The sequence below is a fragment of the Cibotium barometz genome, chromosome 37 (genome assembly GCF_041138505.1).
Source record: "Cibotium barometz isolate CiBa-2024 chromosome 37, ASM4113850v1, whole genome shotgun sequence".
Lineage (NCBI taxonomy): Eukaryota > Viridiplantae > Streptophyta > Polypodiopsida > Cyatheales > Cibotiaceae > Cibotium > Cibotium barometz.
In genome coordinates, this window is record NC_141082.1 from 8,149,618 (window position 1) to 8,221,706 (window position 72,089).

The 72,089-nt window shown below is 40.6% G+C and overlaps 1 protein-coding gene and 1 pseudogene across 3 annotated transcripts; one reads left to right on the top strand and one right to left on the bottom strand.

Moving 5' to 3' along the window:
* Positions 1-7,280: 7,280 nt before the first annotated feature.
* LOC147616894 (long chain acyl-CoA synthetase 9, chloroplastic-like) lies at positions 7,281-30,360 on the bottom strand. Of its 2 annotated transcripts, XM_086776534.1 has the most exons (13): positions 29,970-30,057; positions 28,951-28,989; positions 28,447-28,837; positions 28,272-28,352; positions 27,855-28,124; positions 27,600-27,731; positions 27,342-27,515; positions 26,998-27,227; positions 26,607-26,724; positions 8,450-8,581; positions 8,224-8,358; positions 7,928-8,134; positions 7,281-7,715 (listed from the first exon to the last, which is right to left on the bottom strand). In XM_086776534.1, the coding sequence occupies exons 3-13, from the start codon at positions 28,822-28,824 to the stop codon at positions 7,551-7,553; spliced, it is 2,022 nt and encodes a 673-aa protein (XP_086632660.1). In that variant the 5' UTR covers positions 28,825-28,837; positions 28,951-28,989; positions 29,970-30,057; the 3' UTR covers positions 7,281-7,550. The 2 variants fall into 2 exon arrangements, with proteins under 2 accessions (XP_086632660.1, XP_086632659.1); XM_086776533.1 differs by having other exon boundaries at positions 28,447-28,989; positions 29,970-30,360.
* A 25,818-nt stretch (positions 30,361-56,178) lies between these two features.
* LOC147616895 (exocyst complex component EXO70B1 pseudogene) lies at positions 56,179-59,524 on the top strand (annotated as a pseudogene). Its single transcript, XR_015262347.1, has one exon. The product of XR_015262347.1 is annotated as an exocyst complex component EXO70B1 pseudogene (transcript).
* Positions 59,525-72,089: the final 12,565 nt, after the last annotated feature.

Consider the following 72,089-nt stretch of genomic DNA (forward strand, 5'->3'; position numbering starts at 1 on the left):
AGCCAAATACCCAAACCCCATTGAAGAGAAGGAAAGGTTGAAGGCTACTCAGGAGTTGGTTAAGAAATGTCAAGCCCAATTGGAGGAGGAACCTCGAGTGGTACATATGACTGAAGGTCAATCTACACTGAACTTTCAATCAACTGAGACAACCCAAAAGCTTGACAGAGGTCTAGATAACCAAGCGCTCCCTGAGCCACTCCCTCACGAGATAGAACCAAAAGCCATGAAAAATCTACACCAGCTAGATCTTGTTGCGGAGTATCTCAAAACCCTAAGGAACGATCACCCAAAAAGAACGGACACGGAAGTTCATATTCCAATACCCTACACTCTGAAAAGCCTAATCATCACGAATAGGGATAATTCAACTCAAGAACCCGCATCCATTCCAAAAGACATTGCGGGCCTTTCCTCCTTCCTTTCTTCACAAAGCCAAATTCCTATTGTGGTACATTACTTCAAGGCAACCCGAGTTTGCGGAAAGATTTGAAAGATTGGATGGAAGAATGGCTTGGTGTGCAAAAATGGAAGAACTAGTGGAGCTAGGGAGCTCTGATGAGACCGATGAGGATGGTTTCATAGAACCAAATGGAATCATCAGCATTCCCACGGTCCGAGTAAATGAGTTAGGGAAATACTTTTAAGGAGGAGATAAACTTAACACAGCTCCTCCCTTAACTTTTGATAACCTTCAAGTCATTGTGCCATCCTAGATGGCAGGGCAGGAGTGAGCATTATTACCAAGCAATGCTGGGAGAAGTGGGGGAAACCTTTCATGGATAACACAACTTTACTCGTGAAACTTGTTGACAGAGCCACCGCAAAACCCATAGGAATTTTGCGGAATTTGAAGATAAAGATTCTCGGAACCAACTTCCGACACACCTTCATGGTGCTAAACTTTGGCTAGTGGCATGTTTCTTATGATTGCATCCTAGGATGTCCCTTCATGAGGGGAACCAAAATGATCTATGACTAGGACATGGATCATATCTACATTCAAAAGAAAGACCAAATGTTAAAGCTCAACCTGCACACTTGGAAGATCCATCCTATGAGTGGGAGGCCCTTCACGGAGGACTCGGTAGACGGCTAGATCCACCGCACTCCATTTGTGTCAAACATGCCATAAAATGCTGGATGAAGAATGGGATAGTGTGGAATTTTCACCCATCCCAGAGCCAGAAGACTCTGAGAACTGGTGGATGCATATCCTTGCTACCCTACTTCCAAATGCATGGGTACCAAATTTTCCACAACTGATGAGTAAGAATTCACATCTCTCTATGTCAACGCCGCATGCATGCCCAATGCTACAAGCTAGGAAATTGTGAGCAACAGAGAGGAAATACTGTTGCAAGGAAACCACCCCTGAAAAACACATAAATCTAACGGCTTCCCAAGAAAAGAAGCATATGTCTTCCCGATAGAGTTGGAAGAACATTGGGTTATGTATGATAAAGCTGTCAATACACAATCCTACTTCTGCCAAGTCCGGCAAAAGGAGCTCAACAAGTTTCCCATTTTGATTAACATGGTAACCACCAAACTAGAAAGAACAGCCAATCCCTAGCCCACCAACCACAAAAGCTTTGCCGCTCTACACGCAAAGCACAAAACAAAAAATTGGCCCTAGCTAAAAAAGAAGCCAAAAGGCTAATGGAGGAAGAAAGCACTAAGATTGAAGAGACTAAACAAGTCAAACACTTTAGGGCCTACAAGGTTGGAGACCGTTTTGTTAGAGAACATAGAGTGGGTTTCACCCACAGTGATAGTACCCAAAAAGAACGGTAAAGTAAGAGTGTGCGTAGACCTCAAAAAGGTCAATGCTACCACGATACAGGACCACTATCCATTGCCCTTCAAAGAACATATGCTCGAATAAGTGGCATGATAGGAAGCCTACAGTTTCCTTGACAAATTTTTCGAGTATAACCAAGTGTTATGATCAACCCAAAAGATCAACATAAAATGGCTTTTGTTCACGAAATGGGGCACCTATGCATATTGAGTCATGCCTTTTGGACTAACCAATTCCCCAAGAACCTTCCAATGCCTAATGTGCACAGCCTATAAGGAATATCTCCGAAATTTCCTCGAAGTCTTCATGGATGACCTTTGTGTCAACTCTGCTTGGAAAGCACATTTGGGGTGTCTAAGGAAAGTGCTAGAGAGATGTCGGCGTTACAGAATCTCTCTCAACCCTCTAAAATGGCAATTGTGGGTCAGGCATGGAGTGATATTGGGACATATTGTTTTAGAACATGGAATCTCCACAGATGACAGCAAGGTGGAGTCATTCTCGAGCTGCCATCCCCTATCAATTTCAAAGGAGTCCATCGATTCATGGGGACATGTTGGTTAGGCACTTCATCTTCATGTACACCAACATTGCTCGTCCCCTTTATGGACTCCTAGTGATTTTTGAATGGATGGAGGAGTGCCAACAAGCGTATGACACCCTAAAAAGATATTGGCAAGCGCTCCTATCTTGAGATCCCCTAATTGGGAGATCATATTCCATGTTCACATAGACGCCTCTGCCTTTTCAATTGGTTGGATAATTGCTCAACCTGGAAAATACAATAGGGATTTCCCTGTTAGGTTTGCCAATTGTGCTAATTAAATGATACAAAGCGGAACTACACCACCACGTAGGGTTGGCCATGGTCTACACTGTTAAAAAGTTTTGCCATTACCTTTTGGCGACCAAGTTCATTTCCTTTGTCGACCATGAAGCTCTTCTCTACTTGGTAAATTAACCGTGTACCACTGGCAGAATTACCATATGGCTTCTAATTTTTTTATGATTTGACTTTGCCACCATGGTACGAAAAGGCTCACAACATGTATTGGCTGACCATATGTCACACGTTCCTAATGGAGAGCCACCGGTGGGTGTCGATGATGATCTGCCAGATGCCCCCTATTCTAGCTCTGTTTGGTTCATGAATAGGGAGAAGAAGTTGCACACTTCTTAGCTAATGACCTACCCACCGAAGCACCAATTAACAAGGACAGAGCAAGACGCCTCATCAAAAAGCTACCCCCTATCAATTGATTGCAGGGCAACTCTATAGGCAAGGAAAAGAAGGAATCATGAGGCGATGTATCCACGAGGATGAATACGTCTCTATTTTTTAGCAAGCCCACTTTGGAATCGTAGGAGGACACTTCATGACAAAAAATCATTGCTCGAAAAATCCTACCAGGGTTGGACTGTGGTGTCCGACTATGTTTGGAGATGCCAACAATGCGATGAATGCCAACGGGTAGCAATTCCACACCCTTCTGGATGAGCTACAAGGCCTTTCAAAGATCCCCTCCATATCCGAAATCGCGATACGATTTCGTCCAGACGACCTACTCTATCTACTACCGTTAATTCCAATTGCAACTCCGAGGATGGACCTAAATTTGAGATAAGGTATGTTAACCACGTTGGTTAACATTATTTTTAATCATGGTTATGCTTCATGTAACTCATTTTGATGTAACTGCGCTAAGCGCTTCATGTAAAAGATATATGGAATGACTGAGCTTATGACTTGTGTAATGCCAGCCATGAGAATGAGCCTAGGTGTACATAGAGCTAGAAGAATCAATTTTGGGCCCCCAATTGTCGAATGGGCGGTTGGCCATTGTGAAAAGAGAGCTCGTGTATATAAGTAACTTATGAAATATGAAAAGGCACAATCCCATCATCACAATTGAGTTCTCCCTTTCTCCCTCTCTCACTCTCTTGTGGCTATGGTGGTGGTGAGCTGGTGCATGTCTATGCTTGCTTGCTTGATTGTGGTGTGTGCATGTAGGTGAGAATCTCATTTTTTCTCTCTTCTTCTTCTTGCTCTCTCTCTCTCTCTCTCTCTCTCTTCCACTCTTGCACACATGAAGGCATTGAGTAGGAGTTGAGCTCTCCATAGCTCCTTCTCTCTTTACTCCTCTCCTAGCTTGTGGGAGCTCCAGTTGAGTGACACCATTGGAGGTGGAGTGAGCCCCTAGCGGCCTCACATCGAGGAGTTAACCCTCATTGGGGTTGGTTGATTGCTAGTTCCCAAACCGACCCTTGCATAGTCTTCTTCCTCTTCTCTTTCTCTTGTGCAAGAAACTGTGTTAAGACAATTTAAAGCCAAAGATCCTTCAAAAATCAAATATCTCCACATAAATTTTCTAGTGAAAGTACTTCCATCTTCAAAGTACTTGTCAAGAAAACCATTAAACCTGAACATATGGTGAGGATATTTCTAACACAAGTGTTTGAGCACCATGGTATGCCGAAGTCCATTGTGAGAGATAGAGATGCCATGATTGGTGAGCCTCTTTTGGAGGGCTCTCTTTGACAACATGGATACTAAATTGGATTTTGCATCAGCTTATCATCCACAAACGGATGGCCAAAGTGAGGTCGCAAATTCAGCTATGTTAGATCTTCTAAAGTACTATGTTGTAGATCGAAAGACCGAGAGACGTGTATTATAGAGTTTGCCTACAATAACATGGTACATGCATCCATGGGAAATATTTATGGCAAAGTAATCTTTCCACCCATCCTTCACACCAAGGATGAGATCTTTGTTATTGCTGATGAATATGTTCAAAATCTTGATATTGACTTTACACAAGTGTAGACATCCATTGCTAGGTCTCAAGATAAGCATAAAAAGGTTGCCGCAAGCATAGAAAGCACATGGACATTAAAGAACATGATTAGGTATTGCTGAAATTTAAGAAAGCAAGGCTTGACAAGGTGCCAAAGGAAAGAGGGAGCATGCCCTAAGCTTTCTATCCGATATTATGGGCCCTTCAAGGAGATCAAGCACATCAATGAAGTTGCATGTGCCAAACCTATGCTCGAAAATGCCAGTGCTATACATGTTCCATGACTCGGAGATTTGTTCATAACAAAGTGCACATGCACAAATGTCTACATGTTTGAAACTATTTTCGTGTGAAATTTTTTCTTGTGGCTGCCTGTTATGAATGTCCACTTCATAGGCCTGGGATGCCTACTCACGAGAACCGTGTGAATGTCGTGTATTCTGATGTATATATATTCAGATATTAATTAATTAAATGCCACTAACGTGGCATTTAATTAATACAACCTCAATACTAACGTGGCATTTAATTAATAGAACATTAGAAGATGAGTTTCTGCCACCCCTCCCAAAGCTCCTTCCTGATAGTGAGGGCTCACTGGATCACCAGGGTTTTCCCCACCAGCAGCAGCTAAAGGACCTCTGAGAGAGCCGTGGCAACATCCTATAGATTGTGGGAGACTCCAGATATCCATGAGGGCTCACGACAGCCTTGGGAAACCACAGGAAACTGCCTGGCCGCATAGAAGTGACTTCGAAGGCCTTTACATGGGCGCATATAGAGAACCTCCTTACGAATCCACCCTTCATGGGGCACCAATGAGCACTACTAGGCTATGGCCCTCATCAAACCACGACGGGCAACGTAGGCCTTTGAGAGACCCCCCAACAACCAATGCACCAGTTCCCATGAGGTTGCCCTCCATTATTGAAACTCGATCCTTCTCCCCCATCAAGTTCTAGCTCGAAGCATGTCCCCATTATCATCAAGACACAGAGATAACGCTGAACATGGAGAAAATCCATGAACCGAGTAGACATCGAGCTAGTCCTTACAGAAAAACAGACTAAAGCAGTACGCTTTTGTGCGTGCGTGCGTGTGGAGAAAATCGATTTTAGACGCTTAAAATTTTGGGAAAATGGATATGCAGAAATATGTTGTCGAATGGGGGAAACCTCCAATCTGAGGAGTGGGCCACTTGGGGAAGCATTAGTACATCAACACTTCTATTGATTCCATGACGTGCTACTTTTGGAGTTTAAGCCTTTACAATGACTTCCTGATCAGATTTCCTCAGTAGGATCTTGTTTAGGACTAAGTGGAATTTAACTGATGGCAATAACCTCTAAAGAGTTTTTGGTGTTTCATCAAACACACTTGTTAAGCATTAATGAATTTCAGCAAGTATGAAAGTTTCAATGGCTTGGAACACCTGAAAAGCTAACTTTTGACATCCAAAACGTAAGATACAAAATTTTAGAGGTAGACCATGAGATTAAGCTTTAACTAGGGACTGCTCTTCGGTGGAGAAGAAAGCCTATAAAATTCCAGAGGCTGTGGAGTTGAAAGAAGAACTGAATTAGTTACATGACCAAGGTTTCATTCAGCCTTCTGTATCTCCTCGAGGAGCTCCAATTCTATTTCAAAAGAAGAAAACTTGGAAGCCTTAGACTGTGTGGGGACCATACAAGCAATATACCATAAAGAGCATCTACCCTATACCTCACATAAATGAGCTTTTAGATCGTTCTTCATGGTGCTAGATAACTTACCAAGATCAACTTGAAATCAAGGTACTATCAAATCAAGATTAAGGAAGCGGATACCCCAAAGATTGCTTTTAACAAATTCCCCAACTACTTTTAACAAACCTCGCATAAATGAACTTTTAGATCATTCTTCATGGTGCTAGATAATTTACCAAGATCGACTTGAAATCAGGGTACTATCAAATCAGAATTAAGGAAGAGAATACCCCAAAGATTGATTAACAAAACTCCCCAACTACTTTTAACAAACTCATGGCACATATATACTGTGACCAACTGGATGACTTTGTGCTAGTTTTCTTTGATGACATACTAGTCTACTCAAAGGACGAGCACAAGCACGAGCAGCATGTTAGAAAGGGCTCTGGACATTCTACATAAGAGCAAATGCATTTGCAAATTTGACTTTACTTAGGATTTGTGGTGACTAGGAAAAGATAAACCCTTGACCCTAAGAAATTTGAAGTTGTTCATTGGCCTACTCCTAAATCAATCAAAGATGTCCGCGGTTTCTTAGGCTTAACAAGATGGTGCCGAATATCTGTGACGAATTATGCCAAGCTTGTTGCTCCATTGATTGAAATGCTTAAGAAAGAGTTACCTTTCTAGTAAACCCCAGAGCATCAGAGACGCTTTGATAAGATGAAGGTTATTTATTAGATGAAGGTTATTTTAGCAACCATCCCATTTTAAGGCTTCCAAATTTCTCCCAACATTTGAAGTAGTGGTGAATGCTAGTTGTCAAGCCATTCTAGTGCAAGAAAAACATCCAATGGCTAATGAGTCCAAGAAACTTTGACCTTATGAGAAGAATTATCCTTCTCATGACTTGGAATCATTAGCAGTGCTCCATGCTCTCAAGATTTAGAGACATTACTTACTGGGAAATAAATTTCAGCTTGTGACAGATTTTCTTGAGATTCCTCACTACTTAGGAGGAATTTGAGATTCCTCAAAAGAATTAACACTTTATGGACTTTTAAAAAAGGAGAAGTTTCGGATATAAAAACAAGCATTCAGGAAGTAAATCGAGATCATGCAAACATGCTGAAGAGCGGTAACTTGCTCCCCAAAATCAGGTTTTATAATCTTGCTATGAATACAACTCTTTGAGATCATTGGCAAAAGCCTCCTTTATGTTCGGTAACTTCCTCCCCAAAATCAGGTTTTATAATCTTGCTATGAATACAACTCTTTGAGATCATTGGCAAAAGCCTTCTTTATGTTCTCTCTCTTCAGCTTCAAGGCAGCAGTGACAAGGCCAGTTTCCGGAGTCCATGGTTCTGCTAAGAGCTTGATCTTGGAGGGAATTTCAAACTTTTCCAATTTGGCGGATTTTCCCACCTGTAGGGCAACATGTACAAAAACACAGGTATAAAGTAATACAAATTGCATGTGTTTTCTTCGATCTTAGGGTCTTCACAGACATGTCCCGCCCACATAAGATAGGAAAATCCCCGCTCATGAGGGATGGGAGGGTGAAATCTCCCATTTCCAAGGTCAGGATTTTGTCTGCAACGCCTTCAAGTGAATTTAAATAAAAAATGCAAGCTGACCTTTTGCAGGGATTTGATAACCTCCTGTGCTATCTCCTCCTTTTCGCACAGGCTCGGGAAATCCTTGTACTCAACACCCTCTTTTTGAGCCCAACTCTCAACAGCTGGTTGTGATGCAACCACAATCGCTACACAATGGCTATGGGATGGATCAGCATGTAGCATGATGTTGTCTACATAAGGGCTTGCTACCAAAATAGCCTCAATCTGCATGTGGGATATGGACATAGTATGTTAGCCACACACTAAGCTGCCTTTTACTAAAACTCAAAAAGCATTGAAGTTGTTTGCCATGCCTTTCCAAGGGACACATATTCTCCATGTTGAAGCTTCACAATATCTTTTTTCCGGTCAATTATCTCCAAACAGCCATCTGGATGAAACTGCCCAATATCCCCTGTGTAGAACCACCGCATCCCTGTCTCGTCCACCTTTTACAAACGAAAAATCAATGTCATAATTTGCGAGTCAAAAGATTCTTCAATGCTGAATTAGAAAGTGACTTGAGATCTGAAACCTTACCTTGTATACTTCGTCAGTTTTTGCCTGATTCTTGAAATAGCCAGGAGTCACAGAAGGCCCACCAATAACAATTTCACCTCTTGGCATTGGGCTGTCTTTTATTCTGTAACCTCCCTCCTCCCAGTCAATCAACTGCCACACAAAGAATGGCAGAAACATCACAGGTTTGCACCTCCACTACCAGCAGGGGTGTGCATTTGTGCATATTGTATGTACTTATATGTGCATGCATGAGCACATGCATTCATGCATACATGTGCACATGTGTGAGATATCCAGAATGCAATGTGCGTGCGTGTGCGTGTTTAGTCATGAAAAGCAACATGTAATCCAAGATCATTAATGTACACGACATCTTCCTCTACGAGGGGCAGAATCACCTTTCATGACAAAACAACTGTGATCAACTCAAGGACTCATCACTACTGTCTTCATGGAAGGTTATCATCACATATAGACAACTGGTCAACACTTAAATTGTGAAATAATAGAGACCAGAAGAACCTAGAGACACCGTGCCACCCATCCACACCAAGGAAACTCATTGAGATATCATGACAGCTAGAAGCATCCAAGAGGCTCAAGTCCCAAAAGACCCAGTAGGAGCAAACACAGTCGAATATTTGAAAATAGACATACATAGTCTGGCCAAAATTGGCACTTAGAAGCATAGTCACCAGGGAACGGGAACGGATATGGGAACGAGGGGCCAATCCGGAACGGGAACGGGACCCCTTGCAATCCGGAACGGGATCCGGAACGACGCGTTATCATATTTCAATACACATGAGTAGACAAATATACAATTAAAAGCAGGCAAAAAGAGACAAATATACAATTGAAAGTAGACAAAAAGAGACAAGAATTTGATAGCAAACTCAATGACCTTGTTCATATTTAGAAAACCAGAAGTACAATAGCTTGTACAATGTACAGCCACATAGTGAAAGCTAGATAGCTAAGAACAAAGAAACCTAAAGTCCTAGGTGATATCAAATAGGTGCAAAGATGTCAGCTAGATCATCCATAGATGCATCATGCATCGATGCAGGTGGAGGTGGAGGTGGAGGTGGAGGGTCGTCATCATCCGACTCAGACTGTGGCTCCATATCTATGAAGCTCTCATGGTCAAAGTCACCACTAGCAACCTGGGCTAATAGTCACAAGTTGGCTGACACATACACAAGGTCATTTGTTCTGGTAGTGAGTAGCCGATTTCTCTTCTTCGAGGCAACATGGCTAAAAACACTCCATAGTTGCTCAATTGGAGAAGAACTTGCATTCTGACTGAGAATGCGCATTGCAAGCCGTTGTAGCTCTGGAGTACCCGATCCGTAGTTCTCCCACCAAAGAGCACCTCCCATAAGTGTCCTATCTTGCTGGGCATCTGCTGAACCAAAATTACCTGTCTTTGCTCTGTACTTTCCCAAATCAATTCTAATCTTGCTTCTCATCGTAGCATCAGGCACCAATCTGGCAAGGATTTTGTCCCAGCCATTTGTGACTTCTTCATCCGATTCCTGGCCTTTGCCTTGAAACTCTGGATCAATCACAAATGCAGCTGCATGCATTGGTGAGTGATATCGGTCCCACCTTGCTTGACACAAACTTTGAAGTTCTGCCTCTTGCCAAGAAGGGAATGAAGGGAGAAACTGAATTAGGGTTAGAGTTCATTCATGGGAGACATACACAGAGAAGCACAAGGGAGAGAGAGAGAGAGTTGTGGGGATAAGTCAACTCATCAAGTATGAGTGTGTGACTCCCCTATCACACATGTATATTGCACTAGTACACATAGTGCACTTAGTACATTAAAAGTACTAAGTGTACTATGTACTATAACTTATGGGCTTGTACACACTATAAGGGTGGGCATAACGCCTTTACCCCAACAACCTCCCACTTAAAGGCAAAGTGCCCTTAAGTAAAGGAAAAGAAAAATCAGCATGTACATGATAATATACAAGGCCATATCAAGACTGAAACTGGCCTCATCCAATGCCCATCAAGTGTCTGCAATGAGCAAACCGCTCCGGAGGCAAACTCTTCGTCAACAGATCAGCCGGGTTGTCATCCGTATGAATCTTAACAAGCTGAATTTGCTTGTTCTCTATCACCTCTCTGATGAAGTGATACTTCACATCCACATGCTTCGTCTTTGCATGAAAGACAGGGTTCTTTGCCAACTGGATGGCACTCTGACTATCACAATGCAACAATGGAATATCCCCTGTATAGCCCAAATCAACCACTAACCGAGATAGCCATAATGCCTCCTTGCAAGCCTCTGTGGCTGCAATATACTCGGCCTCTGTAGTAGATAAGGCAGTGCACTTCTGCATCCTGGATATCCATGACACAGCACCTCCTGTGAATGTAAATACATAACCGGTAGTAGACTTCCGGTTAACTGGATGACCGGCATAATCCGAATCCGTGTAACCATGCACTAATGCATCCTGTTTGCCAAAGCAAATGCACAAATCCTGTGTGCCCTTCAGGTATCTCATGACACCTTTCACTGCTTCCCAATGCTTCTTGCCAGGGTTGGCCATGTATCTAGAAACCACTCCCACTGCAAATGCAATGTCCGGCCTAGTAGCAACCATGGCATACATGAGACTGCCACAAGCTGAAGCATACGGAATCTTGGCCATATCAGCCCTGTCTCTATCTGACTGTGGGCTGTCCATAGCACTGAGTTTCACATATGGAGGCAAAGGAGTACTAGTCTTCTTCCCCCCGTCCATATTGAACCTCTGCAAGACTTTGCCAATGTATTCCTTCTGAGACAAATACAACACATGCTGATTTCTGTCCCGAAGTATCCGCATACCCAAAATGTGATTTGCATCACCCAAATCCTTCATATCAAAGGTTTCATGCAGCCTCTTCTTCAAGGCATCCATCTCTTTACGAGATTTCCCGGCAATCAACATATCATCAACATACAAAATAAGAATCAATAGACTGCCATCCAAAGCTTTCTTGGTGTACAAGCAGTGATCTATGTCACTTCTCCTGAATTTCTGAGATTTCATGAATGTATCAAATTTATGATACCATTCTCTTGGTGCCTGTTTGAGTCCATAAAGACTCTTTTTCAGCTTGCATACAAGCTTCTCCTTTCCACTCACTGCATAACCCTCTGGCTGCTGCATATATATCTCCTCATGGAGATCACCGTGAAGAAAAGCAGTCTTCACATCCATCTGAATCAAGTCCAGATCATCATGTGCAACCAAAGCCAACACAGCTCTAAGTGTGGTCATTTTGACCACTGGAGAGAAGATCTCCTCAAAGTCCACACCATATTCCTGCTTGAAGCCTTTAGCCACTAACCTGGCTTTGTATCTTGGCTTTGCATCTGGTGCAACTTTGAGCCTGTAAACCCACTTGCATGGCAAAACCTTCTTGCCTACAGGCAAATGCACCAACTTCCATGTTCCATTTTTGTGCAGAGAATCCATCTCTGACTTCATGGCACGCTCCCATAGAGCTTTGTCTGCCCTCTGTAAAGCCTCCTTATAACATGAGGGCTCCCCACAGTCAGTGAGCATCAAGTAGTCAACCCCTGGAACAAACCTGTCAGGGGCTCTGGAGGGTCTAGTGGACCTCCGTACCCAATGACCATCATTTGCAGGTTGCTGTCCAGCCTGCATATCACCCATTGGTGGCTCCTGTTCCATGCCATAAGGCTGAAAAATCATGCCCGGTATATCCTCTAACTGTGGTATATCCATAGGGATATCTTCTGCCATATCTGGCTGTCCATTTGGACCATTTTCAGCACCATTTAAGGGCTGGTTTTCCTGCTGTAATGGCTGATTTACAGCCCTGTGTTGTTGTCCATGATGTCCATCATCATCAAAGATGACTCTGCCAGGCCCCTGTTGCCTTGCAGGCTCCTTATACATGCATGTTTCATCAAAAATGACATCATTGCTGCGTATGATCTTTCTATTCATGGGATCCCAAAGTCTATACCCCATTTCACCTCTGTCACCATATCCTAGGAATATGCATTTGTGAGACTTAGGATCAAGTTTGGTGCGCATTTCCCTGCGTATGTGCACGTACGCAACGCAACCAAACACTCTCAAGTGCTTGTATGACGGAGGCTTCCCTGTCCATACTTCTTCTGGCACTTTCCCACCAAGCCTCGTGTTAGGTGACCTATTTATAAGGTGAACGGCTGTCATAACAGCTTCAGCCCAAAAACCATGAGGTAATGCAGCATGTGACAACATAGAACGGACCTTCTCCTGAATGGTCCTGTTCATCCTCTCTGCTGTCCCGTTTTGTGGAGGATCATAAGGAGTAGAGAGCTCCCTCTTGATGCCTTTAGCATCACAAAAGTCCTGAAACTGTTTGGACATATACTCTCCACCATTGTCGGAACGCAAAGCCTTCAGTGTTTTGCCAGTTTGATTCTCAACAAGAGCAACAAACTTCTCAAACACTGAGAATGTATCACTCTTCAAACGAAGAGGATAGACCCACACCTTGCGTGTGGCATCATCAATAAAAGACACAAAATATTTTGCCCCTCCCAAAGAAAGCTGAGGCATCTCACATACATCTGTATGCACAAGCTCTAACTGAGCATCTTTCTGTCCAAGAGCTTTCTTGTGGAGGCACTGTAGTTGCCTACCATATATACAATGCTCACAAAACTGAAAACTTGAAAACTTTAGAGAAGGCAAGTAACCCAAACGAGACAATTGCTCCATTCCTTTGACACTCATGTGTCCCAACCGGCTATGCCACATAGAGATTTCCGGCAGCTCGGTTGCATTTACATTAGCATGGTGACAAACACCTGCATGCATAAAATAAAGAGTGTCCACCTTAGAGCCTCTGGCAACAACCAGTGAGCCCTTACTAATTTTCCACTTTCCACTACCAAATGTGGTAACATAATCAGCATCATCAAGCTGTCCAGTAGAAAGCAGATTCTTCTTGATCTCAGGCACATGCCTGACATCATGGAGCATAAGCTGTGAGCCATCTGAAAATACAAGCCTCACATCACCTCTGCCAAGAATTTTGTATGCATGGTTATCACCCAAATAAACCACTCCTTCATTGCCAGCAGTGTACCTGACAAACAAGTCTCTGCAACTTGTGACATGAAAGGAGGCACCTGAATCAATGATCCATGAGTGCATACCATGACCACCTGTAAGAAGTGAATGGGCATCAAGTGAAGAAGTAAATAGGACCTCATCCTCACTGCCACCTGCATGTGACACATTGATTTCTTCAATCTTGACTCCACTTTTGCCCTTTGGCTTTACATCTTTGGCTTCATCCTTCTCTTTGTCTTTGCCTTTTCCCTTTTCTTTTTGATCATTTTTCCATTTGTAGCATTGCTTTTTGATGTGTCCCTTCTTGCCACAATAATGGCATTCCAAATCCTTTTTGGAGCGAGACTTGCTCCTTCCCCTTTCTTGGCTTTTCCCCCTTTGCTGGGATCTCCCACGTGCATTCATTGCATTGGACTTTCCAACAGAGTTGTTTTTCCTGTTCATCTCTTCTTGAAGAAGAGCACCCTCAACATCTGCATATGACAGCATAGCATTTGAATTGCTAGTGGCTGTCCTGAATGTGTCCCAACTCTCTGGCAAAGTGCATAACAAAAAAGTGGCTTTGAACTCATCGTCCATTGCCAACTTTTGATTTATAACTTGGCTGACAATACCATTAAACTCATTGAGATGGGCTGTCATAGAAGCCCCTTCCTTCATCTGAAGGCCTATGAGTTTCTTCAACCAATACACTTTGCTTGAGGCACTTTGTTGGGCATACAAGTCCTGCAATCTCTGCCACATTCCCCAAGCTGTCTTCTCTTCACGAATGCTGAAAAGTAATGAGTCTGACACAGACAACATGATAGTAGATCTTGCCAGCTCATCCATATCTTCCCACTCTTCAGCAGTAAGAGAAGCGGGCATCACACCCCTTTCTTTGATAGGCTTGTGCTACTTTTTCTGGAGCAACACATTGTAGCACTGGGTTTGCCAAATATCATAATTATGCGAGCCTTCAAGCTTCTTGATGTGAAGCAATGAAGAGCTCTCACCTGTGGTTGCCATAGCAAAATGCAACCTGTCAATGCCTGACTCCCTGCAAGTGTGCAAACACTGCACCAAAAGCACACAAAGTGCTCACAGTTTTTCTCCCAAGCTTTATCTCCCACTGCGGAAGCAAGAATGCAACTTTTCTCCCACTTTATGTGATGAAAACACCAAAATCTGGTTGCTGCAGATTTTGGACAGCACCTTAAATGTGCTCTTTTGCCCTTCCAAAGTACTGTACAACAGTACCAAGTGCTTACAAATGATGTACCAAACCTGTACCGGCAAGTACAGCAGCTGAAATTGAACCTTTTGGTCACTCAAAATAGTGTACAGCCATGCCAAAACATGCACAAAGCTGTGCCAAATCTGTACCAGCAGGTACAGTAGCAATAAATGCTCTCCTGGCTGTCCAAATGAGTAAAAATCAGACTTTTACAGTCCCGTACACTGCATACAACAGTCCCGAACAGAAATTGGGCAAAAGCCCCTTGACTGCAAGCTGATTTTTGAGGATTCAAGGCATAAATGTCTTGCCTGCTGCTTTGCCAAGCTCAACAAGCATACAAACTTGAAAAGCCCCTTGATTTGAGATCAATTTCTGATCATACGTGGTACATTGACGCACATGAAGGCATCCAGAGTGTTCACGATGCTTCCCCCTGGTCACATATACATCAAATACATGAAAGCCCCTTGATTTACAGGCACATTGAGTGCTTGTAAGGCATCAGCACATTATCCACAGCATCAAATGCGATTGCCTGCATGCAAATCAACCAAATCGGCACAAAAGCCCCTTGATTTGCACTGCAATTTGCTGCAATTTTGCCCAAATGTGCGATTTTTCACATCATACAGCATGTATGAGTGCTTAATTGCACAATTACATCAAAAGCCCCAAATTTAGACATCCAATTTCCTGCAAATTGATCCTGATTGTGACCAATGTCACCCAATTTTGCCAATTTTGCTCAAAAAATTGAGCAATTCGGCGCCTGTATTTGCTCAATTAATGATTGCACCTGCTCAATTGCAAATCCCCAAAAAAAAATTGAGGCAAATACCTTGATTTCTGATTTTCTGTTGCAAGAAAGGGGGGTGATGAATTTGGTGCTGCTCTGCAGAAATTTGATGCAGATGAGGGACTCCTCAGGCATGAGTATCCTCAAAGAGAGCAGCCCAAGACATGGGCAAAGAGAGATGCTGCTTCACTGCTCATCAGTATTCCACTGTTTCTCCACCTGGAACTTCTCCGGTTGACTGTTGCGATTATCAGCTCCAAAATCAGTGCTTGATGCACGCAAGATTAATCTTGATGATAAAGGGTTCCATCTTAGCCCGTGTTTGTATGCTAGAGATTTGGTAATGGGCAGCTTGCGCGGCAAGATGAACTTCCGACTCGGCTCGGAGAGTGAAAGGCAGTGGTGTCTGGGAAGCGAGCACAGGGACGATACTTGGTGAAGACCACAGCGAGTGGCCAGAAAACACGACACTCCCTTCTCTCTATCCGGTTGGCCAACCAGCGCCAAGCATATCAAGGAAAGCTTGCAAGAAAGAGGCTCATACCTTTGGCAGAGGGGGCGCCATCCATTGCGCCGTCGCTGACTCTGAGGGGGCGGAAGAAGGAGGCTGACAAGCTGCAGACTGCGGAAGGGTGGGCAAGCTTCGCCGGAGGATTCTTTTTCGGTGGCCTCTCAGGCGTTGCATGGGCGTATTTTCTCCTCTACGTCCTGGACCTCCCCTACTTCGTGAAGTAAACCTTACTGCATGTCAGCTGTGAATGTACCCAAATGCTTTCAATCCTCTGCATCACAGAAGCTCTGATACCAGTTGATGGGGAGAAACAGTTAGGGTTTCATTTGTGTGGGAGACATACACAGAGAAGAACAAGGGAGAGAGAGAGAGAGAGTTGTGGGGATAAGTCAACTCACCAAGTATGAGTGTGTGACTCCCCTATCACACATGTATATTGCACTAGTACACATAGTGCACTTAGTACATTAAAAGTACTAAGTGTACTATGTACTATAACTTATGGGCTTGTACACACTATAAGGGTGGGCATAACGCCTTTACCCCAACAGGGAAGGATGACAATTTGGGACTCCGTGAATAGACAATGGGATGATGATAGTCGTCCAAGAAAAGAGATTGGAATCCCATCATCAAGTTTAGCAGAGGTGGATGTCATGTGCAAGACATGTGCAGGACTGATCTCAGGACTAATCCTAAAGAGCAACAAGATAAAGAACTAGAGTAGAACCAGACTCCGGAGCATTGGTTCTTGTTATAGGCAAGGAAGAACTGGTGGTGACTGACTGACCCTAGCCACCCTTTTATAGGCTCTTGGCCAGTCACCGGGCGTCCACACATGGGCGCCCGCCCATTAGTCCATAGCTCGCCAATCTGCTTGCCTAGCTCCAAGCTACCCCAGGCCTCAAAGGTAGTCTTGTGTGTGTGCTGCACACAATAGATGTTGGTCATGTCCGCCCGGCCACTCCCGGCTAGTTCAAGTGTGAACCCAGCTTACTCACGGGCATTTTTTCCCTATGAGACTGGACACGGGTTTTTTCCCGTATGAACACACTTACGTGTGTTGGGCACCTTGCCCTAGGCTTTTATGTACTTTGTACAACTTTATCATTAGTGAGTACTTTTTCCAGCCACACACTTCTCTCTGTCGAGTTCACTGCACACTTGAGCTTCTTGTTGTGTTTGTGTGCAGGTTTTACCCAAGTTCAACATTGGTATCAAAGCGTGTTGCTCATTACCTGGGGTTTCCTTACATCAACCTATCGCACGCAAACACACACACACCTTGTGTTCGTCCGCGACGTCAAGAAGAACCTGCTCTTGTGTGCCGACTGAAGTTGCCCGACCTGTTGAAGCCGTCGACTGAAGCTGTCGTGTTCTCCTCGAAAATTGTGCCAACTACAACCCAACCCATGATTTGGTATTTCTGCAATTTTTTCAATAATTCAAAAATTGTTAAAAATTAGCAAATCGATTGCATTAATTTTGGGGCTTTTCACCATTGAGCCTAAAATTGCAACATTGGCACACATTGGCATTGATTTCATCATATTTGGTGCATAATTGCACTAGAAATTTGGGGATTTTGCAGAAATTGACACTATTTGCATATCTATTATAGACATTTGCAGGCATTTTGGGTGTTACAGGCACATTCACTTGGCATTGGGACATTTCTCCCAATTTTTTTGGGTGTTACAGCATTGGTACACGTGATAAAGACACATTTGGGACATTTCCGCCAATTTTCACGTGTCTCAGCATTGGGTTTCTTTGAAGGTTTTTGCACTCCTTTATGCCTATGTATTGAGCAAACACTGTGGTACACTTGGGTCGTATTGTAGTTCACACCTTGATTTAGTTACACTACCTGTTTGTACGCATTTGTGATAGCCATGTTTGGGAATACTAGTGATTTGTTTGGCATGTTGTCTGTTGAGGATAAGTTGGATAGCACCAACTATCCTATGTGGGCATATATGATGAAACATACTAGTCGCAAAGAATTTATGGGTCTATGTATCAGGGGCTGATGTCAGGCCTATTGCTTTTGCACGAGCAGCAAGTGCTTCAAGCACTATTGATGCAGGTGATGATGTATCTTCAAGTGGTGCTACATCTTCTATACCTTTGCCACCCACTCTAGAATAGCTAAGATGAGATGCCAAGGATGCTCAGGCACATGCTTTGATTGTCCTTTCATGCAAAAGGCAAATATACCACACATTTGTTCATGCACTTCTTCTAAGGGTGCATGGGATGTACTTGCTTCTTTGTATCAGGTTCGCAAACGAGGCTCATGTTGCCTATCTTTGCAAGAAGATTGAGTCTGAGCATATGGATGAGGGTGAGCTCTAGTGACAAGGGTGCTACAATACCTGAGTGATGGTGAGGAGTAGAGAGGGCTGCCATCCGAGCGGTGTCGATGGTGAAGATAAGCAAAGAGGGCTGTCGTCCCGATGATGTGAGATGGTGAGCAAAGAGTGAGCTGCTGTCCCAAGGTAAATTGAAGAAGAAAAACGATGATAAACTGTAGCAGAGAGTGGGCGGCTGTCCCAAGATAGGTACTAATGATAAAACGCTGAAGTGCTGTACTGTGTAGCAGAGAGTGGGCTACTGTCCCATGAGCTGAGGAAAAATGCTGAAGTCCTCTACTGTAGCTGTCAAAACCCCACCGGATCTCCTCGTAGAACACTCTTGGTTCGAGACTCGAAACCTGCAAACAAACAAATAAACAAGAAGGGGGTGCAGGCCTGACTCACCTCCCAACCATGACAACCGTGGGCAAGCCCACAGTCTTGGCTGTCCTCCCCACCGAGCCACGAGCTGAGCTAACCAGGTTGACATACCGACCAATCTCTACCTCGCGACGTCCCATACCGCCACGAAGCTACCCTCGCGGGCCTCGAGATTGCTGCCGGCCTCGGCTGCATAAAGCAGGTGCACGTCTGCACTAGATCCAAGCTCCAGACCATAGAGCTCTCACAAATCACGCGAGACTCTGTATGACTAATGACTAACCTTGGCCACCCTTTTATAGGCTCTTGGCCGGTCATCGGACGTCCACACTTGGGTGCCTGCCCGTCCATACTTGGGTGCCCGCCCGTTAGTCTATCCCTAACTTAGCTCGCCAATCAACCTGCCTAGCTCCAAGCTTCCTCAAACCTCGAAGCTAGTCTTGTGTGCGTGTAGCACACGGTAGATACACACTGTGCACATGACATACTCCCCTTCCTCTAAGAGCTCATTCTTGAGCTCACTGAAAAGCCAGGGTAATCTCTCTGAAAAGTAGTTAATGTCTCCCATGTAGCGTCCTCCTTAACAAGATCCTTTAGTCTACTGACATGAAATACAGGATGAACTTTCACATGAGAAGGCAAATCCAATTCATATGCAACTGAACCAATCCTTCGTATAATACGAAATGGTCCACAGTATCTAGGGGATAATTTCGAAGATTGACCTGTCCGTAAAGTCTCGAAATCTTTCGGAACTCGCAAATACACCATCGTTCCTTCAGAGAACTCTCTGGGTGAACGATATCTATTAGAATAAAATCTGTCTCGGTCTTGAGCACTTCTAATAGATTCCTTCGCAACTTGTAACATTTCTTGCATATCTTACAAAAAATTACGTGCTGCATCATGCTGAAGTCCTGAGAATTCTATTGTAACATGTGATCTAGGTTAAAAACCATACATAAGCATGGAAGGACTAAAACCTCTACTCGTATGCTTAGTACTATTATAAGCAAATTCTAACATAGGAAGATATTCCTCCCGTGAACTCTGTCTTTTGGATACATATGCCCGAAGCATATCCTCCAAAATCCGATTCACTCTTTCAATCTGGCCATCAAAAAGAGGAGGTTTATATGAGGAACTCAAATTCAAAGTTGTTTCCAACTTCTCAAAAACAAGTTTCCAAAAATCACTCATAAACTTAGAGTCTCTATCACTGACTACGTCCTACGATAACCCATATAGTCTAAACAATTGCTCGATAAACTGCCGTGCTAATTGCGTAGTTGTAATAGTCTTCCGAGTCGGTAAAAATCTAGCCATTTTTGTCAAGCGATCTACCACAACCCAAATAGAATCGTGGCCTTCATGCAACAACCCAGCCTGTCTAAAGCATTCAGCTTTATTTGCTTGACAAATATGACACTTGAGAACATAATCTTCTATATACCCTTTCATCTTTGGCCAATAAAAAGTGTGTTTCACTAACGCTAGCGTCCTGTGTGTATCCCAGGGTGTCCAGTATAAGGGACGTCGTGACACTTCTTAAGAATCTTGGACCTAATGTCCGGGATCTGTGGGACATAAATTTTGTCATTACGGAATAGTAAACCATTCCGAATCATCCACTGGCCTCCTGCGGCCTGAATGGTAGACTGCTCAGTCATTGAGTCTTGGTCAATCAATGAGCTCCCGTCCTGGATCTTCTGCCAAAATGAACCAAAATAACTATCAGTCCTGCAAAGCCCTCTCAATGACTGAAATAAGTCAGTAGAAATCTCGGTGAACGACAAAATATTCACCTCTCTAATTCGACTAAGCGCATCTGCAACACTATTCATGGACCCTTTCCGATAACGAATCTCAAAATCAAAATCTTGCATTAACTCAGCCCTACGAGCTTTCCTTCCTCTCAAATCATCTGCATCACACGCATACTTGATTGACTGATGATCAGTCAATACCACAAACTTGGAGCCATATAAATAATGTCTCCAAACCTTGAGAGCATGAATCACAACATAAAGCTCCTTCTCAAGGGTTGGTCAACGAGATTGAGTGTCGTCTAGCTTTTTACTTTCAAAAGCAACCGGTCTACCATCTTGAAATAGAGCAGCCCCGATGGCATAGTCACTGGCATCAATTTCAAGAACATAAGGCCGACTAGGATCGGGTAATGCTAAGATAGGTGCTTCCTTGACTCTATCTTTCAAAAGTCTGACGGCCATATCTAAATCGTTATTCCAAGTGATAGGCTGATTTGACTTACGTCCACGACCTTTCAAACGAGTCGGTCATCGGTAGTGTGAGCTGAGAGTACTCCCGCACAGATTTCCAAAAAAAAAAACAAAACTGAGAAAAGAACGAAGTTGTTTCACTGTTCGCGGTATATGCCAGTCCAGAACCTTCTGAACTCGGTCATAGTCAATGCTCAATCCATCTCAAGTGATCTTGTGTCCCAAGTAAATGATTTCTATCATGAAAAACTCACATTTACTTAATTTAGCATATAGTCGATTTTGTCTTAAAATAGATAAGACAATCGTGAGATGTCTAACATGATCCTCAAGAGTACGACTATATATCAAAATATCATCCACGAACACCACCACAAATTTTTCCAAATGTTCATGAAAAAAGATCGTTCATCATTTGCTGGAAAGTGGTTGGAGCATTGGTTAACCCAAAAGGTAATACGAGAAACTCGTAATGGCCATACCTAGTACGAAAGGCGGTTCTTTCGACATGCCTTTCATGAATACGTATCTGGTGATAGCCAGTACGTAAATCTATCTTCGTGAAATATTTCACTCCTGCTAATCAGTCAATCAGGTCATTTGATCTAGAGAGAGTATAACGGTTCTTAATTGTCAGCTTGTTCAATCTCTTGTAATCTATACACATTCTCCAAGTGTTGTCCTTCTTTCTCCTAAACAACACAGGTGCACCCCAAGGTGATTTACTTGGACGGATCTGGCCCATCCTCAAATAATCTTCGAGTTGTTTAGCCAACTCATCTTCCTCAGCTTGGCTCATCCTATAAGGTGGAACACTGACAAAATGAGCACCAGGGATCAAGTCAATACGATGATCTACTGCCCTTTCAGGTGGTAAACCCGATAGCAATTCCTTAGAAAATACATCTTGAAACGAATCAAGTATCTTCTGTAATTCTTTGCTTTCAAATACACTTAATTCATTGACACCCATGGAGGGGATGAGAAATGAAGAAAGTGGAATCAATACACAATGGAAAGCGGTATACAAAGAAGAATCCATTATATTACCAAAATCAACTGAATTTACAAGAAAACCCTGAGATGGATGTATACAATCACCTAAAATACTATACTGGGTGTTCCCATGCTGAAAAGAAAAAATATGACTAGACCAATCTATCTGGACTTGAAGTCTTAAACCACTGAATCCCTAATAACAAGTCTACATGTTCTAGGTGCATAACATAGCATTCCAGAGTATCTTTATAGTCCTGAATCCGGATTGGTAGCATCTCCACCTTTCGATCCAATACTTGCCTTCCCGCAGGTAGGCGTACCTCATAGGTATGATCGCTCGGTGTCGTATCAAGACTCAATTTCTGCACAAGTTTGTAGTTAGCAAAATTGTGTGAGCTGCCAGGATCTAGAAGAATGTAGATTCTATGGTCATTCACTTCTCCATAAACTCGGAGAAGATCATGCAAGCCAAAACCTTAGAGTTGAACAGACAATCAGAACATGTACTAGAGCGAGAATGTACAGTAACTAACGTACCTATCAAAGACAACTGGTTAGTTGCCTTTGGCTTGGGTCCAGCGTTGGTCTTTGCACCCTTTTGCTTCGGACACTCGTTACACATGTGTCCTTTTTCTTTGCAGATAAAGCAACGTCCCTCCTTCTTGAGCTTTAAAGCCTTAAGGAGTCATTTCTTCTTCACTGGTGTCGAACTTGAATTCTTCGAAGGTTGGTCCGAAGACTTTCCTTCAGTCGTGTCAGCCATAGGTGCGGAGAACTTTCTTTTATGCTTGTTCCCTGCTCGGTAACGGGTTTAGACTTGGAAGAGACCATTGTATCGTCATAGCTGAATGAATGGCCTCGTTCAATGTTTTGCATTTGTTATTTTTAACCTGTAAACGGTATGAGTCTGGTAAACCAACTACGAAGAACCCCAAAAGAGTAGTGGGATCCATCTTTGTAGCTTTCATCTACAAGTCCCTAAACTTCTGGAGGTAGATCTCATAAGTGAGGTGCTGCGAGGTCATGGCCAAAGCGGTAAACCGGGCAACAACATCGTAATCATCCTCTTTCTTGAGGAATTCCTTCTTGAAGAAGTCTTCAAATTGTCCCCAAGTTGTTGGCTTAGGGTTGAGTTCCTTCCATCAAAGCAAAGCTTTGCCTGAGAGGAAACCTGCTACTAACTGGATCTTTTTTCCATCATCATATGGATGAAACTGAAAATGGACCTGCCACTTATGTAGCCAAGTGTCCACGATCTCCTTGGTACGCTGCTTTTGCTCGCCCCCAAACTGTTCCGGAGTAATGTTGGGACCTAAAGCAGAGACCAAGGTATCCATACCCAAAAGAGTAGATAGAGTAGTGGTCAAGAGAGAGATGGAGTTCTGCGAAGCTTGCATCTGGGCAGAGATTTGTGCCTGACGTTCCGAAGAAGAAGCTTCGAGAGCTACTTTGAACTCTTGGAAATCTGATTTTGACACATAATCGTCAAAGAGATCCGGCAAGCCTTCGCGTTCGACAAGGGGCTCCAACTCCGATTCTTGGGTCGACATCTTGAAGGGGGCAAGTGGAGAGAAATTTCAATCTTTGCACAATAAAAGTGCGAGGGAACTTGAGAGCTTGAGAGCTTGAAAACTTGAGAGATGTGTGGCAAGAAGCCCACTTAAGGGGTTTATATAACCTTCCCCAAAAGCAACTTGAGCTTTTGCTTTTGTGTTTATATATATATATATATATATATATATATATATATATATATATATATATATTCTGTTTTCTTAAAAAAAACACCTTTAAACCTTAGGAGCATCTAAACTCTTTTATTTAAAAAAAAGTTTAATCTAGAAAAAAAAACAAAAGCACCCAAATCGGCGAATGCTTTTTCTTGTTGTTTTTTTTTGTTTTTCCCCTGGATTTAGCGCCGTCACCGATATGCTGCTGCCGGGTGTGTTTCTGTCGGTGCCTGCGTTCGCTCAGCCAGCCTACGCTTGGGCCTGGCCGCCTGCGCAGGCCTGGCCGCCTGCCAGCAGGGCCGCCTACATAGGCCTGGCCGGCTGCCAGCCTAGCCGCCTGCATAGGTCTCGCTGCTTACACGCCTGTGCCTACTGCATGCTTGCGCCTGCAACGCTCGGTAGCCCATGACCAGCACGCGACTGCCTACGATCCCCTTCTTCGCATCTCTCGCGTTCAACCAAAAGCAAACATGCTTTTTTTTTTCTGTTTTCTCTCACAACTTGTTCATGCGACTACACAAACACCGAATCTAGCCTTCTTCTTGCAAAACAAATCAACCCTACTAGACCACCTTCTCCATCACGGGTTCTTTGATGAAAAAGCACATACTATCTGAAAAAACAGCAGCATGCATAAACAAAACAGCAAGCTTTTTTAACACATACCTTTCTTCGACCTCATCTTCTCTACCTACCAACTTACTCGTTCACAAGACACGCTCTGATACCACTGTCAAAACCCCACCGGATCTCCTCGTAGAACGCTCCTGGTTTGAGACTCGAAACCTGCAAACAAACAAATAAACAAGGAGGTGCACGCCTGACTCACCTCCCAACCATGACAGCCGTGGGCAAGCCCATAGTCTTGGCTGTCCCCACCGAGCCACGAACTGAGCTAACTAGGTTGACGTACCAACCAATCTTTACCTGGCGACGTCCCATACTGCCACGAAGCTACCCTCGCGAGCCTCGAGATTGCTGCCGGCCTCGGCTACATAAAGCAGGTGCACGTCTGCACTAGATCCAGGCTCCAAACCATAGAGCTCTCACAAATCACGTGAGACTCTATATGACTAATGACTAGCCTTGGCCACCCTTTTATAGGCTCTTGGCCAGTCATCGGCTCGCCAATCAGCCTGCCTAGCTCCAAGCTTCCTCAAACCTCGAAGCTAGTCTTGTGTGCGTGTAACACCTCCAACTAGCATGCGCCATAGGAACACCTTCCCTCGATATGGAATCTTAGACCACCAGCCCTATAAGATTACTTCCTTCCACCACACCCTACTCTTCCTAATGTTCCATATCCTATTAGTCTTCCTAGTGATCCAAGGCTTATCTTCTACCATCATATGGTACACTTGATTTGTTGTACGCTGGACAATGTCTTGAGGCTTTCTAAATGTCCAATCTAACCAAGGTTGCTAATCCTCCAACTGAGGAATATCACCAAACAGTGTGAGTGTTGCCCTCACCTTCTCCCATAACTTTACATATCCACGTGGAACCTGAAAATATTGACGGATTTTTTGAAAAGACAATAAGCGGCCTCTATGTGGCAACAAAGCATCCAAAATTCTCACTAGTCCCAATCGAGCCATTCTATTGAATTTTCGTTGCTAAACAAGCTTGTCAAGTCATCCAAAAGTCGTGAAGTAGCCAACACATCATCTGCCATAGAATTCAACTGCAACCGCCCATGTGAAGGCTTTCATTTAGTGTGTGCCAACACCTCCTTCCATGAGATCATCAAATGAAAATAGAGAGGTGAAGCGGCAAGCCACCACTCGAACCTGTTGGGAACCATTCACTATATCCCACCATGTATCATCAATCCTAGTATTATCATGCACAAGTGCGACCCCCTCTGAGGACCTTAGCCATTACCACCCATGGCTCTTGAGATACACACATATCTTGCAATAAAGGCCATCTCCTAGCGACCATATGTAATTTGACATCTAATAGGGTTGTCCCTCCACTCTTCTTTGGAGTAGTAACATGTTTCCAAGAAATCCACGTCTGCCCTGCCTTATTTCCTACTCTTTTCCATAGCATAAATCAAATTGGTGGTTGTATCTGATGCAAAGCTTTGCCTGTCCATGGCAATAAAGGCAAGAAAAAAGATATCATTATAATCATAATGGATTATAATGGATTATATCATAGTGGTATAATCATAATGGATTATACCACTTTGAGCCGAACATGCATAGGCCAACCCTAAGATTTCCAATAAACAAACTCGTCATTTATTCTTGTAGAAATCCATGCCTACAAAACCTGTCAACATCAACTCCAACTGGATAACCCAAGTGGCGTGTGATATATCCCCTTTGTATGACCTGCCTATTCCATCCCAAACCACGCAAATCGCTCTCGGTACAGCTTACTAGAGCAGATTTCTGCATATTAATGCATAACTCTAAAGCAAGACCAAAAGAATCCCAAACAGCCATAGCCTTTTGAACGTTATCTCCTTGAGCCTTAAAGAACATGAAAGAATCATCTGCCAATGCTTGGCCGACTATCTACTCTCTGCTTGGAAGTGTAAGCCCTACAACTTCACCATCCTCCACTAGCTTATCCACTCTCTCTCTCTTGTGAAACCACTCCGTCATTAAGTTAAGTATGGTATAGCCAGAGTAGTCCCAAGGTGGAATAGCTACTACTCATATCTCTCTCTCTCTCTCTCTCTCTCTCTCTCTCTCACTCTCTCTCACACACACACACACACAAAACCAAAATAAGGAAAATCACACCTTACAAAACTATTCCCTTTCCTACCCTTAAGGCTTAAATAGCTAAAACTTTTGCATGTACATCTTCACTCTTACCTTGACATAGCAGTGTGGAACTGGTGGGCCAACACGACCCACAGAGATGTCATCCCATTCCGAAAAGGTTGCTCCAGCACAAGTTTCAGTGAGACCATAACCCTGTCCAATGGGTGCCCTGCAAGAGTTTTCAAAAACTTCAGACAAAGAAGTGAAACTAGTGTGAAAGTGAGGAAAAAGCATCACCACAAAAACTCCTACATAAGAGGGAATCTACTTTCTTTTTTCAGGTTCAACTCCTGCTAATCAGTTGGAATTGCTGCCTCTCCCCCTATTAGGAGGACCAAAGAGTCCTATGCTCGCCAGCAAGAGGTTGATGAACTACCAACTTCCTACACGCCGCAGACAAGGAAGCCTTACTTTTAAAAGCACAATAGATGTGTTTCCATACCCAAAACAGATATTGATGAACCTTTGTGTATCTCCAGACAGGGGGGCTCCTCCAGAAAGCATGCCGCGAACACAGCCTCCTAGAACAAGCCGAACTTTTTTGAAGACTAAAGAGCCCCAAAACTGTTTCTCCAGGCCCCAAGCTCCATTCCCACTTCCTTCAAGTGCGGCCATGCTCCGTTTATAGGCAAAATCAAACAATGCCTTTGCTATACCCCCTTTTGCATCTACCTGAAAAACTTCACAATATTAGCACACCATATACTCTTTGGAGCAGATCAAGGGAAATAAAGGGCATTTAGTACAAGAAAAGGAAGACTCATAGCCAAGGGCATTTAGTACAACCATCTTCCTAACTCCATCTCGGACACGATCAAGTATAGCTGGAACAGCAGTCATTAAAGTTGGCTTCAACTCTGGTGCATCACCTTTCGTGCCCTTCTTGATCTTATTAGAGGTGTCAGTCAAGGTTAAAGGTGAGCCGTAACCTATTCCAGCTCCTGCAGCAGAAAGAGTACACTGCAACCTTTGTTTATTAGAATACTTTTCTTCAGGGCAGATGTTCCAAGAGAGAAATGTGGTACAAGCAGCACAAGGCAGTACCTCTGCAGCAAGTTCAAGAACATGGGCCAGTGGCAAGTAAGCCAAGTATCTGTCAGTAGTGCTGATGTCGGGTATCACGCCCATTACCCCGGCTACAGTTGCTACCATATTGCCATGTGTCATCATCACACCCTGTACCATATAGTTTCGAAACCTTATTAGATCATGATAGCTTAAAGTACATAAAGAAAAGCCCATCAATTCATTGGTAAATTTTTAAAAAAAAGAACTCTTATTGAACATTCACCCTCTTACCTTAGGCAGACCTGTGCTGCCACTCGTATACATTATAACAGCAACATCTGTAGATGCAGGCAAGTTAGCTTCAATAGGGCTCTCCTTTCCAAGGTCCTTTGTTTTGGCAAAGGATGCAATCGTCCATGTCACTGTACTAGGAAGGGAGATCTCTAACATATCTTCGAGATCTTCCATAAACACTACCCTTTTGACTGTGTTGAGATGTGTGCTCACATCAATCAGTTTTTTGAACTGTTTGCGATCACAGATGACTGTCGACGCTTCTGTCTGCAGGGAAGAAAAGGAATACCTGTTGTCAACCGCACACGCACATGCACACACACAAAGAAGAAGAAAAGATGGTCCCTACATTCAACTCACACCTACACTCACTCAATCCCTTTAAATTACAGAATTTGTGTTATGTATTGTCACCTCATTGATGGAATGAACGAGTGCTTCCTCTCCCAATGAAGCATACATGGTGACTACAGTGACACTTTGGCGAAAGCACCCCTGTACAGCAAGGTTAAGTTAACAACATTTGTAAGCATCATTGTCAATCAATTGATGCATAAAAGAAACCACTTATTGTAAAATATTGTAATACCTGCAAGGCGATAAACCAATCCGCCCTTGTTTCTGCAAAGATAGCACATCTTTCCCCTTTTTCATGGCCAAGTGCCATCAGGCCAGATGCAAAACTGCATGCTTGCTCGAGGGCTTCCTGGAAAGAGATCCATACATAACTGCCAAAGGTCAACTTTTCGAAAGACCTCCCATCTTCACTGACCTCTACTTCCTTTTTGATGAGCTCTCTTGTCCCCAATGCAGGTCGAATATTGTGCTTTTGGCATGATTGCTCAAAGAGGGCGGCAAGAGTCACTGCCCCTTCCCATGGGGTTTCAACAAGCTTTAGAAAGCGGTGATTCCTTTTGGTAAGACCAGGCTCACCTCCAACCTCAACTGTCACCCCTCTTTCTTTCATTTTTTTCCCACGCCTGATGTTGATCATGCACAACAATACAAGCGGAAGAAAAATGCTAAATGTGATGCTGACAATCCACTTCTTATGTGCAAAAATATGTGTCGGGAAAGCATCAATAGCGTGAACCTTAACCTCCAGCTTGACGGTCTAGATCTCTTTTAAGTGCTGCAATTGTCGAATAAAACATAAGGATAACTCTTCACCCCTCCCTCCCTCTCTCTCTCTCTCTCTCTCTCTCTCTCTCTCTCTCTCTCTCTCTCTCTCTCTGTGTGTTTTGTTTTTTGTTTTTTTTTTTTTTTTTTTGGGGGGGGGGGGGGGGGGGGGGTGGGGGGCAGGCTGGCAATGTCAATATGCCACTGTTTTCCATGAATAAAGCATTTTGCAAGAATTGAGCCTCTCTCGGACAATCTCGTTTTGAAAGCCCATAATGTCATCCAAATGATAGACGCAGTGTAAGGCTGTGGAGCTAAGGGCCCTTTGATGCCAACTTCCTGACCTCTTGAGTGTAATCACCTCAAGGACCTTCATCTCAATTGCTTGAGCTTGTTAAAGTGTGCCTCTCCCCACTCAGTAGTACAGAGCCAGTGCATTGAACGCGTGGAATCATGAGGAAGCTGCTCAATACCTGACATGCTCTTTTTCTTGAGCTAAAGACCACACATCAACCCAATCCTCTTGTGCTTGGACTGCACAGCACAAGCGCGCGCGCACACCTTTGTGTGGAAGATCGGGGGACGCCAGAGCACTACTCTTCAATCAGTGTCATTTCTACTTCACATCTACGACAATTGACACCAGATAAGGCAGCAGATCCACAGCCTATTTTTGGTCAGGAGATCTGCACTTGGCTATGGCAGTCATACTCTCAAAACCTTGCTAATCTTGGCCCTAACTAGGGTAGGTGCCCTGCTGACTCCAACTTTTCCAAAACACACAAATTTCCATGCTTATCTATCAGATGTGTGACCCTCAGTATGCACAAGTCCGTGATGAGGGGCATTGAGGGCTGCCAGATTCACATGCATAATACACGTACGTATGATACATAAACAACACTCACATCTCATGTCATACTGCACATGCATGGTACATAGAAAACAGGGAATTTGAAGGTGATGATCAAGAAGAGCTCCATAGACACTTACGCGTGCGAGGAAACGTTGGAACTTGCAACTTAGAATCTGTTGCCAGAGAACGCACGCCCTTCAAAATAAGTCGCGAATAACACGCTCTAGCACGAGTTGGGAGATGAGGGTTGCGACAGATGCGCTAGCTGGCACACCAGATTAATAACAGGGTCGTAGGCGGATGTGGCACATATCGCCCGACATTTGTTGCCACGTCGGCCACTTGTCAGCGTACGTGTTCCTTTACCTGGACATGTCATCAATGCGTGTGGTGAAAGCAAGCACACGGCAGTGTCCGGCCCACAAAGTGCGGAAAGGCCTGCAATTTCTCCCAAGTGCCGCCCCAAAATAGCTGCCACGAGTGCTCGCTCCAGCGTACCAGGCTCCAGCTTTTCCAAACTGGACTTATTTTATGGATCTGCATTGTTGGTCTCTTTAATCTAAAGTCAACTTCCTTACGCTTTCCCTTGTCCAAACTAGTATTGAACTCGCAGCTTGAGTTCCAAAAAAGACCGGGTTCAAAATAACATCCAAGAACAAATATCATAGTAATGTAGCATACAAAGACGCAAAAAATGACCAATATTGCATATTCTCAAAATGCATCACAAAATTATCTAATTCAACTATATAAATATCCATATAAGTCACCAGTCTCAATCAGTAATTTCATTCATCTATCTCCCACAATACGCTCTCTCTATTGTAAGACGGTGATCCATCCCCCACATGCTCTACTATCGACGAATGAAAAGGACCTGCACAGAGCTCCTCATGTACCATCCACTCGATGTTCTATTTTACAAGGTAATTTTGATTATGTTTTTTTATTATATGTTTTTTGAGTTTTGATTTATCGATGTGTCGTTATGTGCATATCCTTTTGAGATTTTATTTATCGTTGTGTCGTTTGTGGTATAAAACTTATAACAAATACCAATGATCATGATGGATGTAAGAAACAACCAGTCATCGAGTACCCCTCAAAAGATGCAAAGCATCTCTCCGAAAAAAATAAACGCCCCACTCTTCATCTGGAACACTAATCTCAAACATGTCTGTCAAAACATAAACAATAAAAATAAGTACTTTTACCATGGACAAATATGTATAAAAAAGAAATCACAACAAAATTAATCAAAACGTAGAACTTAAATAAGAAACCTGACTTGTCACTCTAAAGTCTTCAAGATCTCCTTATAAACAATGTTGTTTGTCGTAAGTGTATAAGTTTAAAAATCGTCAAATGAAGACTCTGCATTAGCATTATCCTCAAGTAACACCTTCACAACATGAGGAGATCATGCTCGTGACAACGCAACATACAATTGCCCATGAGTAAACATTGGAGTCACCAAATACAACCCCAAGACATTTAGGGTTTAGCCTTGTGATTTGTTTATTGACATGCCAAATGCCAGCCGTACGGAAAACTGTCTCCGTCTCATAGTGAATAGTAGTTGGGTCTCGGTGCATATAAAGGTAATCCGTGAAAGAAATGCTCTTTCACCAACTTTAGTACCAGTGATGATTTCAGTCTCCAAGACTTTAGAGTGAAAGGCCTTACATATCATCTATGTACCGTCAGAGTCCACGTCTTAGATCTAAGTTATGAAGTAAAATAACAGGAGCTTCTAACTTTAAAACCAAGCGGTGAGGTGGATATATGTCCCAAAGGTCGATTACATTTAAAAATTCCATGGAATATAAGAATGAATTTTCATCATTTTCAAGTATTGAATCTACACTAAAATATTGCTTAAGCTCACTAGGCATTGCATCCAAAGTTGTCTTATTCACAATATCCACTTGACTGTTTATCGGAGCAATAATAGCACGGCCACTAAAGTATGAAGCATAAGTCGTATAGTGAGAGCCAATTCAGAGTATACCTAATGTACCAAGTCTTTAAGGGTCAATCTTTGTAAGACCATATTACTTGGTAATGCCACCATCGAATTATCATCGCTACAATCCACTCTATTCCCAATACTCATGACCCACTGTTTAAACTCATTGCATCCATTAGTATTGCTTGATTGAATACACATATTTCTAGTTAACTTTAGAACTTTGATAGAGTTCCATAGAAAGGAACAACACAAAGTTGCATTAATAATATCCTCACGTCTTCCCTTCATAATAACAAGCAAGATTTGTCTAAAATCTCCCCCCATTAATACAACTTTTCCACCAAATGGCTTATCTAAGAATAGTATATCTTGTAAGCTCCTATCCAATGCTTCAAAAGAATAACGATGAATCATTGGAGCCTCATCCCAAATAATGAGCTTACAAACTCTCAAAACCTCTGCAAGTTGTCCATGTACAAGTATTTTGCAAGTTGAAGAATTGTTTAGCTCCAGAGGTATCTTCAATCTAGAATGTGCAGTACGTCCATTCGCCACTCCAAGAGTAGAGAAGCAATACTCGTCTGGTGTAGAGACAGAGGTCGATTGTGAAGAGAGAGAGGCGGCTGGAGCTTTTCGTCTAATGTAGAGAGAGAAGTTGAATGCGAAGAGAGAGAACGGCTGTCTGGTCCTGTCTGCTGTGTGGAGGGAACCGGCGGCCTGCTCATCCCAGTGGGAGGCCTGCCTGGTGTTGCCGGCGCAGCCAGCCCACAAGAGGCCAGCCAGGCCAGCGAACGGCGGGCGGCCAGCCCATAGGTGGCCACCCAGGCCAGCGCAGCGGTGGCCAGCCCACAAGAGGCCAGCCAGGTCAGCGCCGGCGGGGCCAACCCACAGGCGGCCACCCAGGCCAGCAGAGCCGACGGCCAGCCCACAAGCCAATTTTTATTTTTTTTTATTTTTTATTTTTTATATTTTTTAAAAAAATAAAAAATCAAACAAACACCTCTCTCCTGGCAGTGGAGGGATAATCCCAGCAAGGGATAATCCAGGGTGTTTTAGGCGCATAGGTTCCCGCGGAGATTAATTTTTTTTATGAGTTGCAGGCACCTTTCTCTCGGATTGGAGCATCCCGAAGTAGCGACACTTATAGAGGCTCACAGCGCAACACAAATCGGCAGTCGAACGACAGTCGTCGCAGGCGATCGTAAGGGGGTGACTATTCTCTCTCCACCACTGCTCATTTTATTAGCGCTTTTGTAATTTTCGAGTTCTCACATTTTTCTTTGTGCAAGAATTAAAATATGTCTGCTAGGCGTAGTGTGTCCCCACCGCCTTCTACTTCTCTAGGTTTTTCAGGTCTCTTGTCCTCGGTCGCGGGTTTGACCCCGATCGAATTGTCAGGCCGTATACGCCTGGTCCGGAGTGCGCTTGTCGATCACGCGTGATCCGTCAGTGCCCTCCTCGTCTGTTGACCCCGCCTTAGGACCCGCGGGAGCCCGCAGAGCAGCTGCAGTAGCAGAGATGACCCCTTTCTGGCCGATGAGCCAGATGACATGAACACCGACGTCGCAGAGGGGACTGAGGAGGACCTCTTGGAATATGATGATGAGACGATTATGACCTATTGGACCCTGCCGACGTCCTGACAGAGACGGAGCTCTCTAGTGGACTTTTTAAATATCTTAATGCAAAACTGAACAATATGGGTAAAGTCCAGGCTGACTTAGTCACGATGCTACAGAGCATCTCCACACGGTTAGATGCACTGACAGCCGCCTCAGCTAGTACTCCAACTCCTCATGGTAGCCGAGCTCCTGCGACACAAGTGAGCGTAGCCTCGCCAGTGGTTGCAGGAGTACAGGCCGATGCGTCTGCTGCGGGGCCGTTCGTAGTAGAGAGACAGCTTCGTTGTTATTAAAAGACTTAAAGCCACCTAGTTTTGGTGGCGACGAGGAGAAGGAGAGAAACAAGGACTCGGTCAACATGTTTCTAGCGAAGTGGTCAGATTTGCACGCGCTATGACAGCAGCCTAGCCGGATACAGCCCATAGTGGCTAGCCTCTCATTAACCGGCAAAGCGTACAAGTGGTGGATGAGTTTGACAACTCATCCTGCCACTTGGACGGAGTTTGAAACGATGTTTCGAAAAGAGTTTTTGCATGTTAACGAGGTGGAGAGAAGCTGGGAGTTATGGGACAAGTGCTCGATGGAGAACAAATCCCTGACTCAGTACATCTCAGACTATAGGGAGATAGTACTTAAGCTAAAGGGGATCGATGCATTCCAGACATTGCGAGGCTTTAAAAGAGGCCTTAAAGATGATTACCTTGAGTACGTAGAGCCCTTACAGCCTAAAGACTTAGCAGAGGCAATTAAGTATGCACAGATATTTGATGACATCAAGCACCGTAGTGCACGTGGTGGTTCGATCAGGGCCAAGGGTAGTGAGAAGAGGAGGTCAGGTCTTAAAAGAAAAGAGTTCCGCAGTGATAAGCAAGGAGATAGGATGGACCAGGAAGGACACGGTGGTCATTGGTCTAAAAAACCACGACCATCCAGGAAGAAAAGAGACATCGAAATCCAAAAGAAAGAGCAGTATATTAAAGCGCGAAAGGAAAATTGCTGCTTTAATTGCAACGATGTAGGGGACACGAAGGCTGAGTGTCCAAAGCCTAAAGCCAGCATGAGTGGCAACGAGCCCAAAAGAGATGGTAAATCCTGTAGGCAGTTGCATACAGTGCAGAGACTCCCTCTCAGTTCCGGAGAGTTCAGGGAGGTGACAGTGTGTCATTGTGATGAGCATCACGCTTGTTCAGTGACACCAGCGATGTGGCAGCCTATTGTAGGTCCGCATGACATGGTGCCCATGTATGGCACCATAGGTGGCCGTAGAGTCACAGTTTTTATTGATGATGGAGCTAGCCACAACTTCTTGAACTACTCGTTAGTCAAGAAGTTGGGGTTGACTAAGACCCGGAGCGATCATGAGTATACTGTTGGCCTAGCCAACGGATATGACAAAACGGTATGGAATACCATAGTATTGGGGGTCCCATTATCTATGCGGGACTACGAGGCTTCGCTTGACTTTCAGGTCATGCACTTAGTCAGAGCAGACGTATATCTAGGAAGGGAGTGGCTGTATGGCTTGGGCCCTAGTCTAGCTCAGAATTACCTACATAATACGCTACGTTTTGAGCATGGAGGTAGAGTCATTACCCTGCAGGGTGACCGTACTGTCCCCACCACACCACTTATTTTCTCCATAGAGCTGTGCACAGCGGTTCGCAGAGGCCAGATAGCAGAGATATATGCTTGTTACCCTCTTTTAAATTCTGTTTCTGTAGATGAAACTGTAGATAATGTTTGCATAGATAAACAAGGAAAACAAAATAGCGTTGGACGAGACCCACTGTTTGAAAACCCTGTTTGGCATGCATACGATTCAAACAAGAAAAAATCCAAGACGAAAGAGACATTAAAGAAAAAGTACGTAGATACTTTAATGAATTTATTAGAGGAATTTCAGGATGTTTTTCCTGCTTATAGATCAAGCCACTCTGAGGCAGAGGAGGTGGAAAAACAATTGACGGAATATTTAAACAAAGGCTTCATTTGGCCTAGTTCAAGTCCGTGGGCATCGCCTATTCTTCTGGTAAAGAAGAAAGACGAATCTATGCGGATGTGCACAGACTATAGGGCTCTTAATCAAATAACGATTAGGAACAATAATCCGATGCCACGTATGGATGAGTTGTTTGATCAACTCTATGGATCGAGATACTTTACAAAAGTAGACCTGAGATCAAGGTATCATCAGGTTAGAATTAAAGCAAAAGATGTTGCGAAGACAGCATTTAGGAACCGTTTCGGGCATTTAAAGTTTTTGGTTATGCCATTTGGGCTAACCAATGCTCCAACGATGTTTATGATGCTGATGGACAGCATTTTACGTCCATATCTGGGAAAATTCGTAGTAGTTTTCCTAGATGATATTCTTGTGTACAGTAAGACACAGAAAGAACACATAGAGCATTTGCGTCTAGTGTTCGAGTTGTTGCGAGAGCACAAACTATTTGCAAAGAAGAGCAAATGTAAATTTTTTGAAATAGAAATTCACTACCTTGGCCATATTATATCCGCCGATGGTACGCGGATGGAGCCAGAAAAAGTAGAGGCTATTCTTAAATGGCCAGCGCCGAAGAATCTCGAGGAACTGCAGATTTTTCTTGGCATGTCGGGGTTCTAGAGGGGTTCTACCGATAGTATATGAAGGACTATGCGAAGATTGCAGTCCCGTTGACTGACCAGTTACGGTCAAAAACTAAAAACATTAGTTGGGGGGAAGTCCAACAGAACAGCTTTGATAAGCGCAAGGTGATCGTAGCAGCTGCACCTGTTTTGACTATTGTCGATCCAAATGAGCCGTTTGTCTTGGAAACAGACGCTAGTAATGAGGCCATTGTTGGGGCCGTACTTATGCAAAGGGGACGCCCAATTGCATTTGAGAGTAAAAAGTTAGATCGTGCGCAGCGTAACTACTCGGCTTATGAGCAAGAGTTACTAGGATAGTTCATGCACTGAAAAAGTGGAGACACTATTTATATGGTGCTTCTTTTGAGGTCCAGACGGACCATGAAAGTCTGAAATGGCTTTCAAGTCAAAGTGAACTGAAGGGTAGAAAAGCTCAGTGGGTGGAGATTCTACAGGAGTTTGACCTTCAGATACATTACCAGAAAGGTAAGTATAACATGGTGGCAGATGCACTTAGTCGCATGCCACAGATTAATGAACTTAGTTTCACAGTCTTCAAGAATGATTTCTTGGAGTCACTACGTGGTTTATGTGAGCACGATCCATCTTTTACAGAGGTCTGGCGCGCTGTACGCGTACGCACTTCTTCATAGATGCGACCACCTCCCTCGTTGGCACGGATTGCTAGTCCGGAGAGACTGGTCGAAGGTGCAACGGGAAGGGAAGCGAGACTTAATTCGGAGAGACTAGCCGTGTCTTCTGGGTATAGTTTGGAGCCGAAGAGCTCTGACATAGGCCCTTCATCACCTTTGACTGCCACGGCTTCAAAGGGGGTGATAAACTTTGTCGGGGGGAGAAATATGCTAATTACTCCATTGACGACGGGTACTTACTCTACAAGGGCAGAGTATGTGTACCAACTATTGGTGACGTTCGGGCCCAAATTCTTAAAGAAAGTCATGATAGTCCAAGTGCGGGTCATCCCGGGATTCAGAAGACCTATGCACTAGTAAAAAGACAGTTTTATTGGCCTAGTTTGTTTGAGGATGTCCATACTTATGTGCTGAAATGCAATAAGTGCCAGGTCAATAAACACGAACGTCTTAAGGTTGGAGAACTACTCCATCCGCTAAAGATTCCTCAGGGGAAATGGGAAAGCATTTCCGTGGATTTTATTACCAGTTTACCCAAGACGAGTCGAGGGAATGACTCAGTGTGGGTGGTAGTGGACAAGTTAACTAAAATGGCAAAGTTTATCGCCACGAAGAAAACTGTTAAAACGCCAGAGTTGGTGCCAGAGTTGGCAAAACTCTTTATTAAACATCTCTACAAGCTATATGGCCTGCCCACAGATACAATGGTCACTTCTCCAACTAGAATACATCAACTTCTTCTCCAATTATTGATGTGCTCATTAATTCTCACTTCTCAAACTAGAATACATTTGTTAGTTTGTTGCGTCCTCTTAAAGCCAGATGATTTTAAGAAGTTTTGAAGGTTTATGGTTAGGGTGGGCTACGTCAACATTTGTATCTTGTAGAAGATTGTCTATAAGATTAATTTCTTCTTGATAACATTACTTGGAGGAGTAATGTGTGCACTAATAATCGATTACATTAATTGGAGGAGTAATGTGTGCACTAATAATCGATTACATTAATTGGAAGAGTAATGTCTGAACCAATAAAGGTGGTCATAAAATTTTTTACTCTTCAAATAAATGGGGAATCTATTTGCATATGAGAAAAGTGAACTTATATATAGAATCTTATGGGAGCATAATTACATTATGAGAAAAGTTTACTTATGTACAAAGAATTATGTGTTCACACACACACACTTAAAGTGTGGCTGGCCCATGGCTCATAAGTGAACTAATTATATCAATTGATATGAGCATGAAGTACATTCATAAGGGATTACAGTAGCTTACCCATATATTGGATTTACTTGGAGGCTCTTCCTATTTTTTTACATTGCATTACGAGAAAAGTTGACTTATGTACAAAGCCTTATATGTTCACACACACTTAAAGTGCGGTCATCCCATGGCTCATAAGTGGGCTAATTATATCAATTGATATGAGTGTGAAGTACATTCACAAGGGATCACACTAGCTTACCCATATATCAAATTAACTTGGAGGTTCTTCCTATTTTTCCACATTGAGAGATGATTAAATTAGGAAGATTTGGGTGTATTTTCCAATGAAAAAGTCTCAAACTTGTGGTAAGTTTAAGGAATGGCTTACATTGGTTGAGAAAGGAAATAGATTGAAGTAGTTTAAAACAAACTAAGGAGGAGAATTCATCTCATAAATTCTTTGGTTTCTACAAGGAAAGAGGCATAAGCAGCAACTCACTACTACTCACATTCCATAGCAAAATGGTATCATAGAGCATAAGAATTACGTAAGAATTGTGCTATTGTGGAGACAACAAGGAGTATGTGTAATGGCAAGAATCTACCTAAATCCTTTTGGGCCAAGGAAGTTAGCACAAGTATATGCGTTCTTTCATCAAGGGGATGACTCCATTATAGGCCTACTCGGGTAAGAAATCTTTAGTTGCACACTTGAAAGTTTTTGGGTGTGAATGTTATGCACATGTTACAGATGCTCAGAGGAACAAATTGGACACTAAAAAGCGAGATATGCATCTTCTTGGTTTACAACATGGACTCAAAGGGATATAAACTATATGACCCTTATTAGGAAAATATCATAATAATGTGGTATTCTAGGAACAAACTTGAGGATGGAGGAGGAGCTATCATCATGCAACAAGGAAATCACCAAATCAATACACCCTTCACATGCAACACGATCTTTCTCATTCTGATGAAGTGCAATCCATAGGAGAGATAGATTGCACTTCATCAGAATGAGAAAGATCGTGTTGCATGTGAAGGGTGTGTTGATTTGGTGATTTCCTTGTTGCATGATGAAGAAGAGGTAAGCTCCTCCTCCATCCTCAAGATAAAGAACAAGAGCATTTCCTATGGAGATGGATTTCAAACAAGACATGATGTGCCACAAAAAGAGTAAGCCATTTGGTACATGTAACTTTTGAATGGAGCAGAACCTCTAGCCCCCCCATCAAGGATGTGCCTCAAGATTATCATACATCTAAAAGGTTGGAGGAACAAAAAAGGACTCAAGAGGATCTTATGAATTTTTCTCTCATAATGGGATACTCAAGATTCAAGAGCCTACCACCTTTGTTAAAGTACAAGGGGGGATCGAAAGTGGATGGCAACAATAGCCATGAGCCTACCACCTTTGTAGAAGTTCTCCAAAGTGGATGTTAGGAGCTAAATAAGTAGAATGACTCCATTCTGGACAATCAACACAAGGTAATTAGCACTATAAGTGGGTTTACAAGGAAAAAACACAAATTTGATTATACTTTGGAAAATTACAAGCCATAGATAGTCGCCAAAGTTATTGCAAATGTTGAAGGTTTTGATTCGGGAGAATTTTCTCCTATAGCTAAGTTAACCACAATTCACATTGTTCTTGTATTGGCAGTGCAAGGGGATGGCATGTTCTCTAATAAATGTAAAATTTGCTTTCCTCAATGGGATCCTTGAGTAGGACACATATGTGGAATAACCACCTAGGTTCATGGTTCTCAATTCTGAAAAAGAAAAAGTTTGCAGGGGCTATGGAAGGCACTCTACAAGCTGAAACATGCCCCACACAAGCGTGGTACCAGAGGATTGATGCTTATTTTATAAGTATTGTTCTCTAATGCAGATGCAAATTTATATGTCTTTTGTGATCAAGGGAAATATATTTTTCTCTATGTAGATGACCTTATCTTCTTGACAAGGGATCACCAGCAAAAGATCTCACAAACATAATAAATGCTTAGTGCATAATTGAAATGATAGATCTTAGGCTCATGCATTATTACACATGACCTCATCTTGAAATGCATTATTTTATTTCCAATACTACATCCTAACGTTAGTGTATATTCTTATATTTTCATGAAAAATTTACATGTGCATATGTAAGTGTTGTTTTATATATGACAATAATTTATTTGAGAAAAATTGATGTAGTGATCAGAATAGGCTAAAATGTGTTCTGTACATAGATTACATGGCTTATATAGCCCATATAAAGTCTCAGACCCATCAGAGGCTTGTAGGTCCCCCATCCAAAGGCTCACATGTGGGGGCCTACTTTCAAAAAGCAGGCCCGCACATGCGAGCCTTCGGATGGTCTTTGTTGATGGGGATGAATTTTATCTAGGAGGTGGTACATGTTTTAAAGTAGGCCCCCACATGTGAGCCTTCAGATGGGGGCTCTATAAAAAGCAGGCCCCCACACACGAGGCTTCGGCTAGGGGCCCTATAGGCCTCTACTAATGGGGCTAAATTTTATCTGGGAGGTGGTACATGCTACATTTGTGCATACATAAATTTAGAGCGCATTCTGATCAAGGAAACTATTTTTGAAATTTAAAAATTATCCAATTTATGTATTAGTCCAATGTTAAACAAAATCAATTTTTAGCTATAAGAATGGAAGTAACTCTCATTTCTCAGCTCTCAATTCTCTCTCTCACCTCCTATAAACTCCTCTTATGAGATTTATAAACTCACCACTCATGACATATGCAAGGAGAATCTATTTAAGATAAACTTTTAGAAGATCAAAATTTGGAAATTCTTTCTAACATACATAAGATCTTACCATTCTTCAATTGAAGTATGCAAATAAGATCAACCAATGTAACCATCACTATACTTTTGGTAAATCCACAATATGAGATGCCAACTATCAAGGCCAAGCTTTACTACTTTTATGAAAGAGATTCTTCTTACACAAATCCTAATATAAGAGACCTTCTTAGACTCATTTCCTTTCTTTAATTTAAATTGAAAAACCGCATATAAGAGATCTACCTTTTCATATCATTATGATTTCCTTTCTTTAATTTAAACTGAAAAACCGCATATAAGAGATCTACCTTTTCATACCATTATGATTTAACATAAATGGTTATAAGACTTAGCCATGCTTTTACAAGCTAAAGTATAAGATCTAGTATACTTGTATAAAAGATGTCCATACTTTAACTAAAGCATAAGACCTACCATCTTCAAGAGTTCAATCAAAACTATGCTTCCAAGACCTAGCCATGCTTTTACAAGCAATCTAGTATGCTTATATAAAAGATGTTCGTACTTTAGCCAAAGCATAAGACCTACCATCTTCAAGAGTTCAATCAAAACTATGCTTATGAAATAATAAAGAGGTTTTTCCTTTCAACAAGAACATCAATCATGCTACTCGATTCTCAAGCCCTAGTCGATACATATGAGATTAAAGCTTCATATGGGTCTATTTTTATAATCTTTATCATAAACCCTCTCAACTATTCAAAGCAAGATTATATCTTCTCATAATATTTATGAACTAAACATATATTAATCATTCTCATAAGTCTTCGTGTGAGATCTATTCTCTTGTATGAGGAGAATAATCAATGCAAGATATCATATGAAAATAAAGATAATAAATTAAAGTAGACGAGATTAAAGTTTCATATGAGTCTACTTTAATCATCTTTATCATAAACCCTCTCATTTATTCACAGCAAGATTAGATATTCTTATAATATTCATGAACTAAACATATACTAATCATTATTATAAGCCTTTATGAGATCTATTATCTTTTATGAGGAGAACAGTTAATGCAAGCTATCATATGAAATCAAAGCTAATGAACCAAAGCATCAATAGTCTTAATAAAAATCTATAACTCTTCTTTACTCAATGTGCAAGCTATCATATGAGAATAAAGCTATCATATAAGAACAAATTAATGAACCAAAGTATCAATAGTTTCAATAGAAATCCATAATTCTCATTTAATCAATGCAACTAGCATATGAGAACAAAGCTATCATATGAAAATAAAGCTAATGAACCAAAGCATCAATAGTTTCAACATAAACCCATAACTCTTCTTTAATCAATGCAAGTTATCATAGAGAACAAAGCTAATGAACCAAAGAATCAATAGTTTCAAAACTCTTCTTTAATCAATATAGCTATTATGTGAGAATAAATCTATTACATGAGAACAAAGCTATTGAACCAAAGCATCAATAATTTCAAATAAATCCATAACTCTTCTTTAATCAATGCAACTATCATATGTGAACAAAGCTATCATATCAGAACAAAGCTAATGAACTAAAGCATTAATAGTTTCAAAAAAATCCATAACTCTTCTTTAATCAATGCAAGCTGTCATCTGAAAATAAAGCTAATGAACCAAAGCACCAATAGATTTAATAAAAATTCATAACTCTTATTTAATTAATGCAAGCTATATGAAAATAACGCTAATGAACCAAAGCATCACTATCTTCAATAAAAATTCATAACTCTTCTTTAATCATATGAGTTAACCAAATCCAAGTGATATTGTGGAGTGGTATGTGCATATAACAATCTTAAGAAGAGGAGTTAACTCATAATAAAAGAGAAGGGGAAGGTGGAAGCAAGCAAAACCTATAGTTATGTGGGGTGACGCTTTTTGCATTATGGGTTTTTTTAAATCCATATGAGTCATTTAACAACTAAATAATAATCTTTGGCATCTGACTAGGGTCGAAGATGAGTTTTATCCCTTTTTCATCATGTTCCCATGGGGTTTGGGTGACCGTGCATGATGATTCATGTGCCCCTGAGGCAACTAAAGATTCTAATTATCTATGTGAATGATTTATGAGTCTAGGGGCCTATAAACCAACTCATATTCAAGTTTCATGAAGTTTTATCTTATACAAACCTCTCAAACAACCCTTTTTAAATTACCTTAATATTATTTGGATGAGTTCAAAGGCTCATTTATTTCTTTCAATGTTTCCTAAAATATTTTGATATGTTAAATAATCCAATTCTAGTCCCAATTGACCATCCGCTAAGTGGTTTACTTTACGGTTCCATCCATGTAGTAGCTAACTCGTACCTTAAAAAGCTTTCTCGATCAGGGCCTAAATGAAGTTATGTTTTCATATACGAGCTCTTGGGACTAAATGTAAAATTTTCATTCAAATAGATTCTCAAATTTTAATTTTCTTTCTCTAGACTTATTTTCTCTCTCTAGCTTTTTATTAGACAAATGGGAAGACTTGAATTCCTGGTTTTTGCGAGGGTGGGGGTCTGAGGAGGGATTTTACATCCCCACTTGAAAAATTTGAGATGTCCTCATCTAAAAAATCAGAGCTTAAGTAGATCCTCCTCTTTCACCTAGGTGGTGTTGTCCACTGGATAAAACTTTCATTTTACATATCATTTTCTTAAAATCATGTCTCTAAGATATAGTTTGGATGTACCATATAATTTTTGAGCAAGCGGACATGAAGCAGGTTGTGGAATTCCAAGTACAGGGGTAGCAACAATCTATTTGCATGGTCCCCAACTTTTTTAGTGATGATTGCATAGGGTTCACAGTATCTCAGAGATAACCCTTGTACTCCCCTAAGGATAAGGCATCTCTTTTGGTTTATATCTGCCTTGTTTTCTTTCCCAACATTTAGTTCAACCTTTGAGATTGGCATGTTGCTTTTGTGGGCTATGATGTTTTTTGATAATTTAATTTTATTCGTTCCTTGCTTCAAAAATTTTAACCCTATTTATGTGTGTAACAAGTCCTAGAAATAGTTTAGATGTCAAGATCAACATGAGTTGACATGGGTGACCATTTCACCTTTACACCACTGGCACGTTAGTAGCTGACCATGATGGATATTTGCCCAGTGATCTTACAACTGGACTACACCTACCTAGTCCAACCAAGTTATGGCATACTTATCTTGCTATCTCACCTACTTAGCATGTTCACATTATGGACCGCTTGTATATAGTACTCTAGTACTTATGCTAGTTTTCACTTATCTTTTGTTGTAGATCTCTTTTAAGAGCAACAAGTAGAATAAGTTTTTAGCCTTCCATCTTTATGTGTATCTCATCCATTGTTGTGAGAGTGTGTGTGTTGAAGCTTTTGGATCCAAGCTCCCATGGAGATGGTGATGATAAGAAAGACTTAATCTTACACTAATTAATATGTGATTAGTGCTAAGCTAAGCTAGGGTGGGTGATACCTAATAATAATCATGATGAATGAACTAAGCTAATGAAGCTTTAGACTCAAGCATAATTAGGTTACAAGATTAAGACTTGTACTCATAAATAGGCTTGAGAGCTTGCTTGATTTCACTGATTGAAAATGACTCCTTTTACATGAGGGAGGTACAACAAAGCTTTGATAGCTCATGTGAGATAACTTCACTAGGTGACTTGGCACTCTAGCATCACTCATTTCAACACTCCCCCTCCCCCTCCCTTGATTCTAGATTGGGTACAATTTTTAGGCTTTCACTCTTCCTCTCTCTCCCCTTATGCTAGGCTACTTTGGCCCTTTTGCTACTTTGGCATTATAGCTACTTTGGCTATAAATTTCAATTTGAGTGCATCATATGGACTCAGAGGTTGATTATAGCATGCTGGTTCTTTAGCTAATAGAAGAGTGTGCCTGCTGGGGCATCTTTGACCTCGATGTAGTTTGCTTGCTTCTTTTTGTGATTTTTCCATAGTGGTCACAAACAAGCTTTGGTTTACCTTGCGACATTCATTCTTGGTATGACCAAGTTTTCCATAGTGATAGTATCTTGGAAGTTGATATGTTGATTGATTTGTCCTTTGAAATCTCCCACCCTTGCACTTGAATGTGAATTTAAAGGTTCTTTATCCTTGAATTTTGATTCATGTTCAAGTAGAGATGATTCTATACCTTGAATTTTAGTGTTGGGGACATTTTCATCTTCTTCATTAATGCACTAAGTTTCTACTTGATACCTTTGAACTTGCTGATGTGTTGTGCCATGGTATCGGTATCCTTCTTGTCGAGCTCGTAAAACTGTATGAGAAGGTTGATCTTTGAACTCTTTGAGTCAGTGCCAAAAATCTTGTTAAGCTGTTGCCATGCCAACTTGGAATCCTTGATGCCAACAATGTGACTAATCACACCATTGCCAAGATTTTAAGTAATAAGGCCCAATGCTTTGTTGTCTTTTGAAGTGGCTCAACCTCCACTTGTTCATCCTCAATTAGGTGCTAAAGCCCCTGATGCATAAGCAAGTACATGGTCTTGCTTTGCTATATGTAAAACCCATCACCATTAAATCGTGAGACAACTTCTATATGCTCCATGATGAGAAGGGGCTCTTACCTTGAGCCTTGATTTTAGTGCTCAGGTAGTGTCTAACCCTTTTACAAGTGGTTAAGATGCAAATTATGTGCTAAAATTGAACTAGATGAGATGCAAAAACCACTGAAATTGAGCAATGCATGTGGATGAGATGAATTTTAATGGCAAGAGAGAGTTTCCCACAATGGAATAATACTCTAATTTTTTAATTTTGACTTTAATATTGAGCAAATTAATGGTGTTTTTGATGGGGCTTTTGCGTGGCCTTCTTGCCCTTGATGAGTACCTTTGAATAGAACTCAACATGAGCTTAATCTCTCTTAAAAAACAACAAAACTCGGTGTTTCTTTCATTGCTGGCCACACGAGGAATGTGTGGGTCTGTTTCATGAAAGAGTGAAGTTTATACTCATTTTTTAAATTTTAAAATATTGGCTAAAAAGTAAACAGATTTGCAGGTGAAGTACCTAAGGTCAGATGGAGGGGGAGAGTAATTGTCTAATGAGTTTAGTGAGTACTTGAGCAGGGATGAAATTCAAAGGTAATTCACATGTAGGTACATTCTACAATAAAATGGTGTTACTGAGAGGAAGAATAGCCATATTGCAGAGGCTGAGAAGAGCATGCCTTACCATTATTGGACTGAAGTAGTGTGACTGCAATTTACATTATGAATAGGACCCCCAGTGCATGTTGTGACTCCTTAGGAGAAGTATGCTGGCAGAAAACCAGATTTGGCACACTTGAAAGTGTTTGGATGCATTACATATGTATACATTCCTGATGAGCTATGCAATAAGTTGGATCCAAAGGCTGAAAAATGTGTGTTCCTTGGTTGCTTCCTTGAGCAAAAGGGGTACATATGTTAACCCTATCACACATGAGATGAGGGTGAGCAGGGATGTTATCTAATATGAGATGAGCAGTTGGTATGCTACTATTATATGCACATTATGTGTGATACTAGGAGGCTAACCCACATTAGGCTTGTGAGCATGGGAGAATGGGAACAAGCTCTAGTGGAGCATGGGTTAGGACTAACCTTAAGGGTTAAGGTTAGGGTCAGGCATCCAAGGATCACACATGGGAAATGGAGACTCAAGAGTCACTTGAGGGCCCTCCTATATAATAGGGGCATGGGGCACACTCAAGGGAGGCTTGGAGACTTGGAGGCTTAGGCTATGGTCTCTTGTGTAGAGGATCATATCTACTCACCTACCATTTCACACTATAGCTACATGCTATTGGATTGGAGTTATACCTCTTGATGGTATGGGACATCAAGGTAAAGGTATGATGTATTTCTTGTTCCAATATCTTCCACGACGCACGTGTGGGTATCTTCGGCGACCCAGAGCTCGAGCACCGTATGGTCAGCACCCTCTAGGATCCTTCGCAGGTCACCTAGCGCTTCACTCATAGGCCGCTTCCTTGGTCCCTCATCCACCGTACCGAAAGCTCACCATTTAAATCGAACCGAGGTTGGTCAAGACCTCGGCCGACCTTGCTACGCGAGACTCCTCCGTTGACTCTCCGTCAGCTGTTGCAACTTTATCAGTTAGGTCTCCACGACCTTATTCACAAGACGGTCAAAGTGCTTCCCTAGCATTCTTGACATAAAACAGTCATTTACAAACAAGTCACAAATACAGTTTCTATAATGAACTCTCGTCTTTCCACATTATCCCTCATCAGTCCACATTACTTATTCCATATTCAATTCATATGTGTACCCATTCTCATCCAATCACATCAATTTCCATCTCATCACATCAGATTCATTCATATCATCGTCACATCATTTCATATACACATTTGCATTTCATTCATATCATCGTCACATCATTTCATATACACATTTGCATTCATTATTCCACATACACATCCACATTCGTACATCCACATCCATACATCCACATCGATATCCCCATTCATACATACACATCCGCATTCCATATTTACATCCATACATCCACATTCATACATACACATCCACATTCCATATCTACATCTATACATCCACATCCACATTCATACATACACATCCACATTCCATATCTACATCCATACATCCACATCCACATCCACCTCCACATCCACACATCCACATCCATACATCCACGTCCACATCACATTCATACATCACATCCACATCCACATCCATACATCCATTTTCACATCCACATTCATACATCTACATCCACATCTACATTCATACATCCACATCCACATCCACATTCATACATCCACATCTACATTCATACATCCACACATCCATTTCCACATCATCCATTCATCCATACATCCATTTCCACATCCACATTCATACATCTACATCCACATCTACATTCATACATCCACATCCACATCCATATCCATACATCCACATCCACATCCACATCTACATTCATACATCCACACATCCATTTCCACATCATCCATCTACATCAACCCACATCATTCACACATCAACCCACATCATTCACACATCAAACCACATCATCCATACATCAATCTACATTAATCTACATCATTCACACATCAAACCACATCATCCATTCATCCATCTACATCAATCCACATCATTCACACATCAAACCACATCATCCATACATCCATCCACATTAATCTACATCATTCACACATCAAACCACATCATCCATTCACATCCGATTCACATGCCATCATTCATTCACATCCCTTATCATTCATTCATATCACGATTCACATGCCATCACATTCTATACCATTCATTCACATCCTAGGATGAAAATTAACACTTTCAGAATACATATACGATGGGAATTACTCTTTTTGAATTAAAAAAGTAAGACTTATTTTTCACAATTTTAAAAAATTTTGCCATAACCTCCTTTGTATGGCTGATCATTTTTTAATTTTTAATTCTCTAAAATTAATTAAAAGTTCACCAAAAGTATTAAAATCATTCTAATGTAAACATTTTCTACTTATCAAAGAGAAACATTATGAAAAACTCGATTTTATCCATTAATCATTCATCTAGGATAAAGAATGGTTGGATTTACTAAAGAAGAGAGGGGAATGCCTTTTTTCAATGAGGCATAACATCATATTCATTTTAGAGAGACAAAAATCATAAAAACCATTAAAATTACCAACCAATCAATTGGTTTGGTATGTTGATGGAGTCACCAATGGAGATTGAAGAAGGAGGGAAGCTCCAATTTCTTCAATTTGGAGAGAATTTTAGAGAATAGTAAAAATTATCATTATTTCAGCATAATTTTGGCATAGTATAACTCTCCTATTTTTTTACAAAGGGCTCAGGTTCTATTTATAGGAGAGGGAGGCTCTAACCAAGACCAACTGATTTCTAGAATTTTCCAGATTCAGTTCAAGCATGTGAATTAGGCGCCTCCTTGAAGGGACTCCCCTTCCTTACACATGTGTCAAAATGGAATCATTATACCCAAAATATCTCATTTTTTTTAGTAATACTCATAGTTTTTAACCCTTGTACATAGTCAACTCTTCATCTTATGTGAGTATTTACTCATTTTTGGGGGATTTTCCTTTTATTCTTCCATTTATCTCCTCCCTACATTTGGATGAATCTTATTGGTCCATAGGAACCTTAATTTAAAATTTTGAAAAAATCTTGACCCCTAGGATAAGGCCTCTTGAACGGATTATACTTGATTTCTAATGCACCTTCTGAAAATCTTTTTGAACTTCTGTTTTGCCGGAACTTATTTTAAGAAGAGATATTTTTCCATCCAAAAATATTTAAAAATTAAATTACTACTCTCTAGAAGATTTTCTCTCTCTAGGCCAAAACTAGTAGAAACAAGATGAATAAAAGAATTTCTCTTATGCATCTAATTTATGCATAAAATCCATTTATGATGAAAATCACACTTTTAATATATAAAAAATTTTTATGCATATGTTTATGCATACAAATCATTCATGATGAAAATCATTCTTTTAATATAAAAGAATTTCTTTTATGCATAAAAATCATTTATGATGAAAATCACACTTTTAATATATATATATATATATATATATATATATATATATATAATATCTTTTATGCATATGTTTATGCATACAAATCATTTATGTAGAAAAAATACTTTTATAATCAAAATAAAAATTTCAATATGCTTCCTTCTATGCATAGAATTTAATTCTAAAAAAAAGTAACACTTTTTTAATAAAATATTTTTAGTATGCATTTTCTTATACCTAGGATGAAAATTAACACTTTCAGAATACATATACGATGGGAATTATTCTTTTTGAATTAAAAAGTAAAACTTATTTTTCACAATTTTAGAAAATTTTACCATAACCTCCTTTGTATGGCTGATCATTTTTTAATTTTTAATTCTCTAAAATTAATTAAAAGTTCACCAAAAGTATTTAAATCATTCTAATGTAAACATTTTCTACTTATCAAAGAGAAACATTATGAAAAACTTGATTTTATCCATTAATCATTCATCTAGGATAAAGAATGGTTGGATTTACTAAAGAAGAGAGGGGAATGCCTTTTTTCAATGAGGCATAACATCATATTCATTTTAGAGAAGACAAAAATCATAAAAACTATTAAAATTAAGCATAAATGAGAATTTATGCATTTCCTTATTACCATTCATCAATTAACTTCAATAGCATTAAAAAGCCATTCCAATTAAGCTTCTCAAGCTTGAGAGGGGTTGAGAAGAGAGAAACATTGAAAAATTATAGAAAAAGATCAAAATTCACCCTTTACCTTACAAATTGCTTGATTCTTTGATCACACGGTAGAGGCTCCCAACAAATCAATTGGTTTGGTATGTTGATGGAGCCACCAATGGAGATTGAAGAAGGAGGGAAGCTCCAATTTCTTCAATTTGGAGAGAATTTTAGAGAATAGTAAAAATTATCATTATTTCAGCATAATTGTGACATAGTATAATTCTCCTATTTTTTTTACAAAGGGCTCAGGTTCTATTTATAAGAGAGGGAGGCTCTAACCAAGACTAACTGATTTCTAGAAATTTTCAGATTCAGTTTGGTTGAATTTGGACCAGATTTAGACCTAGTTTGGTTCCTTTTTTATTCGATTTGATCCAAGAGAGAGGACAGATAAAAATATCACATTATTTTTTAGTTTAAAACTCATTCAAGCATGTGAAGTAGGCGCCTCCTTGAAGGGACTCCCCTTCCTTACACATGTGTCAAAATGGAATCATTATACCTAAAATATCTCATTTTTTTAGTAATACTCATAGTTTTTTACTAATAACCCTTGTACATAGTCAACTCTTCATCTTATGTGAGTATTTACTCATTTTTGGGGGATTTTTCTTTTATTCTTCCATTTATCTCCTCCCTACATTTGGATGAATCTTATTGGTCCATAGATGATTTCCTTGCCATTCTTGAACAAGATCACTCTAGCATTGCTGGAGGACACTTTAGCAATAGATTCCACTCCTCGCAAGGTTCTCCAAGCAAGCTTATGGTGGCCTACACTTTTTGGTGACGTTGTAATGTTTATTAAATAATGGAATCACTATAGTCCAAGGTAAACATGCCCTTGACACTAGTAATATATTTTTAACCATTCAAAAGATGGGGCATTGAATTCATTGGTCCTATTAGTCCAACAACAAAAGAAACCTAGTCATGCTAACCTAGTCGTCATGCTACATCATGGCCACAATATTGCACTAAATGGACTAAATAGACAAGAAATAATGATGCTTGTTCAATTGCAAAGTTCCTTTTTGAGAACTTGTTCTCTTGTTCTCATTTTCCATTAGAACTAATGAGGGATGGAGATTCACAACATAAATGAGATTGTGGCCTTTATGCCATAATAATTTCATATGGTATAACCAAAAAATCTACTCCTTATTTCCCATAAGAAAATGAACATGCTAAGAGCACTAATAAAATATTGTACTCATTATTGACCAAGATGGTTGAAGCTAGTAGAATTTATTGGGAGAAAAAGCTATCCTCCACGTTATGGGCTTACCACATCACTTATAAGGTGGTTATCAATAGCGCACCTTTCTAGCTTACATTTGGACTTAATGTAATAATGTCGATGGAACATTTGGTCCCAAGCCTTTGACCGTAAGATACAACCTCAAGGAAAATTATCTTGCCAAAAGATTAATTGCCCTTAACAAGCTAGATAGGCAAATACTCCATACACTCTAACTATGATGCAGGTAGTGGTTTAATAGCCAACTTGAATAGATAAACAAGAAATTACACCATGCACTCTAACTATGAAACAAGTAATGCTTATGTGCTGTCGTTTAACTTTAGCATGTGTTGCTAATGTGAATGTGTTTTAATGGACAACCTTGTGTAGGTTGGTGAGATTGACGGGCTTTGTGCTCATAAGCCGGAATGGCTGGGACGTGATGGTGGTGATATGGTGTGAGTAATTATCGAGAAGGGTTTTCTCAGCTACACACTGGATGATAGTTGTTTTCTCGAGAAAGAGGCACTGATCTGATGTGTTTAATCACCCTCTGGGATCATTGGGGATGCCCATGGCTTAGAGAAAACTGGACCTGACTACGGGTTAGTACTCATGATTGCTGTCAGTGGTGTTAGTAGTTGTGAGCTGCTGACATTGTGTGATGGTGGACAACCAGTATAGTTGGAGAGAGTGTGAGCATATGTTGCTCATTAGCCAGGGTGAATATGGCATGAATATAAGACAATGGATCGAGATGGTTGATATCTTAACAACAATATCGGGCTTTTGGTATGACGGGTATGCTTTTTATCAATTGTTATTATTTAAAAAAAAAGGAGAAATATATTTAACAACATGCATACTTTGTTGTTAATGGTTTTGGTAGGACTTGCCAAACACACTTTATTGGTAATGTATGATCTAATGTACCATGTGCACAACCCTACTGGTTTGTTGGACTTTTCTTTTGTCAAATTTCTAGACTAGGTTTTGCAAGCTATGCAACTGAGGACAGTTGCGTAGCTTAATCGGGAGAATTGTTATGTGAGTGAACTTTCTTGAGAATTTAATTATATTTATTCAATAAAAATTATAGTTAGAGATGAGAGTATATGAATATCTCTAAACAATTAGAAAAATATAAAGAAAATAAATTTTTGATAAAAATAGCATCTTTATGATAGAGATCCCAAAAAGTAGGTCGGTTTTTATATACGGTTGAATTTAGCAAAACGGCCTGCGAGATAAGCTGTAGACCAGGCCTATTCCCGTAATTCTAAGTACCTACTTGACTATATTCTGATGAAACACCAGAGAGCTACAATGGTTGCAAGTTGCAAGCATGTACTTGTATACAGGGAGCCAAGACAGGCTGAGACAGGCAAATGTCTACAAGGAGTATTACTTCTCTATTGTTTTCCATATATGGTTTAATTATTTCATGGGTGAGAGAGAGAGAGAGAGAGATTAAACATGGTTTGTAAGAATTCCAGGTTCCTTGGATGAAGCTCTCTTTTCTTTCTATCTTCTCTTTTCTCCTCCGATTAGAAGATGTATGATTGTATCAAATTACTTCATACCTTAATAAATCATTGAAATACTCATATGTGAGACCGCGGGTCTTACATATGGGGGGGGGAGGTTGGACCCAATGCTTTTGTCTTGTGTTCATAAATATTTTTTCATTTAAGTTTTTCGTTTAATTCTTCTTCTAAGGTTGATGTATTAACTTGTAGTTAACTTATTTAAAGTAATTTGTAAAATTTGTTGAACTCCTGTACTTGGAGAAAAGATCCTGTAGTAAAAATGGCAAACAAAAAATGAAGTACCAAGACCTACGTCCCTTTAGAGTCACTAAAGAACTCCTCAAGATTTGAAACCTTAAATGTAAGTTGAATTGGAAGGCTATAGCGATGGTAGCAAGTCAAATGCATTACACTTTAATGTAGGATACACTCTTAAATTCACAAGAAAAAGGAAAGAAAACAACATCTTGAAGATGAGAAACATAGAGCTTCCCTTGAAGGGCACATTCTTCAAATTTAATACAAAAAACATATGAATCAAAGTAAGGATTAAGCTACTTTTAGATTCAATATAAATAGAGCTTCCCTTGAGGGGAATATACTACAAATTTAATACAAAAAACATATGAATCAAAGTATGGATTAAGCTACTTTTAGATTTAATACAAATCATATGGAAATACAAAATTCATATCACTTATTTATTGATTGTGCCAATCCTTTTCTTCCCTAGCTCCTCCTTGTATTGATAATCGATTGATAGTTTGGAAGTTCTTTTTCCTCCTTCAAATTCCTAATCTTTTAGTAGCCATGAAAACATTTTCTTGTGCCTCTGTCAATTTTGATTTCAAGAAATTCCTTTTGCTTATGTAACTCTAATAATTGTGCAATTTGGGTAATTCTTTCGTCATGATGAATTAAAAGCTTCTCTTATATATTAATTTTGTATTAAAGACTAAGCGTTATTCCTCCGTACATACAAAACTCACATTTCTTTTAAAGATGGGCATTTGTCTTAGTCATTTTCAATATCCAAGAAATCCTGTGTGACCCATCATCAATAAATCACAACAAAGTAGAAGGGCTATGAAATCTAGGGCTTTAGCAAGACTATGAAGGGGATAAATAAAACTTGAAGACCTATGCATTTTGATCCATTTGTATATGTAGAGCACATTTTTTAGAGTTGAGGCTATTTAATTGGATTGTTTTTTATGCTTCCACCTAGAGATAAATTGGCCTAGTTTGCAGAGGAAAAGGAGGGAGAGAAATGATATTTTGAAAGAAAGATATTTAGAGAGAAATACATGTTCTTAATCCTTTATTTTGAATTTAAAATTTCATTACAAGTGTAAAGTTCTCATGTCCATATCTATTTTAAATCATTTTTACACATAGTAAAAAAGGAATACCCATCGTTCAATCCATTGACTATAATCAAATCCATTTCTCTTTAGGGCTTTCATATATTTTGTTGTAACTTGTTGTTGTTAAGGTGTCGCATCTTCTCTCTCTCTCTCTCTCTCTCTCTCTCTCTCTCTCTCTCTCTCTCTATGTGTGTGTGTGTGTGTGTGTGTGTGTGTAAATATATATATATATATATATATATATATATATATATATATATGCCCCCCAAAAAAGAAAAGGAATATCCATGTAATAAGAGCTATTTAAGATGGTATCTTTGATGCCGTCTTTATTCCAGATCTTACAAGAGAATGCAAGCCTTTGTTTAAGGCTTGAACTGATGAGTTGGAAATTCTACCTTGGCATGCGAGAACAAAAATGAGAAATTTGTTAGGAGACCATTTTGGGGACCTTTGAGGCCATGTAATGTAAGGGGTCTCTATAGAAGCATACCCTCTGTGGTAGCTTGTTTGTCGGCCATCTAACAAAATTGGGATATTGATCCATATGACCAGATCCCACAATTAATATTCCTCACAAAACACTTATCATGCCATGAAAATCTCAACCCCATCTAGGCTTTACCTTAGACTGCCTAAATGGGCCTTGCAATTGGGAATTATGTCTAGTGAATGTGTGAACACCAGTCCCAAAGTGTATGCCAACTTGAACCAAACTTTCACAAAGTAGTCAGGTCACATATGATCTCATTTGCTGCCAAAAGTAAGAGATGGATCGCTCGACTACTGAAACATTTCTTCTCCTCATAAAGGGGCAATGAGTAAGCTAACACCGGGAAGAGATGACGAGAGTAGAGCATTGATTCCTAATAGTTGTAGGCAACCCAATACTACTCAAATTTGATTAAGTATATATATATATATATATATATATATATACACTTACTTATCATTTTGTCAAGGGTAACGTGGATATGGTTAAAGTAATTCTTTCACCTTTTATTTACTCCCACGATGGAAAGATAACTAATTTGAGAAAATTAAACATGAAAATATATTAACTATGAGACTTTATTTAGAATGTGGAATAGCTCTAAAATGTTATATATGGGGGTGTGATACATCCTTCAATTCATCAAATAGCTTTCAAGCCATATCACAAGTTTCAAATCCAAAATTAGCCATAACTTTGCTTAAAAGTCCATAAATAGTTAAATTTGACAACAAATTGATTTATGTTAAAACAAAAAAAGACTTCACATTCAAAACCTAATCTTGAAGTCAAAAAGTGATCAAGCGAACCAAATTTTATAGCTAAGGTTACTTGATGATTTGGTGGAGCACATGTCTTTGTGATCTTAAACAATCTTGGAATTTGTGAGGCTTATGAGCACTGGTGGTTTTGTGTTAGAGTGGCTCTTTGAATTGATCAAATAGTTTCCCACATCGATAATGCAAAAATATTCTTCCAAGAGCCCGTCCCCATTGGAATCCAAGTGTGTAGACTGTTAGGTTAGGTTGAGAAGTAGAGAGCTCTGCCTAAGTGGAGTAAGTTTCGGGTTGTCAATGGAGGACATGCCATAGCCCTAACACACAACAAGGTGGTGTGTCCGCAACGTCACGTTACGCACATGGGCAAGCCGAGTGTAAAGACTCAGTGACAATCCAACGTGTTAGGGTGGGAAACTTGCTGGAGTGTCTTCGTCGTAAACGTTGGGGCCTTGCACGAAATCGGTTCAAGTGCAGCTTACGTAGTATCGATTTGTTTGTTTATTTTTTGGGGCCTTGCACGACTTACGTATCGATTTGTTTGTTTATTTTTTGGGATGGCCGTGCCAACCATGTGTGAATTCTTCCATTTCACGTAGAGTTTATTCTCTAGTGAAAAAATAGGCGGCTTCAATGCTTGGCCTCTAGGACACGGAAACGAGTGATGAATGGAGTTATTGACCCTCCTTGAAGTGGGAAATTGAATGGGGTCCTTGAATGCTGTAAAGTGAAATTCTGAAATGAAATGACAGCTTTTGTGCACTTATGAGCCTTGAGCAACCACCACAATGCAAGGGTGTATTGATATTCAGAAGAAGAAGACAAGGGTGTATTGATATTCAGAAGAAGATAGCTTAACAATCCAATCCAAATTGTATGTATGCATATTATGGCATTACCAACCGCATGTTCACCCCCCCGCCTGCCTCCTTTCTCTTTTTAACAGTCTCCACAGAGCGAGAAGACTGTGATCTCATGTAAAAGCTGGAAGGAAACGCCCTTAGTGCAATCGAAACGTAGACACCATGTTCTCTGAGCTTTAGGGTTTCAAGCTTCATCGGACTTTTGTCAAGGTTTGCAAATCATAGATTAGGGTTAGGGTTTCCGCCACAGACAAGTGCTTGCATCACCGACTAGGGTTTGCAGGTTTGTATCATTTGCAACACAGATTAGGGTTTTCAGGTTTGTTTCATCCCCACCGCAGACTAGGGTTTGCACAATAGATATTTGGCAGATTAGGGTTCGTGGGACGCCTCCCCTTTTAGAAGCTTTCGTTCGAGCTGGGGAGCTGCAACAAACGACTGGACCTACCTGCAAGGCGTGCGCCATATCTCGAGTTTCTAATGGGACGCGGCTGTGCATCAAGCCCTATTTTTTGATCCTTATCCAGGCTCGTTTTCCATACTTTTCTGTGCCAAACTCTAGTTTTTGGTCCTCATCCGGGATCGTTTTCCATCATTTTTTGCATCCGATTCTGGTTTGTCAAGGCTCATTTTCCATAATTTTCTCGGAATCACAAAGCCAAAGATGATCCCGTGTCTGCATTTTTGCATCCTAGGTGAGCCTCTGCATCGTCTTCACCTATGCGAGCTCTGCTCCCAAAAACACCCTCCCTTTAGCCTGTCCCAGTAGCACACACTCTGCCCTATTTTCGTGTGGGTTCGTGCCATCTTATGAGTTTGTTTTTATGGCATCGAACGATGGAGACCAAAGAGTTCTTGCCACTGCTCAGCACATAGTGAGGACCCTGGGTAAAAATGAGCACATGACTGAGGACATGCTCAGAATTCTCTCGAACTTTGATGATCGCTTTTCCAACATGAATGAGTTCATCCAAGAGCACCCTGACACTGATGCACCAACTCTCTCTTCTGCATTGAAAAAAATGGAGGAGAGGCTGGATTATGCAGAGGAAATCATAATGAGATGGGAAAGGGCGAGCTCTGAGGCTTTTATGATATGGGATAGTCAGCCACAAGAGGCTCTTCTGTATGTAAAAGCTGTAGATGAAGTTCAAAGTCTGATGGTGCCACTCTCCGCTTCCTGGAGTGAAAAGGAATTAGTTGATCGGGCACATGGCATTCTTAAGGTTGCCATCTTTCGGCTGAAAGAGGATTTCAGACACATGCTTGTTATGAACAGTGAGGTGGTCGATCCTGACTGGCTGCTGGCTTGTGCAAGCGAATCCTCTATCTATGCAAACTATGAAAGTGAGGAGGATCACTCAGGGGTAGCATCCAACACCTCAGGTGATGACAGTGATGATGAAGATATTCCAATTGCACATCCGGTTACTGAGTTCAATACACCATTTGATCCAATTCCACCAGAGAGAGTGAAGGATCTCAATGTGATTGCTCAGTGCATGGTTAGGGCAGGCTATGGGAGAGAGAGTAGCCAGGTGTATGTGAATGTCAGGAAGACTGTTTTGGAGCAGAGCTTGTACAGGTTAGGGTTAGAGAGGTCAAACCCTCAAGGAATACATAAGATGGGCTGGGAAATGCTGGAAGTCAAAATAAGGAAATGGATCCAGGCTTTGAAAATGGCCATAAAGGTGATTTTGGCTACTGAGAAGAGGTTGTGTGATAAAGTTTTTGCTGGTTTGAGCCCTGGGGGAGAATCCTGCTTTGCAGAGCTAGCTTCAGGCTCATTGATGCAGTTCTTGGCCTTTGGCAAAGCTGTCGCAGCCGCCCGCAGGACACCTGAAAAGCTTTTTAGAATTCTCGACATGTATGAGATTCTCAAGGAAGTGCTACCAGAAATCAATGCCATCTTTTGTGATGAGATCTGTGAAAGTGTCCGCTCGGAGGTGAGGGAAGTTCTTGTCCAGCTTGGAGAAGCTGCTCGTGGAACATTGCAAGAGTTTGAAACAGCAATCCAAAGGGATGCTTCCAAGACCTCAGTGCCGGGGGGAGCCTTCCATCCTCTGACTCGATATGTGATGAACTACACCAAGTTTTTAGTTGATTACAGTGCCTCTTTAGAGCAACTTCTTGGAGATAGGAGAAGAGAAGTACCCAGGTCACTGGGCGTAGAAACATTCGGCCTTGCTGACAGTCTTCAGGAGAACGGGAGTAGGGAAGCCGAACGCCCATCTCCTCTAGCAGTGCAGCTGATGTGGCTGATTGTATATTTGGAAGGCAATCTTGAAGGGAAATCCAAGCTCTACATGGATCCTGCCATGGCATATCTGTTTCTCATGAACAATATACACTACATTGTCCAGAAAGTGAAACAATCAGAATTGGCTGCCTTACTTGGTGATGGTTGGCTACGCAAGCATTCTGGTCAAGTGCGTGTGTATGCAGCAAATTTTGTCAGAACTGCCTGGAAGAAAGTGTTTGCATGCTTAAGAGACGAGGGACTTATTTCCACTGGAAGGCTGGCAAGTGGCATTTCAAGGGTTGCTATTAAAGATAGGTTCAAAAATTTCAATGTTGCCTTTGAAGAGGCTTGTGCAGCACAGGCAACTTTAGTCGTCCCTGATCCTCAGTTGAGGGAAGAGCTGCGTATTGCCATTGCAGAGAAGCTGATTCCAGCTTATCACACATTCATAGGACGTTTCGGGAACTATTTGGAAGCAGGAAGGCAACCGGATAAATATTTGAAGTATGCTCCAGATGATTTGGAGAACTGTGTGATAGACCTGTTTGATGGTCCTGCTTGAGGCACTTGAACAGGTTCAAAGACTGCTGCTAGTTGTTTGTCTTGACTCTTGTAATCTCTGTTGGTAAGCATAAGAGTTGGTGCAGGGGTCAGGTTTGCTGTAATCTGACCATGCCAGGATGCCAGGCAGCTGCTGAAGGTGCTGTTGCCTCAGGTTACTTGAAGGGGTTTTTTAAGTGTCTGGGAATGGTCTTCTTTGGTCTTGCTGATGGAAAGTAATAGGGAAAGGGTGATAAACCAGTTGTACATAGATGGGAAATATGTCGTGTTTTTTCTTCAGTATTTAGCTCTGTTAGCGAACATATGTTATGGGGAGTAGATATTAATCGCTGGGATTTTCTTGATAATGTTTATGCTTATGATGTATTTTCATACCTTCGGTTTACACTTTCCTTTTTGGTGTATAAGGAATCTCTGTGGAAGAAAACTTTCTCATTTTACAGTTAAGCACTAAGGGAATGCAAACTTGCAGGTGATAACCGTAGCCATTTGACTCACTTTTTGAGGTCTGTAGTTTTTTATTCTGGTGTGCATTAAGGGCCACTAAGCTACATGCGCTGCAGAAGAATCTGGCAAGCATATGAATGGATATGCTAGCAGTTTTGTTAGGGTTGATATTCCTAATTGTTACACGATTGTGTTGTTCTCCACTAAATTGGCTAGAAAGTAGTGTTTCTACTTGAATATTTCAGAGGTTTGTGTGCTGACCCCTGCTAAGTCTTAAGTAATCTTCATCGAACCCAAGGTGGGTTGTATGACTAACATTTGTAAATCAAAGACGATGGGCTGCCTAAACAACAGGCAAACGGAGCTTGTGATGTGCACACATTTATATGCCTCTTAGTTGCATCAATTTCTTACAAAATGTGACTCTATGAAGTGGCCATTTTAACACAAGATTGTTGATGTGCAAAGAGACATATGGTGAGAGTAAACAACTATAATGGCTAGAAGTAGATTTTGACAAAATGTGAAGCTAGGTGAATGATAGGAAATGAAATATGAACTTCATGATGCCTTTGGATTGAAGAAGTCATCTTTGTTTTACAAACAGTTTGAGTTTTTAGGGCATTGCTTTCCTCTGTAGTGTAAAGTCCCCAAAAATTGTTTAGGGTTGTCTTAGATCTCATTTAAGAGAAGTCCATTTTCACAATTCCTTAGTCACTCTGCTTGCGTGTGTGTATATCCCCCCAACTTATGGCACCCACAGTGGCATCTGCTCTGCCCGCTTACACACTCCTTTGCCCAATTGCCCCCTCTGATCATCTATGTCTTACCATTGATTCCCGGGACCCGAAGTAGAGGGATGAAAAGAGATCCATGGGTTGTAACAAGTAGCTCCCAGCTGATTTACTTGGTGTCTACGAGAGAGATGCACACAGCAAGCACTCTGTTTGCATCCATCCTTTGCACGTGTAATTTCATGCATCCTTCCTGTGTGCCAGAGAGAGGGAGTGGTTGGAGAGAGAAATAGGGATAAATGTGTTGTACGAGGTAAAAGAAATAAAAGGTCCGCCCTGAGATCCCCATTCCCCTGAACACGCAAATAGAGAGAGAGAGAGAGAGAAATAAAGAACGATGTTATTGATATATATAAAAGACCCAAAGTGTCTATGATATTGAAATGTTATGTGTGCCATGAATAAACAGTAGGTCAAGACGATATGAAACATGCAAAACTAGTTACCAAAAGAAAAATACAAGGCCAACATACTAGTGGGAGTGTAGTAGTTCGCTTTCACTGATGACTATGCAATTGTGGTGGCCACAGTCCATTCCCTTCTTAGGATGATGTTGTCTTTGCTGAAAGGAGTCTTGCATCTCGAGCTCTAGGATGGTGGGTTTGGGTTGGGTCTCCATGACAAGGGATGTCTGGCTCTTTGGAAGACATGTGCTCTCTTTCGACCGAATGCATGGGGTGCTCACTCAGTGGTGGGGATGACATTCTAGTCAATTTGTCTTTGTGCTGGTCTGAGAGTCAATCGAGCTTGTTGGTGAGTGCCAAAAAGTCATTGATAATAGATGTATGGTAGTACCTTGCCTCTCGGGTTGTTGCCTCAATTCCATGCATGTGTAATGAATTGGTGTGCCTTCTCACCAACATTTACACGAAAGACAATGGGTCACTTCTTCAGCTGTGGAATTTCTACCTCCAATTTATAGGCACCCATGTGACAAATCTGACCTCGCATATGTACTATATGCTTATACTGATGCAACACTACAATCATCGGGTCAGTCCGATTCAATGGAGCCCTACAATTCTCAGATGAATCCAATCTTCAAGGGAGCCTCAAGAAGACTCAATCAGATCCAATAGAGCACAAATGTCAGATGAATCCAATCTCCAAGGGAGCCTCAACAAGACTCAACTAGATCTATGCTGCAATACAGAAGATGGTCCATGAGGAAGCTACCCGGGGTGATGTAGATTAAACATACCTTTTAGACCCAGGAGGAGTCGGACCTGGCATGCCAAACTCCACCTTAGCAAAATCAGAGAACATGGAATCCACTAAAATCCACACAAACAGCAGAAACATAGAGCATGTGCTGTAGAAAAGAATGCCACATCTGCCACGATGGATACTCCGTGGTATAGGACACCTGAACCATATCATCCAACTGTGTATAGTGATTTTGGCGACAAGGGGTTCCAAGACAACTGAACCATATCATCCAACTATGTATGGTGATTGGCAACAGAGCAGGCATAACCCCCGTATGTATTTGGAGGAATAATTTGATGGCCTCTTCTCCCCTTTGTAACATTCCCACATGGCACAGCCACATTTTGGCATATACACTTACAACCATTCTAGGGGGAGGATAGGTGTTAGCATAGGAAAGCATTGAGAGACATGGCCATAGATAGCCAGGAACAAAGAGATGGTCATTCAAGAACCTAGGAGGTCATACTCATGATGGGGAGTAATGCCGCATAAACAATTATGATAGGGCACGTCAGAAGAGGTTGTTAAAGAGCACCACTTTCCATCTTAGGATTCAGATATAAAATTCTCCTTGTAATGCTAGAGATTGAAGATGGATAGTAGACTAGATACATTAACTGAATGGATGGTTAACATGTATTAAGAATTTGAGGCTAACTTAATATACAATGCTATTGCTCTTCCATGTGTGTTTTTGCAATAATAATACTCATGCATGATGTGTTCATTTAGTACTTTTGACACTTTATCCACATGTCTAATCAAGAACCCACCTCTATGTGTGTGCTAACACACACGTGTCTAATCAGGAACTCGCCTCTATGTATTGTGCTAACACACAAATGTGTCTAATCAGGAACCCAAAGAGGTGTGCACACCTCTGTGTGTTGATGGCTATCGACCACCAATAAACTCGTGAGCTAACTGTTTGGATCTATATAGACTTGAACCCCAAGAGGAGACCGAATTGACAAAGTTGCTCAAGGAATACATAGATGTGTTTGCTTGGAGCTATTCAGATCTAGGAGTCCCTCTCCAAAAGTCTACCAACATACAATTCCACTTGTTGATGGTGCAAGGCCAGTCAAATAGAGGCCATACACTTATGGTGAAACCTATTCCATTAATGATTAAGAAAGAATTTGACAGACTTATCTTTTGCATAGAGGTCTTTATGGATCACCTTTGTGTAAACTCAAAGTTGAGAAGAAAGCATCTCCCACATATGCAGTAAGTGTTTGAAAGATTCAAATACTATAGGGTGTGCCTAAACACATACAAATTTAAAATTCATGGTTAGGCATGGAAGAATTTTAGGGCATGTGATGTCCAAAAATGGGATAACCCACCGATGAAGTAAAGATCCAAGTTATCATATAACTCGAAAGACCAAAAGGCCAAAAGACTGTCTAGAGATTTATGGGACACACGGGGTACCATAGACAATTCATATTCATGTATGTAGAGATTGCATGACCTCTATATGCCATGTTGGTATGTTTCATGTGGATTGAAGAATGTGAGGAATCATTCTACAAGGTAAAACAATATTTGATCTCAGCTCCTATTTTGAGAGCACCAAAAGTGGGATGTCATTTTCCATGTTCATATTGATGCATTGACTTATGCTATAGGATCCATATTAGCTCAACCATGAGAAAATAACATGGATTTCCTAGTCTACTATGCTAGTAGACAGTTAAACCTTGGCCGGAGAACCATCGAGAGACTTGAAAATGATCATCCAGACACTCCTCTCCTCCAAATTAGTCTTGTGCCAAGATAGTGCTATGAAATCACTAAATTATTGAGCCATGGATTCCCAATGGAGGAATCAATGTCCTTAAAAAGAAAAAGATAACTTGTGAGGGTAGCATCCCCTTACATGCTTATATTTTGGGGCAGCTCTATAAAAAGGGAAAAGATGATGTCTTAAGACTTTGTGTGTGCTAAGACAAGTACATAGATATTCTTAAACAATCTCATGGAAGAGTCATGGGAGGACATTTTGACCCGCAAAATCACAACTCCTAGAGTCCGTGTTTGACTTGAGAATGTGCATGGCTAGGTCCTCGTTTTTACAAGGCTTCCTTGTGGTGACAACGAGGAAGGTAGGATTGAGGACCCTAGCGCTCCAAAAAATAGGGTTGCTCTACCAAGAGTGGCTAGAGGTGCAAGCCGACAAGAACCTTGCATTCTTCATCTTCTTCTCTTCATCATCCAAGTCTCAAGTGTTCCCAAATCAATAAACATCTTTCGCATTGCTACTACTGTTGCATTTTTGGTGCTGCTACCACTGATGAGGAAGCACCCTAGGAATCCCTTGCTATAGCTTAGGAATCCCTTACTATAGCTTGCAATTGGAGTATTGACATAGCCCGGTTGGTTGGTATTGTTTAACTCATGTTTTGTTGTTTGCTTTGTTGATTAATTGATTACCTTAGTGTAATGAAGCATGGAGAAACCCTTCAAGTGTAAGTTGCATGTGTGCAAATAAGCATTCTCTTCCATTCCCTTTGATATAAGCTCTTTCTTCTTGCATTTGCTAAGTTTTTGAGTTTTGGTTCATTCTAGGCATTAATCTCACTATTAAACCTTGTCAAAACACCATTAGGCTATATTAAGCATGCTATTAGGTAGATTAGGAGTGCATTAATCATCTTATCAAATAAAAAACCCAAAAATGCATCATTAAGCAAGGATTAGAGGGGCTAAACCTAGATTTTTAAGCCAAAACTTGGAAAGGTGCTCTCTGTTTTGCCTGCATACATGCTCAGTAGAGCCTGTGAATGCATGTTGGCAAGTAGGAATGCATGTTCCTATATCTAATAGGGAAATCTAGAGAATATCCTCATTAAGGAAAGGTAAAAAAATATTCCCTCCATAAATGGCTATAATGATAAAAACAGCTAAAATCTAAACCATCACATGGGCCAAAATTCCACCACTATGTAGTTGGCAGAGCTGTCAGACTGACGTATATATGTACTCAACAAAATATAGCCATGCACATTCCTTAACTTACAAGCACACATTGTTAAATGGCTTTTGTGAGCCCTAGAATGTATAGAATAACACTAGGATTGTTGTAGGAATTTTACATAGAATGCATTTTTTACTATGCTATCATCATTGTATATATAGCATGATAGGACTGCATGAGGAAAATAGGGTGATGTCTATTTTGAAAAAATATATCTCAAGGAAAATAGCAAATAAATAAACCAATGGACAATGGTGTTGATATCAAGGTCATATGTCCCGGTAATGGAGCCGCAAAGACTGGCAGCTAATGTGTCGAAGGGTTTCATTGTGACAGCCACTAACAAGATATGAATTTTTTGGTGCCAATGTTTCCCTCTTCATCCATGAGGATATGGACAAAGTGCAAGGTGCCTAGTATGGAGGCCATATGGGAATTATTATTATTATTAAAAAAAAAAAGAAATGCTTAGACAAAGCGTGGATATTAAGTTTTTAAAAAAAGAAAAGGGAAGGTTAATAGCCAGTGCTTGATAAAGTTCAAAAATCTGCGCCAAAAAGGGGAGGAATCAATTGATGGAACCACACCCAACATAGTCAACCAAAAGTAGAGATGGAAAACAAAAGGATTAAAGAATGGTAGCACCACTGCAACTGGAGAAAAATAGAGGAAGCATGGAACCTTGCAGCTGGCCGCCCATCATAACTGCAGCCGCCTCGAATCAAAAGGATGCATGGAGAGAAATGGTACTAACCAAGAGAAGCCCGACTGCGTGGAGAGATGGTTGTGTATACGAGTTTTTGTTCAAAAAAACACTTTTATTTTTTTCGCTTCCTATTTGAATGCATGAGGAGTTTTTGAAGAGAAGGTGTTTTTTATATTTCTCAAACTCAACTCAATTTATGTCACTGCTGTGAGAGGACCTCTTTCCTACTTTGAGGGATTCTCGTCTATTTTGGATTGTGTGTATATCACACAGATTGATGGTCGTGTGGAATGAAGGGAGAATTCATTGGAGGGAAAAGCTGCGCAATCATCACACGTTTTCTGGTTTTGTTGTTTTGAATTTTACATGAGATAGTTACTGGGCTATAAATACTAGCATGTGAACTTGGTTCATGAGCTTGAGTTGACAAAGATATTAGACCTGAAGTGGGACTGGTTGCTGAGAGAAATTTCCATATATGTCGAATTAATGTTGTGTGAAATCAACCTATTATAGGTGGCAAAAATCAACTATACAATTAACAAGAGAAACTGGCCGGGTTTCTTGGATTAGAGATTTTTTAGGATTTTTTAGCTCTTAGAAAATAATTGTGTCAGCATGATCCTCTCCCTAGGGTTGGGCACTGGAATTACTAAAGTAGAATGTGTCCGTTTTTCTGCTTTCGTGGTTTTTTCCTTCCGAACTGACTACGAGTGGTTTCTTCTTCTACAAGTACCAGACTCTTTACAAATTAATGGGGTGGAATCTCATCTCCCAGATGAAGTCTGTCATATAGAGTTATGTGAGGAGGAAGCCGTATTCTGAATGCCCATTCTTGTAATGACCCAATATTGAGAATCATATGTAATAAGAATGAATTCCATGTTTCAGTTTGATGTCATAGTTTGATACTCTTGATATCCAAGGTTCTTCTTCTTAAAATCTGTATAAGCAATCTTCTATTTTTCAATATTGTGGTCATTGATGAAGTGGATAGGATATGGTGTGAAGATACATAGAAGCTTTGTGGTGCTCTACCAACTCTTAACATTCTATTTTGGTGGCCCCACTGAGGATTCTTCCTGGGAATTAAGGTGACTGGGGCAAGGACTCAAAGATAAGTGTGTACGTGATCCATAATGGCTCAGGATTTTTCTAAATTCCTTGGGCTACCAAATGAAGATGCAGGCTGATTCATTGAAGATTTGGAATTTGTAGCTTTAATGAAAGATAAGGACACTCCAAAAGTTTTGCTACAAATTTTAGTTTATTGTCTCAAAGGAGAGTCAAAAACATGGTTGCAAGTTTTTGCTCAAAATTTTCGAAACTCTCACACTCCTCCTTGTGAACCTGAATATAAAGAAGTGAAGGCCGCTTTCTTGTCACAATATGCTAGGGAAAGGGATCCTGACAGGATATGGAGAGAGCTTTGCAATTATCAGCAAGCATCTAATCAAGAGGTGGATCAATATATGATTCGGTTTACTGAATTATGGAATAATTGGAGCCTAAGCCGCTTTGCACCTTGAAGTTCCACCCGAAATGATAAAGAAAGAGAGATTTGTGGTCGGGCTTAAACCAGATATCAGATTGAAAGTGGAACTGAAGAATCCTCTCTGTTTTGATGAAGCTGTTCGTTTTGCTCAAGAGAAAGAATGGAAAATGAAGAGACTTGGTCAATTAAGGTTGCAAGAAGGATCAACACAAAGGCCTATCACCAATGAAATCATTCCTATTGCTAAAGAAGGACCAACTCCTCTTCAATCAAAGGGAAAGGATGATTCCTTGAAAGAGGAATTACATGAAGTTGTTGAATTGATGAAAAATATGAGTCTTAACATGGTTGGTGGTGCAGGAAGAGGACAAGGAAGAGGATCAAATGGTGGTAGAGGAGTAGGTTCTCAATCAAATCAAAATGGACAAGTTACATGGCAAGGAGGAAGGAGTCGTGGAGTATATCCAATGAATGTACATTGCTATAATTGTGGAGCATGGGGACATTATAGTACGTATTGTGATAAACCTCATCGTATGGGAGGAGATATGTTTCCTTTACCTCAGAACTTAAACAACACATCAAATGATTTTGGAGTAGAAATCAAAGATGTTCCTCAACGCAGTACCACTGGTACTCCTACTGATGAGAAAGGAAAAAGTAAAGCAATAAGCCTTATTGGTGTGGAAGAGGAACCAGAAGTAATGCCCGTGTAAAAAGAACAAGAGCTTCTATCAATGGAGAGGCTGAACCCAACTCAAAGAAAGGCAAGAAGGAGATATTAGAACAGTCAAAGAAGAAAGCGAGGAAACCAAGAAGACGATTCAAGGTAACATATTTTCCTTTGGGGAAGGAATAGGAAGATTATGATTTGATAAAAGATTTGGCTCAATGGAAAGCTGATATTACTTTTGGGGAAGGAATAGGAAGATTATGATTTGATAAAAGATTTGGCTCAATGGAAAGCTGATATTACTTTTGGTCAGATAATGGGAATGTGTCCAAAACTAAAAAGGGAATGGAAACGAGTAGTAAATCCCAATAAATAAGTTGTTCCATAACCATTACAGGGAGTAATGTTTGTAGAAGAATTACCAAATATTTGACCATCTGTTGAAGCTTGGCATCAAGGAATAGGGTTGGGAGAAGCTTACATTGATGGAGGAGCTCAAATTTGTGTGATCACTCAATCTTGTATGGAGAAACTTGGTTTACAGATTGCTTCCCAATCTGGTTTTAGGATCAAATTAGTAGATCATGCTAAAGTAAAATGTCTGGGCATTGTAACTAATCTTGATGTGGAAGTTTTTAATATGCATTGTAAAATCAATTGTCATGTCATGCCAGCAGGATTGGGAGCCTATTCTCTCATTTTAGGGAGACCATGGTTGCGAAAAGTGGGTGCCATTCAGAATTGGGAAAAAGGGATAATCACTGTACATACATTTAGTGGAAAAAGGATGAGTTTCGATATGGTAAATCGTATGGAGCTGAACGAGGAAGATGAAAGAAGTACTGAAGAAGAGGAGACAGAAAGTAAAAGTGAAGAAGAAGAAAGTGATGATTCTGAGATAGAAAATGGATAGGTATCTTTTATACTTGGAGAAGAAGATCCACAGGAAGTTCAACTCACGACTATACATGAAGTAGAAGAGGAACGAAGATTTGAAACCATGGAGAATCTAATGCAACCAAAGACTTCCCAATCTCAATTACAGGAACTAATAGAGAAGATGTTGAGTACCAGTCTTGCATTAGAAGAGAAGAGTAGCTTGCTATGTTTGCCAAAATTTCCCAATCTTTTTATCACTTCTTATGAAGAGATATGAAGAGATTGGGTGACGCCGATGAGAGGCGCACCTTGAATATCAGTAGGATAAGGGTTAGGATTGGCCGGCCATGTAAACCGCTCAAGATTGAGTTAAAAGAAGGTGTGAAACCAATGTTTTAAAAGTTAAGAAGGCTAGGACAAGAGCAGACTCAATTATTCAAGGAAGAGGTACATAAACATCTAAAAGTTGGTTTTATTTATCAAATAGAAAATTCAGATTAAGGTAATCTAGTTGTAATCAGGCCAAAAAAAGATGGAAGATGGAGGGTATGTGTAGATTATAAACCATTGAATGTAGCTATAAAGAGGAACAATTACCCTTTACCTTTCCTTGATGACATTTTGGATAAAGTTGCAGGGCATGAGATATATAGTATTTGTGATGGATATTCTAGATATTTCCAGATAGCCATTGCACCCGAAGATCAAGAGAAGACAACTTTTATCACACCTTGGGGATGTTTCTATTACAAGGTTATGCCTTTTGGTTTAACGAATGCTCCTTCCTGGTATTAGCAAAGATCAGATGAAGTGCTTGCAACATTCCTAGATCACTTTGCTAAAGTTTTCTTGGATGACATCTACATTTTCAGTTCAAGGCATGAACATTGCAATAAATTGGAGCAAGTATTTAATAGGTTGGATTCAAGGGGTGGGCAGCTGAATCCAAAAAAAACTTTATTGGGCATGAACATTGCAATAAATTGGAGCAAGTATTTAATAGGTTGGATTCAAGGGGTGGGCAGCTGAATCCAAAATAATGCTTTATTGGGCAACCAAGAATCAAACTTCTCGGGCATATATCTCAAAATGGAATAGAACCAGATCTACACAAAGTCAAGTCTCTAATTTTATTATCTTTTCCTACTTCTACAAAACAACTACATACTTTTATTCAAAAAGTGAAATATTTGTTAAGATTCATTCCGTTATTATCCCAACAGCTATATCCACTTCAACAAGCAATGAAGAAAGATCTCTTCAGTGGGATGAGGAATGTGAAGAAGTTTTTGGCAAGGTTAAGGAAGTATCGAGAGGAATTTCAAATATAAAAGCTTTGAAGTTTGATAAGTTGTTTTATGTAAATCCTTCTCAGGAATCTATTAGACTAGATGCAATAGGAGAAATTCTGTTGCAATAAGGGAATGAATCGAGATACATGAAGCCAGTGTATTATGCAAGTAGGGTGAAGACTGAGATGGAAAGGAAATTTACTGAATTAGAATTGGTGATGTCAAGCCTAGTTTATGCTTATAGAAGATTCAGATCATACTTGTTACCCAAACCCTTTGTAGTGTTGATCAGTTATACTCTTTTACCACAACTTGTCAATAATACCAATTTGTCAAGAAGTATGCTCAAATGGATAGTTGAACTTCAGGAATTTGAATCCACATTTTTGATCGAGGAGTCCACTCGAGCTTCTTTGGCCGATTTACTCACATACAAAGAGGGACCAATTCTCATAAAAGAGGTAGAAAAACGAAGTTAAAAAATGGAAGGTCAGCAACTTACCAATGCTCATGTACTTCTCTTTGATCGCTCATTCAAAAAAAGTTTAAATCAAGCTACTGGAGGAATGGTGGTTTTGGATTCACAAGGAAAAGAAATACAAAAAACAGGATTTTAACTGGAAGCTAAAAGCAATAATGAGGTAGAATATGCAGCTCTATGTCAAAGTTTAAAGGGATGTCTTAATTTTGGATTTAAAAGAATTGCAATTAAAGGAGATGCTTTGTTGGTAGTCAAATAGGTATTAGGAGTATGGAGAACTAAGCATACTCATCTCAAAGCTTGGGTAGGATAAGTGAAGAGATTACTTATACATTTTGAAGCATGGAGCATTCAGAACATTGATAGGGAACAAAATCATGGAGCTCACGAAGCTGCTCAAAGTGCAATTATGTCTACACTTTATATGGAGCTAAGGTGGATGGACCATTGTATCAAGGAAGACAATTCCTTTACAAAGAAGAAGCATATCTTATGACAAGAAAAGTGCCTCAAGATCTGCCAAAATCCAAGAGATATTATTTTGTTAAGAGAGGTCAAAAATTTTGCTTGATTAATGATGTTTTATTCATGAAAGGACTAGATTTAGTGCTGAGAAGAATTCCTTAGAGAGAAGAAATCTATCAAATTTTTGGAAGTGAATCATGAAGGCGGCTGCAGAGGACATTTTGCTTTCAAAATCACATTACAAAAGATATTATTGGAAGGTTTTATATGGCCTTCAATCCAAAAGGATGTACAACATTGGTGTAAATCATGTTTCCGATGCCAAAGAATGGGAAGGAGAATACTAAAGTTTGAGCCGCCCAGGAATGTTATACTTGCTTTTAACATTTTTGAGAAATGGGGGATCGATGCCATTGGGCCATTGCCCATGACTGCATGTGGAAAATGTCACAAAACCATTGATTATCTCTCAAGATGGGCAGAGGCTAAAGCTACAAAAGCATTCAATGCAAAAGAGGTATCAAAATTTGTATATGAGGGAATTTGTTGTCGTTTTGGGGTACCACTAGAGCTGCTTTCCGATAAAGGACCAGGATTTAGAAGTGAACTAATGGATCATCTATGTGAGAAGCTAAAAATTCAACATAGATATGCTACACCATATTACCCCCAATGTAACGGGATGAATAAATGATTTAATGGGGAACTGATATGCATGTTAAGTAAAATGACACAATCTCATGAAAGGACTTGCGATTTAGAGCTTCCTTGTTCACTTTGGGCTTATAAGATCGTAGTCAAAGAAGGCACCCAGTTCTCTCCATTTCATATTCTTTATGGTATCGAAGCTTTATTACCTATTGAGGTGGAGAAGCCAGCTTTAAAATTCTTGGTAAAAGAAAGTGAAGAACCACAACATATTTTTAGGAACAGGCTTCTTACACTACAAATAGCGGAGTTGGACAGAATTCATGCTATTATAGAACATTATCAAAGGACTCAAGAACAAAATCAATGGAGAATTAACAAGAAGATCAAGGATAAAGGCATTAAAAAAGGTGATCTAGTACTCCGATATAACAACAAGATGGACAATACGTTTCACACAAAGTTTCAAACAAAGTGAGAAGGTCCTTTCAAAGTACAACAAAGATTTTCCAATGGCTCGTACCAACTAGAGGATTTGGATGAAACTTTGCACCAGAGAAGAGTCAATGGCTATCGACTAACGAAATATGTAGCATGGATGATGATGATTACCACTAGTAAAACAAACAAGGAGAAAGGGGGGACAAGTTCATGTGAAGGCAGCTAGGAAGAGGACGACTCTATATATTCAATGCATTGGTTATTTGAAGGCTGTAGGACATGAATGTCCGCAGGCTGAGGGGTGGGCAAAATATGTTAAATGGCTTTTGTGAGCCCTAGAATATATAGAATAACACTAGGATTGCTGTAGGAATTTTAGATAGAATGCATTTTTTACTATGCTATTATCATTGTATATATAGCATGATAGGACTGCATGAGGAAAATAGGGTGATGTCTATTTTGAAAAAGAAATA

Excerpts from the sequence above, each read along its gene's own strand:
- LOC147616894 (XM_086776533.1), bottom strand. The coding sequence starts at position 28,851 with ATGATCAACATCAGGCGTGGGAAAAAAATGAAAGAAAGAGGGGTGACA. Across the intron at positions 27,516-27,599 it reads TTCTTGAACTTGCTGCAGAG|TGTACTCTTTCTGCTGCAGG; the intron begins GTACTGCCTTGT and ends CAAAGGTTGCAG. Across the intron at positions 27,228-27,341 it reads GAGATGGAGTTAGGAAGATG|GTAGATGCAAAAGGGGGTAT; the intron begins GTTGTACTAAAT and ends GAAGTTTTTCAG.